The sequence below is a fragment of the Colossoma macropomum genome, unplaced genomic scaffold, assembly GCF_904425465.1.
Source record: "Colossoma macropomum unplaced genomic scaffold, Colossoma_macropomum, whole genome shotgun sequence".
Taxonomy (NCBI): domain Eukaryota; kingdom Metazoa; phylum Chordata; class Actinopteri; order Characiformes; family Serrasalmidae; genus Colossoma; species Colossoma macropomum.
The window spans coordinates 18666605-18738693 of NW_023494794.1; positions in this window are offsets into that span (position 1 = coordinate 18666605).

The following is a 72089-nucleotide window of genomic DNA, read 5'->3' on the forward strand; positions in this document are numbered from 1 at the left end:
AAGTACTAACTACTCTTCAAACTACTCCACAAAACGAGCTTAAAAGCAGACATTCAGGAAGACTATGTTTAGAAAGAGCTCTCAGATGTCTGCATATACAATGGGGTGCAAAAGTCTGACTGGGGTCCACTGGATTGGATTTGCATTCCCATCCAATTTAATACAAAGTTGTTTATTACAAATGATTATGAACATAACAATCTGAGTAAAATGTATAACCTTTGGATGTTTGGTAAAGTTTGGTACAGTATGTCCCCCTCCTGCTTTAATGACAGCATGCACTCATGCTGGCATAGACTCCAAAAGTTTGTGCAAAAACCTCTGATCAGTAGATCAAATCCAAGTCGCTGAATGTGTTTCCAAAGCAGGAATAATACTAAATAAAAAAAACTGACCTTTTAAGGCCTGAACATGGTCAATTTCTCGAATATGGTTCAATTTGAATAGTGACCTAGAAATATTGCAGAATTTTAAACATGTATCTTTTTCATTCTAATTGTCATAACTTTTCTTTGTTTTAACATTTTCAGGATTGCAAAACATTCTGTTGTTTATTTCAAGGTTTAAATTAAATATATACTAGATTTTCAACTGAGTCTCAGGCTTTTGGACTCAACTGTATGTCGGCATATGGTTTAAAACTCTAGTTAAAACCAAAGTGGATAGTTTTGGTGTCTTAATTTACAATTTTTTAAATTCTTCCATGCATTTCATAGCTGTCTTGCGTAGTGTGTTCAAGGTCACACAAGACAGCTACGAAATACATGGAAGAAATTAAAAAATTAAAAAATGATAAATTAAGAAACCAAAACTATTAAACTACTGGAACTGGCTTAGCTGAGGGGAAGTGCAGTCTTCTTGAAAAGTATGCTAATTGTTGTTCCCTGTATGGCCGTAACATTAAGAAAACTGTGGGAACCCTTTCTTAGGTTCCCTGTTGCATCATTTCGAGGAATGGTGTAGCATGTAAAGAGGAAGACAGAGTCCTGGGAACATAGGACCATAGGAATATAGGTGCACTCACCAATTTAGCTAATTGTTTAGCACTATTAGCCTACATGGCCACCAAGCGCAGCCGAATCTAATGTGTTCATGAATAAATGAATGAACGTTCATGTGCCGCTTGCTATTATTAATTCGCTAAAGTAGGCTAGTGTTAGCTAGCAAGGTAGCTAATGTTATTAGCATGTATGCTAGCATCAATCCATTTCTGCATATCCCAAATATAAAATAACAGTGAAATGAAAGGAGTCTAATGATTGCCTGAAATAAGAATGACCATACTCTTGCTAAACATGAAAGAAAGGAAGAATCCCAGAAGAAAAGATACCTAGAGACAATGAAGTCCTTCCTGTCAATGCAATCCACTTTATAAGCTGTCAGTAGACTTTTTAACAGACCATAATGAAGCCATAACCCATCAGTAAGAGTACATGTAACCTTGGTATGGAACACAGTAAACCCTTTTGAACCTGCCTCTCCCTCATGTCCTTTTCCTGGCTAATTGCATCTTTGATGAGTGGCTCTTGGAGCGAGCGGCGGGCCTCGATGACAGCTCTGGATTTGGCAGGCCTTCACATGTTAGGCATTTGGATGAAAGGCCGTGACTGTAACGTTCATAACAGGCCGCACAGGATGGCTGTCCGTCAGAGAATGGCCCGGTGTTCCCTTTTCTTGGAGCTTGCTGGGACATGGAAAACCTATGACATGATCTCGCCTTCCGAATTATGTAAGGAGGGGAGCCTCCAACTCCAGTTAAACACGCATGCTTTCACTGGCAGGAGCGAGATGTAATGTCCAGGTTTTGCTTCATTTTTTTCTTTTTTTAAAGAAATGTAGAAATGTCTTAGCTTCTTTATATGAAGGGCTGATGGTCTGAGAACAAGAACGAGAAAACAAGAGATGACAGACTGTGAAGAAAGCATGTTTCAGGCCTAGCATTACCAGTCAGCTACTTCTTTGTCTTTCTCCAGCATCAGTTTCTTTATCACCTATTCATGCCTCCATGTGCTGTTAGAATTATTGTAAATATGAGTTCCCTAAAGGAGTTGGACAAGGACATCCTTTATGTACATCCATTATGCCTTTGAAACAACGTTACTGACTTGTTAGTAACCTTAACTCATTATGATAGAATAAAGAATGGTAGGTAATTATTTTTCTATTTCAATTATTTCTGTTTTAATTATAGAAATTAAATATTTTAGTAGTCACCAGTTAGGCCATAGACTCTTGTGTACACCTGCATTATGTATATTTCCATACTAAAAATAAAACTTAAGAAGGCACCAAAATGGCTAGCTAGCTAAGCTTCCAACTACACAGAAATTGAAAGCAAAGACTTATGACTTTGCTAGTGGTCAGTAGGACCACCTGACTAGGTTTGAAGGCAGCATAACTCCACAATCAATATTTATAATGATGATGTAGTTGAATATGATTGTTTTAGCACGATTAAAAAACACTTCCAACTACACAGCAATTGAAAGCAAAGACTTATGACTTTGCTAGTGGTCAGTAGGACCACCTGACTAGGTTTGAAGGCAGCATAACTCCACAATCAATATTTATAATGATGATGTAGTTGAATATGATTGTTTTAGCACGATTAAAAAACACTTCCAACTACACAGCAATTGAAAGCAAAGACTTATGACTTTGCTAGTGGTCAGTAGGACCACCTGACTAGGTTTGAAGGCAGCATAACTCCACAATCAATATTTATAATGATGATGTAGTTGAATATGATTGTTTTAGCACGATTAAAAAACACTGAATAAACAAATGTGACTGGGGGAACGAGTTACAGTAGTGGAATGTAGACAATGAAAACAATACACCAAGCCATGGCTTGTGGAACAACGGGGGGAAGGTGACATTTGACACTTTACAAACTGTAGGATCACCATGTTTTGGTTGAAGTCATGCCACTGATTAAAAGTAAAACTCCACTTTTCCTAACTTTACAGATTGTTAACCTACAAGCATGAAGAGACAGACAGTCAAAGTCAGTCTCAGAACCAAATAAAGTCAACATTGAAGTGTGTGTGTGTGTGTGTGTGTGTGTGTGTGGGTGGGTGTGTGTGTGGGTGGGTGGGTGTGTTGGGGGGGGGAGAGCGGTGGGGGGGGGGTTGGCTTGATGAGGTTCCAAGAAAGTGAAGCCCAAGCAATGTTGTTGTTAGAACCACAAGTTTTTGTTTTTACTGAACTAATATAGATTAATATGCAGTATTTCTTACTGCTACCTTGCTGAGCTAGTATTTGATGTTTGTCAGAGATGCAAGCTATTTTTTGAGCAGAGCCCAATCAAGCACACAGGATCAAATAAATAAATGAATAAATAAAAAACATGAATCTGAATTCTGAACACTGTGACATGTTATTACAGTATAGCCATGATCTATAGGCCATTCGGTATGTAGTGCTGAAAGTAGGTTTTATTTAGTCAGTGGATACTGCAGACCAGCAATATGCAAACTGGTGGCCGAAGGAAATTTCATAAGTTATAGCTCTACTCAATAATGTTTAGTTTTATAAGTTTATTAAATGTGCATTGACCATATCTAAAAACTACTACTTGTTTAAAAATGTGAGATGTTATGAAACACTGCTAAATGTGATAATATGTGGCAACCAATCGCAGATACTACATCAGTGCATTTTTAAACCCCTCGGTAGTTTTACATGCATTAAGTAACATCTCAAAAGTCATGCTCTGTCCATTTTGGATGCTCAGTCCATGACCAAGGCTGAGAAAAGAGGCCTACAGTTTAGGAAGGATAAACTGGGTCAGAGAAGGGTTGGTCTGGATTTATGAGCTGATGCCGGTTAACTTCTCCCTGACCTCTGACTACAAAATGTCAGTGCATCCCCGAGGGGCTCCTCACACACTAATGCTGGATTCATTCTGCACCTCCAGCCATACTTTGTAATGAATGTCTAGGACTAAACAGGAATCATTTGGGTTAAATATGAGAAATGAACGTAGTGGAATGCACATTGTATTATGCTTCACATGCTGTAACTAAATTGGCTGTTTGGGTTGTGAACTTGTGCGGTTCCCTTTTGTCTGAAGTACTTGAATTGACTTGTATTAGAACTTGCCTAAGGCCATCTTGAGTATCTGAGGTTTATGTGGTAATTTTTTTTTTCTTACATGCATAATTCACTGTATCATACACATATATGATTACTTTTGCGTCCTTTATTGAGTTATATAATACGCAGTGTATCATATTACATACAATACTTACATATTTTGACTATGTTAAAGTTAAAGACTATGTTAAGACTGTTGAGGGGTCATTGCCAAAGTGAGTTTACAGATTGTTTGAAAATGAGTAATTGGCAAAAGCTAAAACTGGAATATCTCTTATTAGTTCCTAGTAGCATTTTGAGCTTTGGCACATACTCCCTAAAAAATTTAGAGCCATTTTTGTGCTTAGAAAATTGGGAACACTTGGCAATTATGGAGTTACAGGATGTAAGTTTTATTATTAATGGGACATTAATGGTTTTATAGATTATCAAATGCATTTAAAAGCATCTTAAATTTCTAACTATGATTTAAGACAGTCAGACAGTTACACATCTCTGTGATGTTGCAGTTGCTCCCACAGAGGGCGATATAGGGTCATTTTAATTTCTTCCACTGATCTAGAGGCTACTATTTTTAGTCTTGATTGTACAGTTGAACAGCCTCTAGATGGTGCTGTCAGACTAGTTGGAATATTAGAGCCCAGGTTTCAATGCAGTGCTGCTCTATATGCAGCATCAGTCAATATCCATTATAACAGGGGAGTCCAGTACATTTCTATGTTCAAACACACCCAATTAAAATCATAGGTTAATCACCAGGTTTAATAGGTGTGGTAGAGCAGGAAAATCAAACAGTACTCATGCCCCAAAGAACTGGGCACCCTAGCTGTAACCATTTAAAGTCCATATGTGACATTTCCTTTGGTCAGCATGTCAATATCTGAGCACAGATCTGAAGAAATCAATTAAGCTATAGGGCTAAAAAGTACATTTCTCTTATCATTATAAATCTAAGACAGCCAAAAAAAGTCTTAATTTGACTAAGAAAATACAAAAAATGATATGCAATTAAAAGCTTGGTTACTGTTAGATGTTCATCCAAGGTATAACTATACAAAATGTCATCACTTTAGACCGGTGGTGCCCATTTTGTCTTGGGGGACCAAAAAGCAGTGTTTGTGGTGGGTCAAGTCCCAAAAAGACAAAACATGCACACAAATAAAGAAAGTACAGTCATATGCAAAAGTTTGGCTGTTAACACTTCCTCTACAGAGAACACAGTTCTGCACATTTGCTGAATTTAACATATTTGGAAAGTATAAAACATAAAATGTGGCATGTGTAAAAGTAATGGCACTTACATTTTATGTTTTATTTTTTTCCAATATGTTAAACTCAGAAAATAAATAGAAATTGTGCACTAAAATGTGCAGGAAAATGTTTCCTGTGATCAATAAAACTTGTCATCTTACTGAGGATGTTCAAACTTTTGCATATGGCTGTAGGTCGAGTTTTTAAAAATGTATTTTACAACATGACTATTTTATTATTAAAATAATTAAAAAGTAAAATACAACTATATGTATAGTTAATACAAATTTATATGTAGAGTTATGTATATAAAGATATGAATGTTTCCTCAATGGACGAGGGGGTGGGGTTTGAGTAACTGGCAGGCTCAGGGGCTAACTATGGCCTGCAGGTCAAATTTGGGGCAGCCCTGCTTTAGACTGTCAGAACAAGTTCTGTGGCATTTTTCCTTTGTTTTGGTTCCTAGACATGAATGGAATACAATTCTGCATTTGATTAAACTTAGGCTTTCAAGTTTATACTGCAATAAAAAAAATAGAAAAAAAACACACTTTTGCTTTTAAATATTACCAAAAACTATATTTTATATATCTGTTACATCTACCATTTACATTATGTAAATATTTCATGATCAAGGACCAATAGGAATGGACAAAAATATATATGTAAATGAAATCTCATTACATTATTTAAGTTAACCCCTTAAATGGGCAGGGCCCACCAGAAGGCCCATTATTACACACCCCTATAACCTAAGAATACCTCAGCCAGTTTGCATTGAAGTTCCTGTTGTTACTGAATAATAAGCTTTAGTATGTAATATGCCTGGGAGCATAGAACCTCCACTGACACACCGAGCAACCTCCTCCCCCACAGGACCACCAGTAAGCAGCTATTATTTGGGTGTTGGATCACTCTCAGCACTGCAGTGACACTGACGTGGTGGTGGTGTGTTAGTGTGTGCTGCGCTGGTATGAGTGGATCAGACACAGCAGTGCTGCTGGAGTTTATAAACACCTCATTGTCACCGCTGGACTAAGAATAGTCCACCAACCAAAAATATCCAGTCAACAGCGTCCTGTGACCACTGATAAAGGACTAGAGGATGACCAACACAAACTGTGCAGCAACAGATGAGCTACTGCCTCTGACTTTACATCTACCCACAAGGTAGGTGTGCCTAATTGAGTGGACACAGAATGGACACAGCGTTTAAAACTCCAGCAGCACTGCTGTATCTGATCCACTCAGTGCTGAGAATGATCCATCACCCAAATAGTACCTGCTCTGTGGTGGTCCCCTAGGGATCCTGACGATTGAAGAACAGGGTAGCACTTCAAAGTGCACTTATATGGTAAGTAGAGTTGATAATTGGTAGAAACAAGGAGCTGGTTTTAATGAAGTGGCTGGTCAGTGTATAGCACTACAAATCCCAGCATTAGTTGTAGAAAGTGCCATATGCCAGACCAGGTATTCTGCTCTTCACCTTCTCTTTGTTGTTAGATTTACAGCTATCTTGTCCCTGAGACAGTGAAGATATTTGGCTTCTCTCCACCCATCCTGATCAAAAATGAATTGTTTCTCACAACAGTATCCAGCACAGTCAAAAGGCCGGATGAGCGTCGGCCAGACTCCACGAAAAGCCTGGGAGGAGAGGAGGAATGCACTTGCCTTGCCATGGAGGCCATTCAGTAAAGATGGACGAAGGAACATAAAACAGATTGGTGGAGCTAGTGAACTTAGATAACTGGGGAGCTCGCTGTTTGCACTCTTAATGTTGGATGGCTAACAGCAGTCTGCGCGATATCACTTACATGCAAGCGTTCAGAGGGAATTAGCAGTCTGATGAACGACGAGCTGTTGCCAAGAAGCCATGGAACAGTTATTTTTCTCATTGCACGCTAATTCAGAGGTTTCGAAAATATGTTTCTCTTCCCACCACCCCTAGAGTGCTCTTTCTGTCTGTTTGGCTGACATCAAAAAGCAATTGGGGTCTAAATGGTTTCTTAAAGGCTTTGTGTATGTAGTGTGTTGCTAGCAGTCCTGTGGGTTCCCACCATATTAGTGACAGAATAATAAGGATAACAGATTTTATTGGAAATGACAAAGATACATTATACAAATGATTTGATGAGGCATGCATATCCATGGCTTACATTGCTTTCAGATTATTCACCCACTTCTTTTCCAGTCTTTGGTGACTAAACGGTCTTTTCCAATTAGACGCTGAGCTGGAACCAATCAGGATTTTCACAAGATTTTGCCTGCTTCAGCCTTAGCATACATGGTCTTACACTCTCAAAAAAAAGGTACGAATCTGTCACTGGGGCAGTGCCCCTCTTGTCACTGGGGTGGCACCCTCAAGGGTACATCTAAGTACCTTTAGTCAGGGAACATAATTGTATCATAATCCATTGCAATCATACTTTCTAAGTTGTATTGACTCCACACACTCTGTCCTGTCTACAAGCTTTTTATTTTACTGTTCTGTTTTAACACATTCGGTTATGAAAAGGTACAAATATGTACTTTTCATCTGGGAAAAGCTTATTTAGAGCACACAGGTGGGCCTTAAAACCACTGTTGTACCTTTGAGGGTACATTTAAATTGTTTGTACCTTGATGAATGAAAATTGTACCTGCACAGAACCTTTATTTCTAACAGTGTAGGAGCATTTGTTCATGGGCCTTGAGACCAAAATCCCAACTGCTGAATGATTTCTCACATTTGTAATGTGTTCAGCTATTGCACCAAAGTAGCTGTAGCATATTGGTGTAACTGTCCCTAAAGGCGTCTTACAGTATAAAAACTTGGGATAGCTTTTTAACCTTCTGTCTTTTGCCTTCTTTAGTCTTGGCGAACATGGGCACAGGAACATTTCCTCATGACTCTTGAGACTGAAATCTCAACAGCCAGGCATTTCTCACATTTGTAATCGAGTTCAGCTGTTGAATCTAAGTAACTGGGGCATGTTGGTGTAACTCACCCCGATGAAGTCTTTCGCATGCATTTTTAACCTTTCGTCCATAGCCATGATACAGTGAAGGCGGTAACACTTTACTGTAGAGTACTGTTCATAAGGCACCTACATAAGCTTTTGTTTATAAATGCTTATTCCAAAGGCATCATCTTTCATAAATGCTACTTCAGCTAACTTCGATCAAAATTGGCAAATGTAACCTTTATAGCAAATGATTTCTGATGGAATAAGCGTTTATAAACATTTACGTAGGGTTATGTCAGCTGACAAGCTTACGTAGGTGAACAGTACCCTACTGTAAAGTGTTACTGTAAAGGCTTTTTCTGTTTTAGAGGAGCGCCATGGAAATTTACTTCTTAATTTTATTGACTCCTATCCATAGAGCACCTTCATTAGACATTTGATAGCACCTTTAGTGGCTTTGCTGTACTTTTAATTGCTTTGCATGCATACTTTAAAATAAAGTTGCCAATAAGGAGCTCTTTGGTGCAAATGCTATTGTCAGCTCCCTAAAGAACCTTTCATTGGATGTTTCTTACGTGACCAAACAAAGAAGACCAATTGCTGGCTGACAAAGGTAACAAAATAGCCATATGTGGTGCATTGACCAAGTCAAATTCCAATTATCAAAATAAGATGAATAGAGCTCTTCCTTTAGAATTCCCTTCAAAATCCTTGAAGACTGTGATCCATGAGTGCAGATTTCTCCGCAAGGTAAAAGTTCTATAGAAGTTAAAAAAGTTTTCCTAGAGATTAGGATACTGGTCTTCAATGTCTCTCTCTCTCTCTCTCTCTCTCTCTCTCTTTCTCTCTCTCTCTCTTCTCTTTACAGTACTCAGTACATGTGGGATTCTACTTGTGGTGTTTATGCAGAGTTTGGACATGAATTGTGAGGCTGTTTGGCCCTCAATCATCTGGGGCTTCCTCTGAGTAAATAATGGATACACACTCTCCACAGACATGGACGCTGGATGAGACAGGACACTGCTCGACCCCTACAAGTGGAGGTCAAGGGTCATGGATTTGAAGATCGGCAGAGGCCTTTGGAAAGACCAGTTAGGAGCATCTGCACTATGTTGAACCCTCTAGCTCTCTCTTTTCTCACTGAGTCATGTCTGGTGGTGTCTGGCTTGCTGTTTTTCTCAATGGAGAACATTTTATAGCTGAATAGTCTGCTGCTTGCTATTAAAAAATAGTCATTCTTTGTCATGCGAAGAGGTTCACACTGGTTGCCTTAATGCTTCCTTTTAATGCCTTTTGAAGAAACTGAATCAAAATCAGTCATCATGATTAAAATGATTAACATACTGGAGAAAAGTCTTTTAAGTGACATGCTAAATAACCAACGACAAAGTATTTACTAAGGGATGCACTTTAAAACTACTATATACAAAGTAGAAATATAGTACAAGCATGTCTCACAAGCTCCAAAAGTCCTACACAAACTGAACCTTACAGCTAAGCATAGCCGTGGTGATCAGATATTTACAATGGAAAAGAATACTTACAAAGTGAATGTTCCTACATTAAAGTCTAAAAAAATTCTATCAAAAACAGCTTAGACCAGCATGAATACCATGCTGGCTCATGCTGGTCTAGTGCTGGTTTAGCTAGTCACCCAGTATGGTCATAGTGTGCAGAGATCGCCAACTTTCTGCAGAGTCAATCGCTACAGGGCTCCAAACTTCATGTGCCCTTTAGATTTGCTCAAGAACAGTGCGTAGAGAGCATCATGGAATGGGTTTCCATGGCCGAGCAGCTGCATCTAAGCCTTACATCACCAAGTGCAATGCAAAGGGTTGAATGCAGTGGTGTAAAGCGCCGCCACTGGACTCTAGAGCAGTGGGGACTGGAGTTCTTTGGAGTGACAAATCACGGTTCTCCATCTGGCAATCCGATGGACGAGTCTGGGTTTGGCGGTTGCCAGGAGAACAGTACTTGTCTGACTGCATTGTGCCAAGCGTAAAGTTTGGTGGAGGGGGGATTATGGTGTGGGGTTGTTGGGGATGGGCCCTTCCTGTTCCAACATGACTGCGCACCAGTGCACAAAGCAAGGTCCATAAAGAGTGGAGACTGTGAGCCAGGCCTTCTCGTCCAACATCAGTGTCTGACCTCACGAATGCGCTTCTGGAAGAATGGTCAGAAATTCCCATAAACTCACTCCTAAACCTTGTGGAAAGCCTTCCCAGAAGAGTGTAAACTGTTATAGCTGCAAAGGTTCACATGATATTAAATCCTATGGATTAAGAATGGGATGTCACTTGAGTTTATATGCGTGTGAAGGCAGACGAGTGAATACTTTTGGCAATATAGTGCATTTTCAAATTTCAAATGTAAAAAAACTGAAAAATGTCAAAAATGGAGATACAAGGTTTTCTTCCAACAACAGTGATGTGCTGGTTTTGCTGGTGATCAGCCATTCTGGTCTGTGCTGTTTTTTAGCATGTAAACTAGCATGTTATCAGAAAGCTTGCAAGTTTTAGCTAGCAAGGCTAACGCTAACTAACTTTCACTGAATCCATCTGCAGGAACTGAATTACCACTAGTTGCATTATGTTTTCTTACACACTTCTATAATCTAAAAAAGCTCAGCCAGTTTGCATTGAAGTCCCTGTAGTTACTGAATAATATGCCTTAGTATGTAATAAGCCTGGGATTTTAAGGGGTTAAATAATGGAAAAACAAAATGAAATCGTATGATGGTCCATTGCTGCTTCAGAAAAGTATTTTTGTGCCTGGTTTTACAGTAAAGCTGATGATACAGTATCTATTATAGTATATAGTATATTTTGATGTATTATTACAATATTGTTACAAATATATTGCAGTAGCTGTACTGAACTGTAATTTTGGTTCCTTTTGGTTTCTGGGGCTGATGAAAACTGTGCGGAAGTGCAGATGATCAGAGATTGTAAAAGTTGATGAAACACCGCTTCTTAACTTTGGGACCCGTCCAAGCTTTGCCAGCCATTTGGGTGCAACTTCCTTCCAGTAAACTCAAACATTTACAAGTTTACGAGTTTCCAAAATCAGACACTCCACCCACAGGCTGTCAATTGTATACTGTGCGCTAATGGTGCATCCGAAAGGTCCTCATAAACTCGTAAACACATGAATGAGTTTACAAGCACCATCTGAAAGCACCATTAGCCCCCAGTACACATCAGACAGTCCATGGTTCGAGCGTCTGAGGCTGAGATACCCTAGATAATGATGCCAAGAATGTTTAGCATTGTGAAGAGGAAGAAGAAAGAGAGAAAGAGAACAAGAGAGAGCAACTGGTACTTCTGCCCACAATGGCCAATTCAGGTATCTCTCCATCTAACATGGAAGGTTTTCCAAGAATGCTGTGCCTTTACTGTTTTTCCCACTCCCAGCTTATCTTTAATCAAAATGAAATGTTTCATTTTCATCTGCAGCTGCTGCCAAGACCATGTCAGAAGAACATACTCACAGCATTTCAGACAGTGATTCAGGGCCCACAGCTGGGGAGGAGGGGAAAATCCCTGACCTATTACATTCAGGGAGGATGCATTTTACCATACATCACATGTGTGGGTAGTTAGGGTCAGCTTCAGGCAGGTATGATAGGGAGTTTAGGGTTGTTTTTGGGTTTCAGCACATGTTAAGAAGTGTTACTTAGATGTTAATTTTCCGAAGAGTCAAGAACTCAATATCAACATATGCAGCAGAACCAAATGATGTTCTTCCAGTGCAGCATACAAGACAGGGTCAATAATGGACCACACAGCAGTGAACAAGACATACCGGTGAAGGCAAACATTTGTTTTGTAGGTTTTCTAAGTGAAAACAAGGGTCCCCACTTAATATTAAGTGTCTTTAATAACTGTGTAGTTATACATTAACAACAATGTAACTACTAGTAATGTATACACTCTTATAGATGAATTACAATAGTGCAGCTTATATAAATACACATGTATCAACTTCACACTGGGGTATTTTGATAGCTGTAACAGCTTAATTTTTTCTTATGTAATTACACATATGTAATAGGGTGAACTGCTGTTTTTTCAACAAAACTTTTCTGACACAACATGAGGCATTACATGGTTTAAAGTCAAAACTTCGATTCGGTTATCGTGCCACAACTCAAGAAATATTAGTACAGCTAACTAAATGTTAAGGAACTACAAACCTTGTGTTACAATAAAAAAGTCTCATCGGAAATGCAGCAGTTTATGCAAGTGTAATTATACTCACCCAATTACACGTGTAGAGAAAATATCCTGTAACAAGATACACGTGTAATTACATGAGTAAAAACTGAAGTTGATGACCATGCGTATTTACATAAGCTGTACTACTGTAATAAATCTGTAACAGTGAATACATCCCCAGTAGTTATATTGTTGTTGCATGTCTTGTTCATGTGTAACTACACAGTTATAAGAGACAATTACTCTAAAATGGGACCAAAATATATTAATACATGCTCTATACATATTTCTGTACATTTTAATACACAATTACTGTTGTTAGCTGAATTTGACATCCTGAAAAAATAACATAAAATGTGGCCTTTGCGAAAGTTATGGCACATTTTATGTTTTGTTTTTTCCATGACAGCAAATAGACAGAAAGTGTATGTTAAAATTTGTGTATTTTAAGTTTTCTCCCTGTAAAGGACATATATATATATATATATATATATATATATATATATATATATATATATTCAATTAGAAATCAATGAAACATGATTTGACCAGGAATATTTAAGCTAGAATTTAAAGGCAAATGTGCACAGACTGTGCTTTAGTTTTTTTTTATGCTTCTCTGATTCAGGTTCAAATTACAACTCATTAGGTTGAAAAAGGTACTTTCTTAATGAGTTTCTTGTTGACTTACTTTTGACTTAGCAAGTTGACACAATGAGTTATTACTTATTGAGAAAGTAGGTGGTTATTTCAACATGATAGTCATTAATTTGAGAAATAAAACATTATTCAGACTTAGTTCTGTTGTGAAAGTTTTATCTGGAGGGATAAGTTGCATTTGGAAACTGTGTAATACTGTGAAATCCCTGTGTGATTTTAATGGGCACATTCTGGTTGTTTGGTAATTGTATCATTTTGAACCTGTGGTGAATGTAACCTCTTAGCTTCATGCAGTGCATCAAAACATGTTTGGTGACTGCAGAAAATGTTAGTAAATCTAGCCCACTATAATGCAAAACTAGGCTAAAATAACAATGATAAACATGCGTCCTACACAAAACATTTGTACTAAACATAGTGTAACAGCACAGTTGTGTCACTCATAGAAACACTGGAATAAACACATAGAAACAAAGGGAATGGAAAGAAGCAAACTAGACCAGGCAAAAGGCATACTGTAACAAAAGACCTGCATATACCAAAGATCAGACTGGAGACACCTGGGAAGGAGGGTTAACAGCTACATCTACATGGACAATACACTACACACTACCTACTACAAAACTAGGCTCAAAGTCCAACAATAAATATAAAAACCCAATTCCAAAAAGTTTGAATGGTAATGCCAGTAAAAACTGGAAGCAGTGATTTGAAAGTTCTGGTTTACTTGTATTAAATTGAAAACAGCACAAAAACCCAGTTATTATGGCACCGATCAGAAGAATAGTCAGCTGAGGCCATAATTTCTACTCGGAAAATATTCTTTATTAAGCAAACAAGGCAAAAAGGCCACTGCAAAAACACTGAAAACAGGGGAAGGTCACTACTAGCCCTACTCTTTCTCTTACCAAACACCAACACAATCCAACTAAGCACAAGCCCAGCACAAAATAGCACAAACATAAACACATCTCAAACCAACAAACAACAACAATAACAGCAAGAGTAAGGGTCCCTTTTTTCAAAGCTGTCACACATTTCCCAAGAGCCTCATTTGCATAAATGCTAAAGCTCAAGTGACAGCACAACAGTAGCAAAACACCACAATATTTTTATGACTTATCTCATGAACATCATTGCTTTTTGTAAATACACACTCATTCCAAATTTGATCCCTGCAAAACATGTTCCAAAAAACATGTTTGGGATGTTGGGATGGGACCAAGTTTACCACTGTGTTACATCGCCTTTCCTCTTACCAACACTTAATAGTCATTTTGGGACTGAAGACACATACTGATGTTATACAAGTCTTCAGCCGTGCAACCATACAGGGCCTTTATTATTGTATTTTGAGCTTAATAATGCACCCACAATCTCTGATTACGCAGTCTTGTTGTTGTAACACAAGCAGAATGTAGCTTGGTGTTGTCCAGTTGAAATAAGCATCCCTGAAAATAAAATCATATAGAAGGCAACGTATGTTGCTCCAAAATGTGTTCACAGATCACCGTGCAAGATACCCATAAATACCCCCAACACCTTAACAGACCCTGGAACTTTATGCTGGTAACCAAATGGTTCTTATTACTGGTCCGGAGCAAACAAGGTCCATGATTCCATAAATAAAGGTTGACATCAGATATCAAATAAAGAGACATCAGATCACAAAATATATTTCCACTTTGTAGTCCATTTCAGATGAGCTCAAGCCCAGAGAAGTTGGCAGTGTTTCTAGATGTTGTTGATGTATGATTTCCACTGTGCATAGTACAGTTTTAACTTACATTTGTGGATGTGGTGGTGAATGATGTTTACTGACAGCATAATTTTTAAAGTATACCTGGTGATTTCCATCACAGAAGCATGTCTAAGGGATCAAAAGTCATGGACGTTCAGTTGTGTTTTTTGGCCTTGTCCTTTATGCACAGATGTGGATTTCTCCACATTCCCTGATTCTTCCAATGATTTTATGTACCGCATAGGGTGAAATACCTGGAATCCTTGCAGTTCCTTGTTGAGGCACATTATTTTGAAAATGCAGGATTTTTTGATGCACTTTTAAGGTGAGCCTTAACCCACCCTTACACATAAAGGGCAAGGCCTTTTCTGGATGCTCCTTTTATATGTTCAAGATGTTTTTCAATATTTCACCATGCCCCCGTCCCAACTCAGAATTAGCTTATCTTTGCAAAAAACAATTGAGTTGCTGTACTGTTTTCTTTCAAATCCTTTATGCTCACTAGAATTGCCAGTTAAGGCAAGTTGCTACAGGTGATTTGATGTGATGCCTTATTTTGGGTAAAGACATGACAAATAAAACTTAGAAAGATGTCCAAGTTATACACTTTTTAGTCAGTCTGTTAAAGACTAAAGTCTTGGCAATCTGTGTTTCTAAACCCATATGTTCAGATCGACATTTTTGAAATATATTTTGGTGTTTGTTCTTCTCATGAGAGAGAAAATACAGCTGTGATCATTTTTGGATGTTTACTTCATTGGAGATGAGGCCCAATATCTAGAGAATGTGCAAAATAAAACTAATTATAGTTTTATAACTAACGATATGTTCGTTACTACATAACAAAAAAGTTCATGAAATGACTCCAATACACAGTGATGGGAGACTGAACTTCATCCTCCATCTGCAGTCCAACAACAACATACTCTAGAGGAACTACATTTCTCAGAGGCAGAATTGTTTATCTACATTATTATTGATAACAACAAATTTTTTATTGAAAATTTGAATTACAATGATTTTGCATTACAGTGATTTTATCGTGAGTAACACTTACCCGTGATAAAATCACTGTAATGCGTGGCCTCTTGTGGCTTTTGCTTTATTTTGTGGATTAAGAATTTTTTCAACATTGCTTGTGACTAATTATGAAAGAGAAAAGCCTTTTTCTCAAATGAAAAGAACTCCATAAGCCCCATGTGCCAGAAAAGAAATCACCAAAAGTGTAAACATTCAATGGTGTTTTGGCCCCATACTTCTTTGGTGATTAGGTTAGTGGAAATGCAGCGTGAGTGATTAGGAGAGTGTTTTGTTCCTAAGGACGGGGCACAATAGCTCTAATGCCAAGGGGCGTCAGAGGATCTTAAACTGGGCCTGTTGTTGCTCAGCGGAATGATACAGTTGTTGTGGGGAAAAAAAAACAAAAAAAACATGAACACTTCTCAAGGCAAGGCAAAGAAAATACAAAGATAATTTAAGTTAAAATGTAAAAAGATGTAAGAGAAAAGAAATTGAGAACATGATTAAAACATGATTGTAAACAATAAATTTAAAAGAGAAGAAAATACACATTGAATTAAAAATTAAATTAGGATAATAGGATGTCATTACAGGAGAGTAGAGTAGAGCTAACAGTGTTTTAAACTGAGTTGAAAGCTGCACAAATAGGAAACTTTTCAGCCTGGATTCTGGGGCTCTTCTAATGCTCTCTGTCAGCTGGTTCCATTTAAGAGCAGCATAGTAGCTAAACATTGCTTCTCCATGTTTAGTATTTACCTTCGGCAGGACCAACTGACTAGTTCTAATGACCTGAGAGTTCTGCTCGGCTCAAATTGCTGCAGCATATCAGATAAATGTGCTACTCCTGCACCATGAAATGATTTATAGACCAGTAATAGAACTTTTCTGTAATATATTAGTAGCCAGTGTAAGGATTTAAGAATGGGGTTGATGTGTTCCCTTCTTTTAGTCTATTGTCTTTTTTGGGTGTCCAGTTAAGAGTCCATTACAGTGATCAACACTGTTAGAAATAAAGGTCTAGAAAAAAATCTCTAATCCTGTTGATGTTGTTAAGGTGATAAAATGCAAATTCAGTAACTGCTTTGATATGATTGCTAAAACTAAAACAAGAGTCCATTATTACACCAAAGTTATGTGCTAGTTCTGTTGCATTTCAGGGTTACTGAATCCAGATAGGCAGCTAGTCTGTGCCTCTCACTGCTATTTCCAAATAAAATAATCTGTTCTATCTTTTTTCAACTGCGGAAAGTTTTGTCCCAACCAGTTAGTGATGTGCTCAATGGACTTGCAAAGTGAGTCAAAGGGAACATAGTTGTTTGGGGAGATGGCCGACCAATCAGATTGTTCTGTTGGAACTACTTATAACCATAACCTATGAGCGATGTTTAAAATGCACCAAAAGACAACACAATAGGTATGCATTGTACAAAGCTAGACTCCAATACAAACACAATGTGCACTTATTTATTGCCTCGTTTAACTGCACCATTTGTGGTACAGATCCTTTGCAAATCCTATTATACAAATAGTACACATAAATTATTTAAATAAATTATTTGCAATATTTGTGCTGTACTGTAGATATAATGCACAATACATGCAGCACAAAGATCACTCTAAGCTGGCTGAACAGACTCAGAGAGACTGTTATAACGGTGGAAATGAAGGCAGTGAAGATGATGGCAGAGGAAAAGGTCGGGGGTGAGATTTCATGCATGTGCGAGGTGCTGATCAGGTCTGTGTGCATGTGTTTTTATGTGTTTGACTCTCTAACGTCACTCTCGCTCATCTCTCTCTCACTCATCCCGTTCCCGCACGTAGGCATAGACAGCCCATGACCCCTGATTTTTAACCTCCTGACCTCTCCTGACCCTTAGAAAGAGCAGGTAGAGCACGGCAATAACTTTTACAACAGGATGTTCCAGCAGATACCTGCGCTGCTCTGACAGGAAGACACAGCACAATTAACCCTTGACTAACCTTAGACAGGGAAACCTCCTGTGCTGAATTACTAAATTAAATATTAAATTACAGTGTATTCATCAGTTTTCTCCTTTAGAAGTTGAGCTGATATTGTTTCGTTATGTTTAATTTGCATTACTCAATTAGCTGAATGTAATGACCTATAATAGTGCATTTACATAGTTATTACATATGTATAACTATGTATTAAATTATTCAAAAAACTAAAATTAATTATATAGTTATTACAAATGTTATGTGTATGTATGTATTAAACATACAATTGTGTAGTATTAGAGAACATGGATGTTTTGTAGGTAATAACTGTATAAGTAATCAATTACATAGTTATTGCATATGTAACCACAATATTTTCATTCGATTTACATTCTGTATTGGCAATTTTGAGTCTCTGTTATGATGTAAAAATGACAGAAATACAAAAATCTTGGCTTGTTCTTTCCACAAAACAGGAACTGTAAGCACAAGTTATTCAGGTCATAATAAAACATTTTTCTTACACTTACAAACCCAAAGTTTAGAAGTTTCAGAATTTCTCTGTTTGTTTCAAATAACTATGAGTTTGAAATAATTATTATCGAAATTAACATTATTTTGTAATCACTGGTGATAATAGTGGCCTATAAGGGTCAAATGGACTGTGTAGTACTGCCTTAAATGATTGTTTATATACTTTACTTTCATAAATCTGATAAGCTGTACAGTAATTTAGCCTAAATGTACAAATTAGATTTTTTTTTTTTCATTTCTTTTAAATGCATGTTCCTCAGCCAGATGCATTCCTTTATAATAAGGGATCAGGCCTGGCCTGCTTTTAGAGTGAATTGTGGGATGACATAGCTCAGTTTTTCAGAGGGTCTGGACAGTCTGGCTATGTGGACATGGTCTAGTCCCCACCAGTCGGAGGCTTAAACTGGAGCCTTTCCAGATGCACTGCATATCAGCTCTCGCAGTCAACGATGAGATTACACAGCACACATCCATCACATGCTCTCTCTCTCTCAGTCCAAACACCACTGATTGAGAGTGGGAGAGAAAGGGAGAGAGAGAGAAAGAGAGAGAGACATAATTGGATAAAGGCATTTGGTCATTAAAACAAAAGTCCTTGAATGGACCAGACATCCTGCAAAACATGTTGCCCCCCGTATGTAAACAGCTCCAATTAGGATGAACACACACAGACACACATGCAAACAAACATACACACACACCCTTGCACGTCCACAGATTGAGAGAAAGGCAAGACATTACTAATGTAAAGCAGATGCATTTCGCTTGTTGTTAGTAGCCCAGCTGAGTTAAGTCACTTTTGTCATCCCAAATGTTACGTTCCCTCTGATCTGAGGCCAGTTTTGCTGCATTTTTAAACTAGGGCTCTGAAGCTTCGTCATTTATTTGCTCTTAGCTTAAGGCTTTTGTACACGTTCTGTGTAAAAATGGATAAACAAGCCCAAAATGCTGGTCTACAATGCGGCAAATCTTTAACTTGACTGGAAAAAACAGCACAGAAATCAAACTTGTAAAAAACTGTCTCTGTCCCCCAACCCCCCCCCAGAGAGATTAAGTTTGTTTATAACTTTAAACTTGTTTAAAGCTTTTGGTCACAATGGAAAAAAGTAGCATTCTGAGTCACGAGGAACAAAGCTCGATGCTGCAAGCCATCTTGTGAAGCCTGAAATAATCATTTAAAAGTCAGAGGCCTCATTTTCAAACATATTTACATGTCAATATCACATACACAGGCTCAAAAAGAAGGTCTGGCTCGATGTTTAGGTCTCAAATGCAACATCAAGATTGTACTGATGAAGATGTGATGACAAAAGTTCATAATTTAATCACATACTCAGAGGACACATCCTTCTCTTTGTTTTGACTGAGTTCTCTTTGAATGCTCCTTCAACATGCTCGCAATCATCAGATTCATCCACTTAGCGAAGGGGTCCAAAGCACAACAAATGTTACAAAATGTTTTTTCACACTTTGCATGCAATTACATATTTCCACCAGAGAGGTCTCCAACTCCCCAAATCGTACATGGTGCAGCTTTAACTTTTCAGTTCAAACTTGGTTGTTTAGTGCACTCCATTTTGCCTGCATCTGTGACTTTAATGATTTATTTATGTTTTTCTTGGGCAACAGACACTCTAGCACCTCAGTTGAGATGCGTTTGTAATGTACAGTATTTTAACCCTATTATACTGAAGGCATTGTAGGTGATACACTCAGAGACTGTTTTTGTCCTCTATAGCTCATTAAGGTCTGTCCCCAGAGCAGTTATCATGCATGCATGTCCCCTGAATTTCTACACACACACATACAGAGCATTACCATTGTGCAAAATAACTTTTCCTAAAATCATCTTATTCAATTCTTACTCATCTCAAATGTGGCATGATCAAGACAATATGCTACAAACTAATGCTAGCTAAGTAAACCAAGGTCATCATTTCTTGCACTGCCCACCAGCTCAGGGTCCTTATTCTCCTTAAGTGGCTGTTTTTCCTTGTCTTCTCAGTGCAACCTTACATGCTAGCACTCTCTAGCACACCCTGCTTCTGCTAACTTTATATAATCTCTATTTACTGTATGAGACCCAGTTACAATCAGCAGACTGGGGCTGAATCAATTGTTTATCATATTACAAAAATTAAAAACATACAGAATGTGCCATAACTTCTGCACAGGTTACATATTATGCTTATTTTTTCTTAACTTAGTTAAAATCAGCAAATAAACAGTAGTTGTGTCTTAAAATGTGCAGAAATGTGCTCTTATTTTCACTTAGCAAATAAAAAAAAACATGTAATTTAACCAAAGGGTGCCCAAACTTTTGCATATGACTGTAGGTTTGCTTGCTCAAACAGAAATAATAAGCATAAAAATCTGTGAATTTTCAGTCGTCAGTTCTTGTTCTTTCCAAATCAAAATAAATCACTGACAAATCACACGATTAAAGGAGAAGAGCAGGTTAAAAGGCAGAAGTAAAGGGTTAATGAATTCAACTAGCTCTTTTACATGAGTTATGGTCTTCAGTATGGAGTAATGATGATGTATGAGCAGTGATGACTTCATAAAAGCCGATGGCTCAGTTTTTACTGTGCATTCAGGCCTCCGTGAGTTGCGATAGATTTAGTTTGATTTGTCTAAATGTGATGATGGTTGGTTATGTCTGGAGTTTCTCAGAGATGAGCGAAACAGTGCTGTATGCAATTCACCGCACATGTCGGAATTTCCCTTTAGATCGATGTGGAAACATCCACCCGCTCGCTGCCCAGCTGCAGCTTCACATTGCCTGCGTGTTGCTCATATGATGTGGGTTCCACACAGCTGCAGTCTGACTAACAGCGCTGGGTTCTCTCGGGACGGAATGGCCAGCCAAAATATGAACTGAAGCAGTTACACGTTTCTGGGCCTGGGCCTGGGTGTTTGTGGACAACTGAAGTTGGGGTGTGACTGAAGAGCTGAAAGATTTATCCGTTTCATATTGTGATTGCACTTTGAAAGAGTTCAATTGTCAAATAATTTTGAATTATTTTGAATTTTTTTCAATTCCACAAAGGATGGGACAGTAAACCAAAAGTAGTGATCTGTAAATTATGGACCCCCGTTGGTGACATCCTGTATACATAAAAATAATGCATGGCCACAACTTAGTAAGGCATGGGAACAACATAATTAAGCCATGGCCACAACTTATTAAGGCAGTTTGTGAAAGTAGGCCCAAACAGAAACACATGTGCACAGAAACAGTTGCGTGTTGGCCTGGAATTCACTGAGGACCATTTACTCCCCTCAGAGTCGACCATGGACACACACAAACAGCACTGCTGTGTCTGATCCACTCGTACCAGCGCAACACACACTAACACACCACCACATCAGTGTTACTGCAGTGCTGAGAATGATCCACCAACCAAATAGTACTTGCTCTGTGAGCAAAGCGGGGAAAAATGGGGAAAACAGGTGGAGCAATGGTTAATTGGATTAGTTTTAGTTTATGCAGCAGCAGCAGCAGCAGCAGCATCATCGGGCGGGTCAGTTCATGAGGGTGAGGTTTGCACAGTGTTGTACAGCATGAAACTCAAAGTTGGTCAAGCCGGTCCAGAAGGCTGGCGAGCAGTGGGCACCTGATCAAGGCAGAAGAAGTAACAGCATCAGATGCACAGGATGGGCAGCTGTTCAACTCAGCAAAGAAGGAAAACACACAGAGAGTCAGTTCTGTAATGAGTGACTGATCACAGATTACAGTATTAACAGAGCAGCAGAGACTCCAGCAGGTCTAGTTACTACAGCCCTTTACTAAAAGGGAGAAACCAGGAGGTAACAGAGACATGAGGGTTCCCTGAGATGTCGGCGCCCCTCCGCTCCACCATCAGTAAACTTGAGTGAATGCGTGAGAGCAGTAAGACTTAACTATCTCATTCTCATGCCCCATTTAGTTGTGGCCACACATTAGGATCTTGTTTCCTTAGTAAGGTGTGGACATGCATTATTTTTATTTATATGTCACCAGTAAATGACTAGCAAGCACAGCTTTGAGCAGTTGTACACACATAAATACAAAATATTTTTCATTAAAATATGACAAAGTGTATATAATAGCAGAAAATATGTGTTTCAGTAGTGACAGTTCTTAATGTTACACACTGATTTTTACACTTTGGGACATGTTTAATTCAAAATAATGGGATCTAACTGCTCACCATGTAGACATGAGGGACAGGGATGCAGTCTTTCTTCCTGCTCTAAAATGCAGGGGTGTGGCTAAAATAAGGCTCCGCCTATGGAGTAAAACTTTTTGTGTTTCGGTAGTGATAAAAAACCACGAGACAATAATTTTTGAATTACTCTATAAATGAATTATTTAAAAATGAAACTTACCATCAAGCTAAATCTTTCAACTTTACTCTAAAAGAAAAAGATTTTAAAAAAGGATTCAAAAAATGTAAACAGTTGAAGTTGAAATGACTTACAACTTGAAATTTAGGGTTTAGGGTTTGGAACGACCACCTCTCAGTAGAAAATACTCTATAAATGATGATATTGGGTTTAGCTTATTGCTATCTCTATTAATGCCTTGTGTTTACATAGGTCGCAAATATCTAAGGTCTGAATACTTCATTGTTTTTTTATTTATTTATTTATTCTTTGCCCTGCGATGGACTGGCGACCTGTCCAGGGTGTATCCTGCCTTCCGCCCAATGACAGCTGGGATAGGCTCCAGCACCCCACCGCGACCCAGAAGGATAAGTGGTTTAGATGATGTATGTATGTATGTATGTATTTATTCTTTTATGGCTGGACCACAGTTTGAACTAATTTGGTAGCATGATCCACATAGAAAACAATCATAGTCGCAATACTGATCAGAAAAATAGCAATTAGGTTTTTCTCCAAATCGGTCAGGCCTCGACTGAAAAACTGTTTTGTTTTGGAGTGTGGTGCAGATGTTTCTCAATAGAGGTCAGGCCGTCACTGCATATTCGTGAGCGTGGTTTGCATGTGTGAATCTGTGGTCATGTCCGTGTGTGTGTGTGTGTGTGTGTGTGTGGGTGTGACCTACAGGTGTGTTTTCACTGCAAGCCTCCAGCGAGCAGCCTTAGGTCACAAACTGTGAGGTTATAGCACTTGTGAGTTAAGCATCACTGAGTTTGTGTGTGTCCGTGGTCGACTCTGAGGGGAGTAAATGGTCCTCAGTGAATTCTAGGCCAACACGTAACTGTTTCTGTGCACATGTGTTTCTGTTTTGGCCTACTTTCACAACATTTTGCTTTAAAGGAATAGTTTGGTGAAAAATTTAATTGACACAGTTTGGCCACTTACCTCAAACGTGGTAGATCAGTCAAGACACCAAAGTCAGGCTTGTGCACAGACATTTTAGGGGGCAGGGGCTCAAGGAGGAAAAGGGCAGTGTGTTTAATTTTCTTAACTTACTTTAAATTTAATGTTACAGTCACTCCTGCCAGGAGAAACAGTATAAGTACATTTCAGATCAATGCTGAAGTGGGTAGTCAGGAGAGTCAGCAGAATTCCTAGTGGGACAGTCGCACATAGGGATGCTTACTGTGAGCTAATGTAAAAACTTACGCATATAAGCATAAGAACACTCAGACGATCTGTAACAGTTACGTCCAAGTGTATGTCTCTTGTAATCTTGCAAGTCTCATATGGTGGATAGAGATCAGATGAAGCTTAAGATCTCATTTCCTGTTCCACCCTAAATAACGTAGCAGTCACGTTCAACATATTAACATATTAAGAATACATTTACTTAATGTATGTAATGAATCAACAGAACATCTTTAAGATATTTACTTATATGTTTCCAGATGCATCACTACTGCTACTTCACTGATATGTTGCTGGTGTGTCACTGATAACATGTTAAGAGTTTATTAATCGTCTACAAAGTACCACTCCAAATAAAGTGTTACCATCAGTCTTAACCCTTTTATGTTCTGCTTAACCATTTGGTAAAGCACATTTTGAGTCACTATATATGCCACAAAGTGCCATCTTGACTGTTTAGTAGACCTGAATATTGTAAAAATTGTGGGGTCAAAAACAATTGTTTTTATTATTGCCCCAAACAAATAAAAAATCCATTCCTTTTTTCTTAGTGAGGACATTAAATGGTTAAAGGCACAGTGCCGAAAACAGTCTATTTAATTGTAAGAGGTAAATAACAGGGTTGGAACATGGTCAAGTAAAAATGAATTAAGACCACACCACACAAATAGACCTCAAGGAAAAAAAAATAAGAGGGAGGAGTTAGAGATGAGGAAAAGATTCAAGGAAAGATAAAGAGGACACATATTTAAAGATATGAGCATCTCATCATTCTCCTTCTTTAAAGTCCTGCCATGTTACTATAGAGGACCAATATCCAGTATTCTAAATGCAATCTCAATCACAATCACAATAGTATTTTTATAAATAAATAAATATAAATAGCATAACAAAATGTGGAAAAGTTCATTAAACAGTAGTATGCTGTATAACTTTGTGCCTTGGCACATATACTTTTACTTTCAACTCCTGTTTTGGCATGCATGGTGGCAATAAAAAAGAAAAAAAAACACTGGCGCTGTTTATCACTCACAAATGCGCCACTACTGCTTCCATTAATCAGAACTTAAAGACCTTAAACTACTGAGCTTAACCACTGGATGGTGAACAGTAACAGCACCAGAACTGCTTTATTGGATGGACATGACAAATTCATAGGTGGCCCAAGCCTCGAATGAAAATTGAACTATGAGGCATCTGCTATGTGTCGACCTCAGAACAGAAAATCTGACCTATAACAGATATAATGTCCAACATAACCTTAATATACTCAGAATTTTTCTCTGTTATTCTGGAATTTATGCCTTGAGATTTAATTCTTCATGTTCAGAGTTGGATAATTGCTACTATTTATTGGATTTAGATAATGTTATATGGGCTACTTGGTTATTTTTGTGTTTTAAATGAGCCATGTTCATGCTTTCAGGTGAGGTATGGTTATTCGTTAAACTGGAGTTTTGATTGGTTATTATTAAATGCAATGATTGATGACCATATCAACCATCTAGCCACACCCTAGCAACCACCTGGTATGCCATAGCAACCTTCTAGCAACACCATAACAACCTTCTAGGATAGCATAGCAACCACATAGAAACACCCTAACAATCACCTGGAATACCACTGCAACCCCCTAGTAACACCCTACCGACCACCTGGGATACCATAGCAACCATCTAGCAACACCATAGCAATCTTCTAGAACAACATAGAAACCACCAACAACCCAAGCAACCACCAGAGATACTGTAGCAACCGGCAAGCAACACCCTAGCAACCATCTGGAACCATCTGAGATGCCATAGCAACCACATAGCAACACCCTAAAAATGACCTGGAATACCAATGCAACCACTTGACAACACAATGGCAATCACCTAGCAACATCCTAGCAACCACTTGAGATACTGCTAGCAACCACCTAGCAAGCAACCACCTGGAATACCATAACAACCACCTATCAACACCCTAGCAACCACTTGAGATACTTTAGCAACCACCTTGCAGCACCCAGGCAACCAACAGAGATACTGTAGCAACCACCTAGCAACACACTAGCAACCATCTGGAACACCATAGCCACCACCTATCAACACACAATGGTACACAACATTTTGTGTACCATTGCAACTATCTATGTTCAATGCTTAAGAGCCTCATTACTTTTCGGATCTACACTCTGAGTTCTGGGACCTCATCATTTACAAATTAAGCCCTGGATAACAGCATGTTAATGCAGTACCAGAAGTCATATAAGGACGTCTGTTTGAGATTATTTAATATCTTAATAGTGTGATTTGAGGCAATTGTGTTTTAGGCATGCAGTTTACACAATGATAACTGGTGGCTATAAGGTTCTTTTATTTGCATGCTACATTAGCCTTGCAGCTCCAGTGCAAATAGTAGATTGTCTTGACATTTGAGGTAAGGGGAAAATTGCTTTTCCACTATCCCTTTAATGTGCTGCATGTGAATGTATGTGTTTGGACTTCAACGTGTTTGTTTGAAGGAATGTGTGGTTGTGCGTGCACTGTGTGTGTGTGTTTGTGTGTGTGCTCCACAGCTGCAGTCTGGCTCAGTATATCCCCCTGCAGTCCTGAGCGGTCAGCATTGGGGTGTGTTACAGAGTGTTTTTGGCTGGCGTTTGTTCAGGCTTGGCTCCGGACCTCCACACTCACACAGCACATATAGAATTACTGGAGCTGAGCCCAGTGGCCTCAAAAAGCTGGCAGTCAGATGTGTGTATGTGGACAGTGTATTCATAATATCAAGATCCTTGGCAAGGCCATAAGGTTACAAGGGTCATAGGTCATCTCTGCTCAGATCTGGAAAACTCATTAGTTAACATGCTGACCTATTTTCCTAAAATGCTTTTAAAAATTCCTGCATGTATGAACACATGGATGAATGGTTTGAACACAAATGCGCATGTTAGTTTGGTGGTTTACATATAACTTAACATATTAAATACTGACCAGGCTTAAAACAGTATCGCAGGTAAAAATTTAGACAGTACTTGCTTAGGTATAAAACCAAACCCCGTTCATTTTATCCCCTTGTTGCGAAATCAGCACTCAAACCTTTGAGCTGTTTAACCCTGTCAAAACCAAGCATCTCGCTAATGATCCATTCAGAGAATTAAACTCATTTAAATCTTCCACCATGACCTTTGCATATCTACACTGGCCACAGTGAAATGCAGCAGCATTTAGAGTTTTCTGTATCACTGTATAAAAACGTGTAATAGGCTTTTTTATTGTTGGATGCACTGTGATTTTCAAGTCAAGTCAAGATTTATTCACACAGGTAATGTCAATGAGCAGCTTTACAGAAAATCTGGGTCCAAGCCCCACTTAACAAACCAAGGGTGAGCAACCTGGGCAACCAGGTGGGGTCCAAATGGTGGCGGTGTTGAGGAAGGAGGGGAATGACTAAACATCAGCATCTCAAAGCAGCAAAGTAGACGTGTAAGTTGAGTCATTTTAAAGACAGGTGAAGGCTTGTGATTGGTCAGAGTAATGAGTGATGTAGCATTGGAGTCTCCCTGGCAGAACTTGTGCTAAAGCTTTCATTTCTAGTTTGAGTCCGTGCTGGCACCAGTATCATAAGAAGGGTGAGTGGAGCATGCAGGTGAAAAACAAACAGACTGTTCGGTTTGGTGTAAACTTAAAAGGATATATCGTGTTATCAGAGTGCAAGCAGTGACTTCAGCAGACGTAGCTGTTACAGCCTAACTAAAAATGAAGAGCCAGTAGCAAAGACTGTCAACAAACCTGAGTGAGTGCGTGAGGACAGCAGGATGAAATAAACGTCATTCTCAGTTTACCATGATACTCAATGTCCCTGAAATCTCAGATCTGCACCTTTTATCTAACAGGAAAAACTAATTACTAAAGACCTGACTAAACAAGTAGGTTTTTAGCCTAGCCTAGCTGTGTCTCTGTCCCAAACACTGACTGAAAGGTTATTCCAATGCTGGGGTGCTTTGTGTGAAAAAGCTCTGAGCATACAAGCTCATTCAGAGCACTTTCCAGATTGGTAAATGCTGATCATTGGTTTGTTTAATCAGTGTAAGGCTAAAATGTGACTGATTTATTTTTCTGTTCATTTGTTAGATGGGATTCTTGACATATCAAACAAACACCACAACAGCATTGAGAATTCACGCTGTTAATGGAGAACGGCAGATTAAAGAGCCAAAATAGACACATTTTTGTGAAGACCTGAAAGTATTTAACCACCTTTGAGTCTAAAGATGTTCAATATGTGCTTTGGATGATGATAGTTTGGAAAATTAGTATTGAGGGCAAACCTCCTCTTCATGCCAAAGAAGATGAACATAGCAAAGGGTCTCCTCATTGGCTTATATAGCAGCATCAAAGGTATGGTTACTGACCATATGTGACAGATGCAGCAGATAGAGATTAAGTTAAAAAACAACCAGAGTGTTCCTGTAACTGAAAATGAAAAGTGATGAAATTCACATTTCAAAACAAAGCAAGGTGTTCCCAAACTTTTGATGGGCAATCATGAAACTTTACTTCGCCGCTTCATGGTGTGTAGTGCAAGTCCTCATAGCTTATGGGACCATTTAGAAATGAACTAGTGTGACTTTCCCTTCAAAAATGCACAACGATATGCAAAAGCAGAAGTGTGTTATCACTGTAAATTTGAAGAGCCCCCATAAATGCCAGTGTCCTTCTCTGTCCTGACCTCGGACTGTTTTACAGGAGTTGGAAGAGATATAGCCTATGAAAACCTTTTTTTTTGCCTCCTTTGGCCTATCTAGAGTATCTGAGCAGCATTGAACCTCCAGGGAGAGATATAGTCTTTGAAGCTTTACAATGATTCTCAGGCTAATTTGAATGGAGTTTTAAAAATAAAACAAACATCTGGATGTGTGACCACAACTGGTTGTTCTCTACTAGTTCTGCTGACTTCAGACAGAAACGAGGAGTTTGGGTCACTGTGTTCAGTTTGGCTGGCTTCACTGGTCCGGATGCGGAGTCCATCTTGCTGGCCCAGATGGCTCGTATTTATGCTCCAGCTATCTCCAGGTTCTGATTGCGTCATCAGGAACCGGCCCCATTAATGTCGAGCGAGCTGGCTGGAGCCTTTCAGATTCACAGGATACAGCTGCATTAGATTGTGCTCTTGAACTTCTGATGGAGGTGACTGTATGAGAAAAACAATGGGTGATTAGCTACTAGCCAGTAGTCGTCTGTGAGATTTGAGTGAGGGGTTTGTAGGCAAATCAAAGCCGGATCTGAGCCACCAGCGGGGGGAAATCAAATTTACACCATGTTCACCTTGTGCCAAACAGGATGTCTGTAATGTTTATAGCTGATTTGCATGAGATAAGAAAACTTAGTACGAGAGATTTGGAGAGATGGAAGCGGCTACTTGATTTAAGCTTTGCTATCGCACCAAAAAAGTAAAAAAAAAGTTCAGTAAACATTAATTTGACCATATTTGACAAAGTGCGGCCTCTGTTTTAAAACCATGGTGACAGGGGCTTTTAACACCCATTTTTATCTCTCCTTTATCTCTTCTGTATGTCAGGTCTCTTTTTTATTTAATGCTAGTTCCCCAAAGGCATCTTAGCAGAATCACTAGTAAATCTCCAGAGCCATCAAAGAGCAACATTTCAGCAAAAAGAAATTTCCTGCACTTTTAAAAAAGATGGTTCATCAAATTGACGGAATGTGCTGTATATGGTTCTTTACAGAACCTTTTTGAAAATGGTTCTATGTAGCACCAAAAAGGGTTCTGCTGTTGTTATGATGTCAAGCTTGTGACAATAGAAGAAGACGTTTTGATGCTACATAGAAACATTTTCAAAAAGGTTCTATACAGAAACATATATATCACATTCTCCAATCTGAACAACCTTTTTACCATGCAAAGAACCATTTAAGCATGATGTGATACTATATAGGACTCATGATTCTAAATTGAACCAATCCTTTCTCTATGGAACCCTTGAAGAACCATCTTTTTTAAGAGTGTACAATTGGGGTAAGGTGGAAATAGTGCAGATTTTCTGTTTCACTGAAGTACTCCTTTAAAACACTGCTTGGTTTTGTAACAAATGAACAGGAAATCCCATGAAAACTAGAAAAAAAAGATTAGATGGTACATTAAAACCAAAATAGCAATGGCTAAGAGCAAAAGTACATCCCTCTATGTTCTACTACACTGAATTTGAGCTCGCTTGCAAGCCTGTTCTGCAAGTATTTATACTGAGGAGAGCCTCTGGCTGTGGCTCGGAGGCACATGATTAGTGTTTTGGTTAGGGCTGGGTCAAGGCTTTTTGGTTAGACCTTTAGCTTCTGTCTTCTATTGTGGCTGAAACCACCAATGGCCAGTAACCAAAACCAGACTCCTACTCCTAGTGTAATTACAGATGCCTGGACATGGGTAACTTTTTTTTCTGGAAGTAAGAGGCTGAGACAGAGAACTGAGTACTGCTGTGAAGATGTGTGAGAGGTAGTGAGCAACATAAGAGGAGAAATGAGCACTTTAATCTGGCTTGACTTGATTTCTTGATTTGGAGTAACCATTTTTTTTTCCAGACATCCATTTTTAACATTTGTGTGCTTTTATGTACCAAAACCAGACATATTTCATTTTTGCATAACCATTTTCCAGCCCCTCTTTATCCCTTAAAACTAGACAGGCAGCTTCTGGTACTGAGCCTTTAACCCTGTCTGCACAACACCAATGCTAAAATTGCTCAGCGCTGCTCGGATAGCCTTTGACTGGTCACTGATAAGTGTTTCGAAACGCTTTGACTGGATTGCATGTTCATGCAAACTACATTTTTGAAAGCATTGGAGCCAGTATCACCCACCGCTTAGCCAGCGTCAGCTATATTTATTATATTTATTATCTTTCACTTCCTAGCCTTTTTTCTTTCAATTTATACTCCAGCTGACCATGGTTCATATGGCTCCCAAGTTGTGCAATTGTCTAAGTGTTGGTCCCATCATCAGGAGATTGCAAGTTTGATCCCCGGTGACGGGACAGCCATGGCCGGGAGTTCAAGAGAGCGCGATTGGCCTGGCTATCTCTCGGGTGGGTATGATGGCCTTCCCACTTCCCATCACTCAGCATGACTCAGCGCAGGCATCTGTTAACTGACATAACGGAGTTGGTTCTCTTCCAAGCACGTTCAGCTGTCCAATGACATTGCATTAGCAGCAGTATGAAATGTGGTGTCTGGCTTCGCATGACTTGGATGAAGCATCTTAGCACTGGTGGTATTGTGTGATTGGGGGAGACCGAGCTAGTGGGTGGAATTGCACAGGACCACGACTGAAAAAAATGTCAAAAAAGAAAAGCAGATATTACACGAATGTAGCTGGCTCTCATTCAAAATTAATCACTTCCAGCTGCCTTTTGTCACATGCAAGGTGAGGTGTGTGAGTGACTTCTGTTCTGTTTGCCTTGTTTTGCGTCTAATTCAAAAAGCAGTTTGGTCTGAGATGTGATAACTGTTAAGATTGACTAAAATCTACAGGGACTCCTTTCAGATGTCTGGACCTTTTGGACAACTTCAATGATGCATCTGCTTCCTGGCAGCCAGGAACAGCACACGTTTAATCATTTTTCCCAAATAATTCTGCTTAAGACTTTCTGCAGTAACAACAATCCTTGTAAACTTCAACTGAAATGGGTGGACACAACGGACATGAGCCAGTTTTACTTAGTGTGCAAGCTCATTTCAACAGAACAACATCTGGCAAAAGCTGCCAAAGACAACCCTTAAACTCATACTGTCATCACAGGATCTAACATTAACATAAATAGGCTACTTGTAAACACCGTATGGATAACTGTAACACTGCTGTAGGCTGAATATGAAGGATTTCGTCATTGGGCTTTATACATACAAGAAATCTCAATGATGTGTTATGAATAATACCACCTCAAAAGAAATAAAAATGTATCTTTATTATTTGTTATTCTTTTCCAAAACCTCTTTATATCCAAAAGAGTTACAAATGGATATACAGTATTTTGGAATGAAACTCTTCATATGTAAACATGTACATGGCTGTGATGTCACAGCCATGATAAATTCAAACTGGGTTGTATGGACAGGAACTGTATGGACTGTGTTATATAGTACATCAATCTGGTCATGATATAGACCCTTTAAGAAACATTTACTCCTAATTGCAGATTTGTCTAGCAAATGTGTTGATGTTCCTTTGTGGTGATTTCAGGAGGGAAAACTACTCTGCAGCTTTGGTTTTGTAGGAGAGCTGGCTGCTTTGTATTAACGGCTCTCCTATCTAGTGCCGTCCTGAAGGTGGACGGAAAGAAGGAGCAGGGGGAGGTAGCCGAGGACAGCCCATGATATCATGGGAAAGGAAATGGCCTGTGCAGAAGAAGAAAGCTGTCCAATTTATGGAGTATTTAGGGTGGAGATCCAGTTGCCGTAAGAGGTAGGAACGGAGGGAAGAGAGAGGGATGAAAAAACAGTGGAGAGGGAGTTAATGAGCTGTTGTATTATCAGAGTCAGGCCATGACTCCGGCGGAGACGCATCAGAGGAGACACAGCCAACCTGGAGCAGGATTCCACTGCTCTTCTCCATCAGTAGTGTTTATACAGACACAAGGGGAATTCTGGCGTAGTTGACCTCGCCGGACTAGATGAATATGACCCAAATAGAGCTGTCTAACAGACACATGGACCAACACACACACAGAACTACCAGTCAAACGTTTGGACACACCCGACTGGATGTATGTTTTTCAAAATCGTGAAGTCCCTGATTACTTATTTTCTTCTATGGTCTATAGTATTTGTGGTGCTTTTACTATGAACTGGCAGAGAAAGCTGTTGAAAGTTTCTTCAGTTTGATTTTACTTGGGTGGGACTAAATTTGGTGTAGGTGATGTCAGATTTGCCAAATTACCCATCAGAGTTAATATAAACACTCAGTGAGCACTTTATTAGGAACACCTCTTTGTTTCTACAATCTTTGTCCATTTTATCAGCTCCACCTACCATATAGGTGCTGCAGCACTGCAGTAACACTGATGTGGTGGTGGTGTGTTAGTATGTGTTGCGCTGGTACAGGTGAATCAGACACAGCAGTGCTGCTGGAGTTTTTTAAACGCTGTGTCCACGCACAGTCCACTATATTAGACACACCACCTTGGTCCATCTTGTAGATGTATAGTCAGAGACGATAGCTCATCTGCTGCTGCACAATTTGTGTTGGTCATCCTCTAGTCCTTCATCAGTGGTCACAGGACGCTGCCCACTGGACACTGTTAGCAGTCCAGCAGTGACACTGAGGTGTTTGAAAACTTCAGCAGCACTGCTCTGTCTGATTCACTCGTACCAGCGCAACACACACTAACACACCACCACCACGTCAGTGTCACTGCAGCGCTGGGAATGATCCACCACCCAAATAATACCTGCTCTGTGGTGGTCCTGTGGGGTCCTGACCACTGAAGAACAGGGCGAAAGGGGGCTAAAGAAGTCTGAAGAGAAACAGATGGACAACAGTCTGTAATTGTAGAACTACAACGTGCATCTATTTGTAAGTGGAGCTGATAAAATGGACAATGAGTGTATAATAACTGCTTCCTACTTGCATTTGGGTGACCCTATACCTTAAATATGTTTATTCATAATATTTTTCTTTAAAACACAAAAATATTCTTAATTACAGAAAATGTGTGTTTCAGTAGTGACAGTTCTTAATGTTACACACTGGTTTTTTTAGACTTTGGGACACATTTACTTCAAAACAATGGGATCTAACTGCTCACCATGTGGCCATGAGGGACAGGGATGCAACCTCACTTCCTGCTCTAAAATGCAGGGGTGTTGCTAAAATAAGGCTCTGCCTATGGACTGAAACTCTTTGTGTTTCGGTGGTGACATGAATACATGAGACAGTGTTTTTTTTTTAAGTAAAGGTGAAACTTACGATGACCCCAAATATTTGAAGTACAATTTAAGATAGATCTTTATTTAAAACGTATTATTTTCACAAGTTGAAATTCTGAGATTAGGGCTTGGGACATCTACCAATAGAAAACACCCTATAAATGATGTTTATGACCCTATTAATATCTCTTGCCTTGGGCTTCAGTAGATCGTAACATAATCCTTGCAAATATTTAAAGTCTGCATATTTAATTGTTTATAAAATAGTTTTTTTGTTTGAACTAATTTAGTTGAATGGTCCATATTGGTTGTTGCGCATGGTGATTGTTACCCTTATGATACACTTGCATTTTCAGATTATTTGTAGTATGACAATAAAAATATTACCTATTGCACTTCAAACACTTGACAAATATTAACAGTAAAGCTGATCCCTTCGTATGGTTTTATTTCCAAAAATAAAACTTTTGATTAAAAAGATTTTTTCAAATACCTCCAACAAGCAGGCTTTATTTAGAACCACAATCATTACTTCATCCTAATTACTACATGCGCCTCATTAATAGGTTAGTAGTGGAATCCCTGTCCTTATTAATGCATTTGAACCACATCAATGTTTGTGGTTATTTCATAGTTTTAATGCCTTTTTGAAAATGTAAAAAAGTTGAAATAAAGAAAAACCCCAGGCGTAGGTTGTGCAAACTTTTTACAGGGACTGCACACATACTCTGTAGCTTTGAGCTCAGAGGCCAAGTCAGCTGGACGACCTGCATTTAACTGATCTCAGATCATCAGTGAATGAAGATATGGAAAATTGGAGGAATGGGTTGTGTAAAATGGGGTCAGGGTGAGTCGGTGAGGGTGGCAGGGACTCAGGGACGTCTTTAGGGAACAGTTTCAGCTATTTATAGTATAATTGGGGATGAGGTAAGGCACATGTTCTTACTCCATCCCAGACTTATGCAGTAGATTACATTGTGTTTCAGGCTGTTTCACGAGTAACTATGGACCAATTGTGTGTGTGTGTGTGTGAGTTTTTGGAGGGGTTGTGGTATATGTTCAAATACAAAGTCCATGAGGCGCTCTCCATCCATCTTCTCACGTCCCAGTAGATGCGTCATGGTTTGGAGAGCTACAGGAAAGAACTACAATGACAAAGCACTTGGCTTGATTGATGAATTAGTGTGCAGGTGTTCCAAAAAAAAGAATGTTTACATTGAGTATAGAAGCCCAGTTGCACTCTCAAGTTTTCCTCACAAGGTAAAAAAATGAGAAATGCATCAAAGTCTGTTCATGCAAAAGGAAAGATCTGTAATGTATGTTTTCCTTAATATTATGCAGCATTCAATGATGACAAAAAAGACCCAATTTTTTTAAGTTGAAAATTGCACTCAAAATATACCAATTAGAAATCAGGATTCTGGATGATATCCAAAAGTATGCACTAATTCTAATTAGTTAAGATGCACCTTTTGCTGACACTGGCGTTCAATTACACACACAACATTTGTATATGAATATGACAATAAAGACCACTTGACCAGATGAGCAGGAGTCTACAAACTACTGGAGTTCACGAGATATTATGTCTAACATGGCTTTTCACCTTTGTAAAATCTCCATAGAAAAACAATCCTATTGCAATAAGATGCTCTGGAGCAGGTATGCATGAGCTCAATGTCACCTTACCCAATGCCAAGTGTGGCTTACAATAAAGCCCCCCAGCACTGGGCTGTGGAGAAGTAGAACTGTGTTCTTCGGAGTGATGGAGCTCCAGTCAATATCTTTGGGATGAGTTGGAGTGGAGTTTGTGGTCCAGACCTAATCATACATCATCAGTACCTGACCTCACTAATGTTCTTGTGACTGAATGCAATCAAATCCTCACAGCAATGTTCCAACAGCTAGTGTAAAGCCTTTCCAGAAGAGTAGAGGCTGTTACAGCAGAAAAGGGGGACAAACTCCCCATTAATATCCTTAATTTCAGAAGATTTGATACCCATCCATGCCTACATATGTATGTTCATATATATATGATGCCTGTTCATTGATAATATTGGTAGTATTTTTTTTTTGTGTGTGTGTATGTAGTGTAATGTAGTGGTCGACAGCTGGCATTTTAAAGGCTTACGCTTTAATGCAGATTAACGAAATTTGAACTTAATTTTGAATAAATTTAATACATTTTAATCCAAATTTTAATTTAAGAGAGTTTCCATTTAAGACACAAAGGACAAAGATTACAATTTTTGGCCTATGTATCGTTTTTCAAATTTTTGGATAAATTGCATCTGTAACATGTTAGCTCTTAAACTGTAACCTCAAAACACACTGGAAATCTATTTATTTCAGCATGTTTAGTCATTTAGGCATCAACTGTATTTTCCAATTTTTTAGGAGCATCTCACTCGATCTCTCTGGATCTCTGAGGTCAGATCGGCCTTTTCTTAAAATCAGCATTTCTCCACCCTCTGAACCAAAACCTAACATTATTCTGATGGATATAACAGAAGGAATTCTAATATATTGCTCATAGCTGGTAGATTATATACTATAAAATGACCTAAAAATATTTAATATTAGCAGTGAAAAGGGTTTACCTTAAATAATAAAGCAATGAGATTTCAGTCATTTGTAAAAAGCCTTTCTCTGAAATGTCTTCACAATGTAATAAACATTTTAATTCCAGCATTATCTAAAAACTAGTTTTTATATGCAAATGTATGCATATTTATGTAGATAACATCTCACCAGTGTCCAAGGAAAAATATGTCTAAAGTAGTAACTTTACAAGTGAAGAAAAGTGTTCTTAACTTGTAATGTAAGTTAATGTAAAGAGATTAGCAACAGTGAAATATGTAAGTCATAGACACCTTACAGACCTCACCTCACCCACGCGCCAGTCACTAACAGGTGTATTGTTGTTTTTGGCTTAACAAGGCAATGTTTTCACTATTTCAATGTCAGAAGCCACGACTGGAGCGTGTTCTGCACTTTAGCCAAACACGTGGTCTCCAGCGAAGCAGGCCTGGCTGTACTGAAGGCTCTAGTAAATCTGTCCCGTTGTGTCTCAGTGCAGGCTGTGCTGATGGCGTAAGCTTGCCGCAGGCCAGGGTGCTTTCAGCATGTACGTGATTCATGACGTTATTACTTAGTAAATATTACATGTATTGCATTAGGCTTGACATAAGTCAGCAGGATACTCGTTCAGTCACTCGTTCACTCTTCAGCCGCTCTTTCTTCCATTGCAGGTTTGTGGAGCTGAGAGCAGTTTTGTGGTTTCTCTTATTACGGTAAAGGGGGACCTCGTCCTAGACCCAGCGTTAAACAGCCATTCATGCCAGGCCATGTACTGCGTAGTTTACATAACTTTTCTAAACTCGAAACATTCAGAGATCCATTAAAAACAGTGCGGTTAGACAAAAGCACATTTGGTGCTGTCGTGTAGTGTTACTATTGTGTAAAACAGGTTGACTGAGGGATCAGATGTGTCCATGATAATGGTTAACGTCAGCACTGCACACATACAACTGCCAATCATCTGGTTGCTAGGTGACCTCATAGAAGAAGGGTGTTGGTCTTGGCTGATGTTGGGTCTGGGGAAAGTGGAGCTATGGTAAGTCTTTGAAATGAGCTCATTCAGAATGGAAAAAGGCAACTATTACCTGGGCAGACTGCCGGCTAACTACGGTAGTCATCTAATGTAATGCAATGTAATGTAATGCAATGCAATGCAATGTCATCTAATGTCCTCTAAAGTAGGCCTAATGTCTGAAAAAAAAATTATTTCTGGTCTCTTCTCAGCCGGCAAGGCGAGTTTGAGGTTTGTAATCCAATTTATTGGTGCTACAGATGCAAAGGACAAAAAGACTGATGAAGTGATTTAAGTGGACAAATAATTTTTCCACTTAATTCATTCTTGGGCAGAGAAATGTGACCAGATGGAGAAAAGCATAGCCTCAAAGAACCAACAATGTGGCTAAACACAACAAAACTGGCCTGTGACCACTGATGAAAGACTAAAGGTTGATTAAAATGCAGCAAGAGATGAGCTACTGTCTCTAACTTTACATCCACATGGTGGACGAATAAGGTAGAAATGTGTAAAGGAGTGGACAGTGAATGGACAGTGTTTATGAACTCCAGCAGCACTGCTGTATCTGATCCACTTGTGCCAGTGCAACACACACTTACGTACCACCACCACATCAGTGCCACTGCAGTGCTGAGAATGATCCACCACTCAAATAAAACCTGCTTTGTGGTGGTCCTGATCATTGGTGAATGGGTAATGGTAGGATAACAAAGAAACATTTAGACTACAGTCTGTAATTGTAGAACTACAAAAGTGCACCTATATGGTAAGTGGAGCTGATATAATGGACAGTGAGGGTAGATACATGGTAGGTATACCTAATATAGTCAAAATCAAAGTTTGGTTATGTAGCATTTTTTACAACAGGTGTTGTCACAAAGCAGCTTTACAGAAAAATCCAGGTTCAGGCCCCCATGAGCAAGCCTAGGAGGAACCAAGACTCAGAAGGGGAACCCATCCTTCTCTGGTCGAGACTGGATAGCAAACAATAACAACACAAGAAAAATATGAGGAGAGAATAAAATGCTTAGTGACTGCATAACGCACTAACCAGGAGAGTTCATTAGCTAGCAGCCACAGTGGTAATGCTAAAACCTCAGTTGAGGGTTTGGAAATATTGTAAACAGCTGCTGTAGCTAGTTAGCTAGCCATGAAAGAGGCTACCTTGCTTTGGTAGGAATCCATGAAGCAGCCTGCTAACTTGCTAAAGAGAATCAATTCAGTGGCTTTGTGAGGATAGTTGTTGATGTTTCGTGATGTTTGGACAGACTTGGAGAGTAAAGAGAAAAGTGTACTTTCAAAAAATGGAAAGCAGGACTTGAAAATTATTCCCTTGGCAGAGAGGCAGCAGGTAGAAGTAGTAGCATAGCAGCTTGTTTATGATGGCTAACATTACCTATTAGTATGGTGCGCTAATCAGAAAAGTTAACTAGCTAGCAGCTTCAGTGACAATGAGAAAAGCTGAGTTTTAGGAATACAGCAACCAGCTAATTTGGTACCTAACTAGTTACTCAGGTGATATTAGCTACGTAACTGTTTGTTAGCTAAGCTAACTTATCTGTAAAGCAGCCTGTGAATAAGCTAGCAAGATCTAGCAGGCAAAACAAAGAATAAACTGGCTATGTAAGCACTGTTGAGTAGCTAAGCACCCTTTATTTGTTTAATTTCCAGTCTGCATGGCTATTAAGTACCATTAAGGTATTTGTTTTAAGAAATATTTCTGATATAAGTTATATAAGACAAGATACAAGTTAATCAACGTATGTGTGGAAAGTCAAAGAAAATAAGTGAAAACCTGAGATAAAAAACTAACTTCTAACAACTGTGCAAGATGTGGTAGACCACCAAAACTGTCACCATCAGACTAACAGGAGGAGAAACTCTTGGGGTTATCAGAACAGTGGACTGACCACTATAGAGCCCAGACTTTAACATTACCGAATGTGTTTGGGATTACATGGATCTTGAGAAGCAGAACGTGTGAGTACGTGTGAGAGAGAAATATGTAATGATCTAGAGTAATGACTGCTTCTGTAAACGGTGTTACTTCAGCGTGACTGCTTGGCTGTTCGGCCTATGAGACACTGCGGCTGTCATCACTTTTGATTGTTTGTTATCATGATCGTGTCTCAGCAGGAATTTCTGAAATCATCTGGAAAGGAAAACTGGGGCTCAGGGATCATCATGCGTACACAGCAGTGGACAAAGAGACAGAGAGAGAGAGAATATCAGTGACTCTGAACACTCTGAACAGCTGAGTTGTCCACGCCTTGCTGCACTGAGCCAAATGTCATGTTAAAAAAAAGAAAAGAGAAACTGAGCACTGGGAAGAAAACATGTAAGAGTGAGTGAGAGAGTGAGTAAGTGAGTGAGAAAGAGAAAGAGACGGAGAAGTCGGCAGGTGGTGTCCATTAGGGCCTCTCCCACAGTTGTGTCAAGATGGAAAGGCACGCTCTGAACGGGACCCCCATGATCCCAGTGAACATTACCCAGAATCCCCCATCCCTCTCTCTCTCACAGCAAACGGACCAAGTGACCAACTCCCTCCATCTGTCCATTCCAGTCATGTTCACCTTTTGCTTACTTTGCATCATTGAAACCAGCGCCTGCCTGTATGACTCTACATCCGCAAGTAAAATACAGCAGTGCCCTTGTGAAAAAGAAGCATATTTAAGTACATCAACAGAACTCTTGAAGTACATAGAGAATACTAAACATACTTTTTTTTCACCTAAAATATACAACCCCATTTCCAAAAAGTTGGGACGCTGTGCGAAATGTAAATAAAAACTAAATGCAATGATGTGCAAATAATTTAAACCCTATATTTCACTGAACATACTACAAAGACAACAAATCAAATGTTGAAACTGAGAAGAAATATAGTTTTTAAATTAATTTTAATATTTGCCCATTTTGAATTTAATGCCAATAACACGTTCCAAAAAAGTTGAGATGGGGCAACAACAGTCTGGTGAAGTTGTGTAATGTCAAAAAAACTCCTGGTGGTTAATTGGCAACAGGTCAGTAATATGATTGGGTATAAAAAGAGCATCTCAGAGAGGCTGAGTCTTTCAGAAGTAAAGATGGGGAGGGGTTCACCACTCTGTGAAAGACTATAAACCAAGAATAACATTTATCAATGTAAAACAGCAAAAAACTTTTGCTGCTCATCATCTACAGTACATAATATCATTAAAAGATTCAGAGAATCTGGAGAAATCTCTGTTCAAATCAACATTTGAGATTGTTTTTGGAAGTCATTCACACTGTGTCCTCTGGGCTAAAGACCACTGAGCTTGTTATCAGTGCACAGTTCAAAAGCCAGTATTCATGATGGTATAGGGGTGCATTAGTGTACATGGCATGGGTGACATACACATCTGTGAAGGCACCATTAATGCTGAATGATATGTACATGTTTTGGTAACATATGTTGCCATATAGACAACGTCTTTTTCAGGGAAGGCCTTGATTATTTCAGCAAGACAATGTCAAACCACATTCTGCATGTATTACAGCAGCATTGCTCTGTATTAAAAGTGTTTGGGTGCTAAACTGGCCTGTCTGCAGTCCAGACCTGTCACCCACTGAAAACATTTGGAGCATTATGAAATTAAAAATACGACAAAGTACCCCCCCGAACTGTTGAGCAGCTGAAATCCTATATCAAACCAGAATGGGAAAACATTTCACTTTCAAAACTACAGCAGTCAGTCTCAGCAGTTCCCAAAACATTACAGAGTGTTGTTAAAAGAAGAGGTGAGGAAACACAGTGATAAACTTGCCCGCGTCCCAACTTTTTTGAAATGTGTTGTATTTTTCTTTAAAAATATGGTTTACATGATTTGCACATCTTTGCATCCTATTTTTATTTACATTCTACACAGCGTCCCAATGGGGTTTGGAAGTGGGCTTGTACTTTTCTGCATTTGTCAACAGGTATGTTTTACAGTAACATTTAAACTATACTTAAGTGTGCTGTAAGGAACAACACTTGAATAATTGTATTTCTTAACATAGTAAGGGACCAAAAGCTAACACATCCTCTACAGTAAACAAACTTAAAAATGACATTTTCCTGACATAATTATTTGCTGAATTTAACATAGTGGAAAAATAAAACATTACATATTAAATGTGGCACCACTTTAACACAGGCCATAGTTTATGTTTTATTCTTTACTGAATATGTTAAATATTCATTGCTAAAAAACAATAATTGTGTATTAAAATGTGCAGAAGTGTGTTCGACCAATGGCATCCAAATTTTTGCATATGATTCTACAAATTAGCTTTATAATAGTTACCAAATAAGTACTTGCTGAACAAGTATTTAGATTAATAAGTTAGTAATAAGCCTTGTTTAAAAGGTTTCATGACAGGTCATTTTTGGCATTTTTTTTTGGCAATCTTTACATTGAAATGATCCCGTCCTGGATGGAGCAGATTATGTAGGGAGTGATCTCTGCACTGCTGTTGTTTCCCCTTAAAAATGCTCAGTTCAGTGAGGCCAAGGCCTACAGGGCCTACAGGGCTTCAGTCCAGCTTCTCTTTATAAACTGCTGGCACTGCTCGCAGCATGTGAAATGTCAGGAAATATAATGGTTAGGCCACTAATTGCCCCCATTTTTTCAGTAATTAGGTTGGAAAGTTGGACGCTGGAGGTGGCACCTGCCTGCCCACGGAGGAATGAAGCACTTTGAGAATGCCTGAAAAGATGAGAGTCTTTCATTCCAGCACACTCACTGTGCATGAGCCAGGTTGCCAGACTGCTTTAATGGTTTCCAGGCAATTAATTGTTCAAAACCCACCTAAACGCCCTCCTTTCAACAGGAGTTCATAAATCGTCCTGTATGTCACTCAATGATTTGATGAACGATTGGGTGCGGGATGAAGTTAGGCCTATTCAAATATTTAAAAAATCATGGCAAACCAGCCCAAACTCTCCACCTACCAAAGCACATTTTCTTCCCCTACGATCCAAACAAATGCAGCCCACTTTGTTGGCTGCCCAAAACACTGAATATCAGTGTAATTCATTTGTTTTAGATGGCAATCACTCTCTGGAATTGCTTGAAAGGTCAGTGAACGTGGAATCCATATTGTTTTTCAGCCTTGGCTGCTAGTGCTAGCTTGGTGTGGTCAGTGTGTCAGAGCAGCTTTGTTTTCATAGCTGTGCATGTGTATGGGCTTGGGCCAAGGCAGGGGTGCTGTAGTATGTTCTGTTCAGCTGTCAGGCCTGGTTATGTGGATAACTTCTAACCGTAGTGGGGGAGAGCGAAATTTGGAGTTGGGAAGGGAAGTTAGAAGGTAATGAAAAGTTTGAGTGTAATGCTTTATGGGTATCAGCTTATTGCAAAACTTGGTGGAACTTCCCAGCGTTCTTAGTGGCTTTGCTGGTTTCTGCTCTTATTTATTATATTAACAGTTCTTTTCACATAAGGTTTTTATATAATAACATGTTGTCATTATGCTAGAGGTTAAGTTTGGATGCAAGTTTTTTAATAATAATAATAATGCAAAGCACCTCCTGGAACTGCCTTGTAACTCACTCATTCACTCATGTTTAGCAAAGCTGAAGATTCTCCACAAGGGGGTGCTATTAACACTAAAATAACTTTTGGTGCTTTACATTAATGACACTATGTGTGTTCTTGTTGTTATTTCAACCAGATGTTACAGTTGACCAGTTCATCTAATATTTTCATTATAAAGTGATTTCCTTGCTGCTGCAAGATTAGCCAGCTTCATTAAAACCAGCCTAACAGTATTTACCCATTAAAAACACACAAAAGAGCCATATTCCATACATCAGTGCTGCTGTTGATTTCAATAGTGTTCCTTATACCTCCCTGTGGTTTATGTGTTAGTTGTCTTAATTGCTATTTGGATTGGTCTGCTTTTACATAGTCTGTTAAGATAATGTAATTACTACCAGAGTATCACCCTGATTTTAGTCCAGCTTATAGATACACATTCCTGCATCTATAAAGATTACTGCATCTTTTACCTGCTATTAAATTAACCGTAAACATATGCAAAATGACACGTTGGTAAATATTTGCAACATCCTGTGGCGAAAAAGTTTTCTGTTATTCTTACATATGGAGGCACTCAGGGAAGTGTCTTTGAAGCACTTTGATTATCTGCAGCCCAAATCAAGCCAATAAGCTCTGGCATGAAGTCCAGCTGCGTGCATGTTGTTGCTATGGGCCCGTTTGAATACTTTTATAACATGATCTCACCAACTTCAACCCACCGCTCGGATTTGAGTCACACCAACATTAAAATGGTCACTGATGGGAGAAAGAGAGGGGACAGTGAGCAGTGAATTTTTCAAACAGAGTGCAGCAGATTAGTCTCAGCTAATTGGTTAGTTTGAGCGTAACATACATAAAATTTGTGTATAGCTTTGTCTACTTATAAACTTTGAACTAGAACTGTGGTATCGGGCCTTTCTTTACGTCTTTGTTAACCATGTAGCCTTTAGCATGCTAACTAGCAAGCTAGCATAAGTAAAGTGATTAAGTTGTATCGGCAGTCATGCATAATGCTGCGTTTACATGTTGCAGGTGGAGGAGTGATGGCAAACTGGACATTTTTCTGGACAAAATTCTGGCACTGCCAGCTGCAACAGGTCAGAGTTAACTTTTAATGTCCACCACAGTAGTAAAACAAGACTGGACGTTGATGTGTTTTGGGAGCCATGGATGTCAAATGCTTTCATTGATGAAATCCAGATGAACCTTGGATTTTAAAACAAAACAAAAAAGAGTACAGCGGGTCCTTAAATAAACAATCTACACTGCTAATGCTTTCTTCCGATAACCATCCATTTTTAATAGATGGTAACGCTGTTACTGTAATACTTTTCTGTATACGTTTCTGTAATACTGCTCCTGATTTTAATCCTGCAGCGGCCTGCAGAATCCATGTCCTGCTGTAGGAAATTTTGTTGTTTTGGCCGGAATACACTCTACCAACTGAAAGCAGCCTAATTATAATTACATCAAAATGATGCCTTTGTAACAGGACACTTAAACTATGTTAAAACCAGTAAATGTAGCAGTTCTGGTCTTCATCATTACACCCCTACACTACTATACAAACACACACACACCCACACACACACACACACATGTACGAATGACTATAGTTGACTAATGTTTAATAGTTTCACTCAACATCCAGCGCTGTTGTCTTTATGACTGGAAGAAGCAGAGTTAAGAGAAGTGTTAGAGAAGTTTAATGACTCCTTGCTTGGACCTGACAACATCACACAACAGAGCTGAAAAGCCCTTTAGAGGCGTTTTGATTTCAGATGCATATGGTATCATATACAGTTTCCCAACGCTGATGACAGCAGACAATATATAGTTTATGAATAAGTAAGGACACTATGTGGAGAGAGATGTGTTTATTAATCATGCCCAAATCGAAACATATTGGTCTGTGCAAAGCTAAGTGCAACACTATTTTTCAAGATATTGACGATCTTTCAGCTCCAGATTGTTCAGTCTGATTAGGAATGGTGTGCTTGTATAGTTTTTGATTAGACATATGGTTTTCGTACAGTGATGTTTTTTCCTCATAGGAATGTTTAGGCCAAAGGTTATGCACCCCACTTACATCATGATGATACAAGTACACTCGGAACACATTATTAACCACATGGGACCATGGCAACCACATAGCAACACCCTAGCAACCACCTGGGATTCCATAGCAACCACCTAGAGCCCATCCAAAGCTGGTGTAATTTGATGCAACGTAATTTACCATGATAACGATAACATATTGTCATATGGCCCAGCACTAACTGAGAGTGCAGTGTTTTATACCATGCTTAAAGACATCTTTCTGTTAGCTCTTGGAGATTAATAATATATTTATATTTTAATAAATCAGGTCACCAATTCTTCACCACTTTTCCTAGCTCATTTTCAGAGTTTGGCAGGGGGCGTGAAGACAGAGAGGGAGAGAAAGAGTGAGGGACAGAGAGGGAAAAAGAAAGAGAGAGAAATGGAAAATGGGATGAAGGGAGAGAGCAGGGAGAGAGAAACTTAAGCAAGAAGAGAAAGAGAGACAAGTAAAGGTTAAGAGAAAGAAGAAAGATGGAGAAAGAAGGAGAGAGAGAACAAGAGGTATAGAGAGAAGCAATCAAGCAAGAGAGAGACAAAGAGAGTGAGAGAGAGGACAGAGACAGAGAGGAAGAGAGGGAAAAAGAGGAGAAAGAGGAAGCAAAAAATATAGAGAGATAGAGAAAGATGGAAAAAAAAGAGCAGATATAAAATGAAAAGTGAAAAAAGTATACCACGGTTAGAGTGATTGTGGTGGAGGGTAGCTAAAGTATAACATGGTTAGAGTGATTGTGGTGGAGGGTAGCTAAAGTATAACATGGTTAGAGTGATTGTGGTGGAGGGTAGCTAAAGTATAACATGGTTAGAGTGATTGTGGTGGAGGGTAGCTAAAGTATAACATGGTTAGAGTGATTGTGGTGGAGGGTAGCTAAAGTATAACATGGTTAGAGTGATTGTGGTGGAGGGTAGCTAAAGTATAACATGGTTAGAGTGATTGTGGTGGAGGGTAGCTAAAGTATAACATGGTTAGAGTGATTGTGGTGGAGGGTCAGCTAAAGTATAACATGGTTAGAGTGATTGTGGTGGAGGGTAGCTAAAGTATAACATGGTTAGAGTGATTGTGGTGGAGGGTAGCTAAAGTATAACATGGTTAGAGTGATTGTGGTGGAGGGTAGCTAAAGTATAACATGGTTAGAGTGATTGTGGTGGAGGGTAGCTAAAGTATAACATGGTTAGAGTGATTGTGGTGGAGGGTTGCTAAAGTGTAACATGGTTAGAGTGATTGTGGTGGAGGGTAGCTAAAGTATAACATGGTTAGAGTGATTGTGGTGGAGGGTAGCTAAAGTATAACATGGTTAGAGTGATTGTGGTGGAGGGTTGCTAAAGTATAACATGGTTAGAGTGATTGTGGTGGAGGGTAGCTAAAGTATAACATGGTTAGAGTGATTGTGGTGGAGGGTTGCTAAAGTATAACATGGTTAGAGTGATTGTGGTGGAGGGTAGCTAAAGTATAACATGGTTAGAGTGATTGTGGTGGAGGGTTGCTAAAGTATAACATGGTTAGAGTGATTGTGGTGGAGGGTAGCTAAAGTATAACATGGTTAGAGTGATTGTGGTGGAGGGTAGCTAAAGTATAACATGGTTAGAGTGATTGTGGTGGAGGGTAGCTAAAGTATAACATGGTTAGAGTGATTGTGGTGGAGGGTCGCTAAAGTATAACATGGTTAGAGTGATTGTGGTGGAGGGTAGCTAAAGTATAACATGGTTAGAGTGATTGTGGTGGAGGGTAGCTAAAGTATAACATGGTTAGAGTGATTGTGGTGGAGGGTAGCTAAAGTATAACATGGTTAGAGTGATTGTGGTGGAGGGTAGCTAAAGTATAACATGGTTAGAGTGATTGTGGTGGAGGGTAGCTAAAGTATAACATGGTTAGAGTGATTGTGGTGGAGGGTCACTAAAGTATAACATGGTTAGAGTGATTGTGGTGGAGGGTAGCTAAAGTATAACATGGTTAGAGTGATTGTGGTGGAGGGTAGCTAAAGTATAACATGGTTAGAGTGATTGTGGTGGAGGGTAGCTAAAGTATAACATGGTTAGAGTGATTGTGGTGGAGGGTAGCTAAAGTATAACATGGTTAGAGTGATTGTGGTGGAGGGTAGCTAAAGTATAACATGGTTAGAGTGATTGTGGTGGAGGGTAGCTAAAGTATAACATGGTTAGAGTGATTGTGGTGGAGGGTAGCTAAAGTATAACATGGTTAGAGTGATTGTGGTGGAGGGTAGCTAAAGTATAACATGGTTAGAGTGATTGTGGTGGAGGGTTGCTAAAGTATAACATGGTTAGAGTGATTGTGGTGGAGGGTAGCTAAAGTATAACATGGTTAGAGTGATTGTGGTGGAGGGTAGCTAAAGTATAACATGGTTAGAGTGATTGTGGTGGAGGGTTGCTAAAGTATAACATGGTTAGAGTGATTGTGGTGGAGGGAGCTAAAGTATAACATGGTTAGAGTGATTGTGGTGGAGGGTTGCTAAAGTATAACATGGTTAGAGTGATTGTGGTGGAGGGTTGCTAAAGTATAACATGGTTAGAGTGATTGTGGTGGAGGGTAGCTAAAGTATAACATGGTTAGAGTGATTGTGGTGGAGGGTAGCTAAAGTATAACATGGTTAGAGTGATTGTGGTGGAGGGTAGCTAAAGTATAACATGGTTAGAGTGATTGTGGTGGAGGGTAGCTAAAGTATAACATGGTTAGAGTGATTGTGGTGGAGGGTAGCTAAAGTATAACATGGTTAGAGTGATTGTGGTGGAGGGTAGCTAAAGTATAACATGGTTAGAGTGACTGTAGTGGATGGGAGGTAAAGTATAACATGGTTAGAGTGATTGTGGTGGAGGGTAGCTAAAGTATAACATGGTTAGAGTGATTGTGGTGGAGGGTAGCTAAAGTATAACATGGTTAGAGTGATTGTGGTGGAGGGTAGCTAAAGTATAACATGGTTAGAGTGATTGTGGTGGAGGGTAGCTAAAGTATAACATGGTTAGAGTGATTGTGGTGGAGGGTAGCTAAAGTATAACATGGTTAGAGTGATTGTGGTGGAGGGTAGCTAAAGTATAACATGGTTAGAGTGATTGTGGTGGAGGGTTGCTAAAGTATAACATGGTTAGAGTGATTGTGGTGGAGGGTAGCTAAAGTATAACATGGTTAGAGTGATTGTGGTGGAGGGTAGCTAAAGTATAACATGGTTAGAGTGATTGTGGTGGAGGGTAGCTAAAGTATAACATGGTTAGAGTGATTGTGGTGGAGGGTAGCTAAAGTATAACATGGTTAGAGTGATTGTGGTGGAGGGTAGCTAAAGTATAACATGGTTAGAGTGATTGTGGTGGAGGGTAGCTAAAGTATAACATGGTTAGAGTGATTGTGGTGGAGGGTAGCTAAAGTATAACATGGTTAGAGTGATTGTGGTGGAGGGTAGCTAAAGTATAACATGGTTAGAGTGATTGTGGTGGAGGGTAGCTAAAGTATAACATGGTTAGAGTGATTGTGGTGGAGGGTAGCTAAAGTATAACATGGTTAGAGTGATTGTGGTGGAGGGTAGCTAAAGTATAACATGGTTAGAGTGATTGTGGTGGAGGGTTGCTAAAGTATAACATGGTTAGAGTGATTGTGGTGGAGGGTAGCTAAAGTATAACATGGTTAGAGTGATTGTGGTGGAGGGTAGCTAAAGTATAACATGGTTAGAGTGATTGTGGTGGAGGGTAGCTAAAGTATAACATGGTTAGAGTGATTGTGGTGGAGGGTAGCTAAAGTATAACATGGTTAGAGTGATTGTGGTGGAGGGTAGCTAAAGTATAACATGGTTAGAGTGATTGTGGTGGAGGGTAGCTAAAGTATAACATGGTTAGAGTGATTGTGGTGGAGGGTAGCTAAAGTATAACATGGTTAGAGTGATTGTGGTGGAGGGTAGCTAAAGTATAACATGGTTAGAGTGATTGTGGTGGAGGGTAGCTAAAGTATAACATGGTTAGAGTGATTGTGGTGGAGGGTAGCTAAAGTATAACATGGTTAGAGTGATTGTGGTGGAGGGTAGCTAAAGTATAACATGGTTAGAGTGATTGTGGTGGAGGGTAGCTAAAGTATAACATGGTTAGAGTGATTGTGGTGGAGGGTTGCTAAAGTATAACATGGTTAGAGTGATTGTGGTGGAGGGTAGCTAAAGTATAACATGGTTAGAGTGATTGTGGTGGAGGGTAGCTAAAGTATAACATGGTTAGAGTGATTGTGGTGGAGGGTAGCTAAAGTATAACATGGTTAGAGTGATTGTGGTGGAGGGTAGCTAAAGTATAACATGGTTAGAGTGATTGTGGTGGAGGGTAGCTAAAGTGTAACATGGTTAGAGTGATTGTGGTGGAGGGTAGCTAAAGTATAACATGGTTAGAGTGATTGTGGTGGAGGGTAGCTAAAGTATAACATGGTTAGAGTGATTGTGGTGGAGGGTAGCTAAAGTATAACATGGTTAGAGTGATTGTGGTGGAGGGTTGCTAAAGTATAACATGGTTAGAGTGATTGTGGTGGAGGGTGCTAAAGTATAACATGGTTAGAGTGATTGTGGTGGAGGGTAGCTAAAGTATAACATGGTTAGAGTGATTGTGGTGGAGGGTAGCTAAAGTATAACATGGTTAGAGTGATTGTGGTGGAGGGTAGCTAAAGTATAACATGGTTAGAGTGATTGTGGTGGAGGGTAGCTAAAGTATAACATGGTTAGAGTGATTGTGGTGGAGGGTAGCTAAAGTATAACATGGTTAGAGTGATTGTGGTGGAGGGTAGCTAAAGTATAACATGGTTAGAGTGATTGTGGTGGAGGGTAGCTAAAGTATAACATGGTTAGAGTGATTGTGGTGGAGGGTAGCTAAAGTATAACATGGTTAGAGTGATTGTGGTGGAGGGTAGCTAAAGTATAACATGGTTAGAGTGATTGTGGTGGAGGGTAGCTAAAGTATAACATGGTTAGAGTGATTGTGGTGGAGGGTAGCTAAAGTATAACATGGTTAGAGTGATTGTGGTGGAGGGTTGCTAAAGTATAACATGGTTAGAGTGATTGTGGTGGAGGGTAGCTAAAGTATAACATGGTTAGAGTGATTGTGGTGGAGGGTAGCTAAAGTATAACATGGTTAGAGTGATTGTGGTGGAGGGTAGCTAAAGTATAACATGGTTAGAGTGATTGTGGTGGAGGGTTGCTAAAGTATAACATGGTTAGAGTGACTGTAGTGGATGGGAGGTAAAGTATAACATGGTTAGAGTGATTGTGGTGGAGGGTTGCTAAAGTATAACATGGTTAGAGTGATTGTGGTGGAGGGTAGCTAAAGTATAACATGGTTAGAGTGATTGTGGTGGAGGGTAGCTAAAGTATAACATGGTTAGAGTGATTGTGGTGGAGGGTAGCTAAAGTATAACATGGTTAGAGTGATTGTGGTGGAGGGTAGCTAAAGTATAACATGGTTAGAGTGATTGTAGTGGATGGGAGGTAAAGTATAACATGGTTAGAGTGATTGTGGTGGAGGGTTGCTAAAGTATAACATGGTTAGAGTGATTGTGGTGGAGGGTAGCTAAAGTATAACATGGTTAGAGTGATTGTGGTGGAGGGTAGCTAAAGTATAACATGGTTAGAGTGATTGTGGTGGAGGGTTGCTAAAGTATAACATGGTTAGAGTGATTGTGGTGGAGGGTAGCTAAAGTATAACATGGTTAGAGTGATTGTGGTGGAGGGTAGCTAAAGTATAACATGGTTAGAGTGATTGTGGTGGAGGGTAGCTAAAGTATAACATGGTTAGAGTGATTGTAGTGGATGGGAGGTAAAGTATAACATGGTTAGAGTGATTGTGGTGGAGGGTTGCTAAAGTATAACATGGTTAGAGTGATTGTGGTGGAGGGTAGCTAAAGTATAACATGGTTAGAGTGATTGTGGTGGAGGGTTGCTAAAGTATAACATGGTTAGAGTGATTGTGGTGGAGGGTAGCTAAAGTATAACATGGTTAGAGTGATTGTGGTGGAGGGTAGCTAAAGTATAACATGGTTAGAGTGATTGTGGTGGAGGGTAGCTAAAGTATAACATGGTTAGAGTGATTGTGGTGGAGGGTAGCTAAAGTATAACATGGTTAGAGTGATTGTGGTGGAGGGTAGCTAAAGTATAACATGGTTAGAGTGATTGTGGTGGAGGGTTGCTAAAGTATAACATGGTTAGAGTGATTGTAGTGGATGGGAGGTAAAGTATAACATGGTTAGAGTGATTGTGGTGGAGGGTAGCTAAAGTATAACATGGTTAGAGTGATTGTGGTGGAGGGTAGCTAAAGTATAACATGGTTAGAGTGATTGTGGTGGAGGGTAGCTAAAGTATAACATGGTTAGAGTGATTGTGGTGGAGGGTAGCTAAAGTATAACATGGTTAGAGTGATTGTGGTGGAGGGTAGCTAAAGTATAACATGGTTAGAGTGATTGTGGTGGAGGGTAGCTAAAGTATAACATGGTTAGAGTGATTGTGGTGGAGGGTAGCTAAAGTATAACATGGTTAGAGTGATTGTGGTGGAGGGTAGCTAAAGTATAACATGGTTAGAGTGATTGTGGTGGAGGGTAGCTAAAGTATAACATGGTTAGAGTGATTGTGGTGGAGGGTAGCTAAAGTATAACATGGTTAGAGTGATTGTGGTGGAGGGTAGCTAAAGTATAACATGGTTAGAGTGATTGTGGTGGAGGGTAGCTAAAGTATAACATGGTTAGAGTGATTGTGGTGGAGGGTAGCTAAAGTATAACATGGTTAGAGTGATTGTGGTGGAGGGTAGCTAAAGTATAACATGGTTAGAGTGATTGTGGTGGAGGGTAGCTAAAGTATAACATGGTTAGAGTGATTGTGGTGGAGGGTAGCTAAAGTATAACATGGTTAGAGTGATTGTGGTGGAGGGTAGCTAAAGTATAACATGGTTAGAGTGATTGTGGTGGAGGGTAGCTAAAGTATAACATGGTTAGAGTGATTGTGGTGGAGGGTAGCTAAAGTATAACATGGTTAGAGTGATTGTGGTGGAGGGTAGCTAAAGTATAACATGGTTAGAGTGATTGTGGTGGAGGGTAGCTAAAGTATAACATGGTTAGAGTGATTGTGGTGGAGGGTGCTAAAGTATAACATGGTTAGAGTGATTGTGGTGGAGGGTAGCTAAAGTATAACATGGTTAGAGTGATTGTGGTGGAGGGTAGCTAAAGTATAACATGGTTAGAGTGATTGTGGTGGAGGGTAGCTAAAGTATAACATGGTTAGAGTGATTGTGGTGGAGGGTAGCTAAAGTATAACATGGTTAGAGTGATTGTGGTGGAGGGTAGCTAAAGTATAACATGGTTAGAGTGATTGTGGTGGAGGGTTGCTAAAGTATAACATGGTTAGAGTGATTGTAGTGGATGGGAGGTAAAGTATAACATGGTTAGAGTGATTGTGGTGGAGGGTTGCTAAAGTATAACATGGTTAGAGTGATTGTGGTGGAGGGTAGCTAAAGTATAACATGGTTAGAGTGATTGTGGTGGAGGGTAGCTAAAGTATAACATGGTTAGAGTGATTGTGGTGGAGGGTAGCTAAAGTATAACATGGTTAGAGTGATTGTGGTGGAGGGTAGCTAAAGTATAACATGGTTAGAGTGATTGTGGTGGAGGGTAGCTAAAGTATAACATGGTTAGAGTGATTGTGGTGGAGGGTAGCTAAAGTATAACATGGTTAGAGTGATTGTGGTGGAGGGTAGCTAAAGTATAACATGGTTAGAGTGATTGTGGTGGAGGGTAGCTAAAGTATAACATGGTTAGAGTGATTGTGGTGGAGGGTAGCTAAAGTATAACATGGTTAGAGTGATTGTGGTGGAGGGTAGCTAAAGTATAACATGGTTAGAGTGATTGTGGTGGAGGGTAGCTAAAGTATAACATGGTTAGAGTGATTGTGGTGGAGGGTAGCTAAAGTATAACATGGTTAGAGTGATTGTGGTGGAGGGTAGCTAAAGTATAACATGGTTAGAGTGATTGTGGTGGAGGGTAGCTAAAGTATAACATGGTTAGAGTGATTGTGGTGGAGGGTAGCTAAAGTATAACATGGTTAGAGTGATTGTGGTGGAGGGTAGCTAAAGTATAACATGGTTAGAGTGATTGTGGTGGAGGGTAGCTAAAGTATAACATGGTTAGAGTGATTGTGGTGGAGGGTAGCTAAAGTATAACATGGTTAGAGTGATTGTGGTGGAGGGTAGCTAAAGTATAACATGGTTAGAGTGATTGTGGTGGAGGGTAGCTAAAGTATAACATGGTTAGAGTGATTGTGGTGGAGGGTCACTAAAGTATAACATGGTTAGAGTAGTAATACAGAAATATAAGCATTTATCACTCAATACTAAATAAACCATCACTAATTTCTGTTATTCAAAATTATAATTTAGCATTTTGTCATAATTAAATGGTTAACTATTAATGCAAATGTAACAATTACATAATTCTTAACCATCATTAACAATTATATACTGATTAATTAGCTATCGATTAGGATCAGCTACTATAAAGTATCACCAGTTTTTCAGTTATATGTTACTGTCTTATTTATGTGCAATATTTCTTTTCCATACTTTGTTTTTTAATTTTTGTAGTCTTTTCACCTTAAATCCTGCATAACACATACTTAGACTTGTAGACTTATTTTATAAGGTTGCTATATTTACATATACACCAAATACGGGGGGTATTGGGTCCTTCACCCCTCCCCAAAACTAAATAAGTGGGCCAACATCCCCCTAGTCCTTGTGCAAAGCTCGAGAAAAGCCATGCTAGCGAAGCTGCACTGAACAGTCTGAAAACTGCGCTAGTAAAACTGCATTTAACAGTAGGGGTTTTAAGCATGCAGGGTTGCCACAGCAACCAGAAACACTGCTGTTTTCCAAATCCGCATTTCACTCACAGGTTCTTTCCCCGTCATGCAGGGTTGCCAGATTCATGGTTTTTCCGACAAATCCGGCTGGTTTGAAAGTGCAGTGCGGGTGGAAATTACACAGTGGCGGGATTCGTTTTTGCTTGGGTTACTTTCGAAATGTACTGCGGCCGTGGAAAAAGGTTTTAAAGGCTTCCTAGTGTTTAATATCTTGCAACTCAAGGACACACAGACACGTAATAGTAAGAGAAGCGGCAGAACAGCACGGCATGTTTAGTGGTGACCATTCTTAACCTGAGGGAGGACAAACATGCATGTAAAATCACAAAAAAGATCTCTGTAACCAACCCAGACAAATAACCATAAAAGAGTTATTTTAAGGATATAAAGACTATAATATGATTCACGAGTGATACAGGTTTTACACATTTATTTTAATGAATATGTGATGCTTTTCATACTTTGTTGCAGAGTTTCAGTGTCTGGAGGGTTTTAAGTGAACTTAAGTAAATCAATCCATTTTGGTTCCATTTGGCAACTTTATTTTTAGTAGTATAATAGTAAACTGACTTTTCTGGACATACACAAGATGTTAGACATTAAACATGATTGTCGAGAAGTTCAGTATGAATATAAGGCAGATTAACCCCTTAAAATCCCAGGCTTATTACATACTAAGGCTTATTATTCAGTAACTACAGAGACTTCAATGCAAACTGGCTGAGCTATTCTTAGGTTATAGAAGTGGATAATAAAACTTGGGCCCACCGGTGGGCCCTAACCATTTAGGAGTTCGGGCAGGGATTGGCAATACACCATACTAGCAAAGGGGAACCCTCAGGAACTTCTAGGCCTTCCTCCATGATATCTAGGTAGATATAGCTAAGCAGAGTGATTGTGGTGGAGGGTAGCTAAAGTATAACATGGTTAGAGTGATTGTGGTGGAGGGTAGCTAAAGTATAACATGGTTAGAGTGATTGTAGTGGGTGGGAGGTAAAGTATAACATGGTTAGAGGGATTGTGGTGGAGGGTAGCTAAAGTATAACATGGTTAGAGTGATTGTGGTGGAGGGTAGCTAAAGTATAACATGGTTAGAGTGATTGTGGTGGAGGGTAGCTAAAGTATAACATGGTTAGAGTGATTGTGGTGGAGGGTAGCTAAAGTATAACATGGTTAGAGTGATTGTGGTGGAGGGTTGCTAAAGTATAACATGGTTAGAGTGATTGTGGTGGAGGGTAGCTAAAGTATAACATGGTTAGAGTGATTGTGGTGGAGGGTAGCTAAAGTATAACATGGTTAGAGTGATTGTGGTGGAGGGTAGCTAAAGTATAACATGGTTAGAGTGATTGTGGTGGAGGGTCACTAAAGTATAACATGGTTAGAGTGATTGTAGTGGGTGGGAGGTAAAGTATAACATGGTTAGAGTGATTGTGGTGGGTGGGAGGTAAAGTATAACATGGTTAGAGTGATTGTAGTGGGTGGGAGGTAAAGTATAACATGGTTAGAGTGATTGTGGTGGAGGGTCACTAAAGTATAACATGGTTAGAGTGATTGTGGTGGAGGGTAGCTAAAGTATAACACGGGTAGAGTGATTGTGGTGGAGGGTAGCTAAAGTATAACATGGTTAGAGTGATTGTGGTGGAGGGTAGCTAAAGTATAACACGGTTAGAGTGATTGTGGTGGAGGGTAGCTAAAGTATAACATGGTTAGAGTGATTGTGGTGGAGGGTTGCTAAAGTATAACATGGTTAGAGTGATTGTGGTGGAGGGTAGCTAAAGTATAACACGGTTAGAGTGATTGTGGTGGAGGGTAGCTAAAGTATAACATGGTTAGAGTGATTGTGGTGGAGGGTAGCTAAAGTATAACACGGTTAGAGTGATTGTGGTGGAGGGTCACTAAAGTATAACATGGTTAGAGTGATTGTGGTGGAGGGTAGCTAAAGTATAACACAGTTAGAGTGATTGTGGTGGAGGGTAGCTAAAGTATAACATGGTTAGAGTGATTGTAGTGGATGGGAGGTAAAGTATAACATGGTTAGAGTGATTGTGGTGGAGGGTCACTAAAGTATAACATGGTTAGAGTGATTGTGGTGGAGGGTAGCTAAAGTATAACACGGTTAGAGTGATTGTGGTGGAGGGTAGCTAAAGTATAACACGGTTAGAGTGATTGTGGTGGAGGGTAGCTAAAGTATAACACGGTTAGAGTGATTGTGGTGGAGGGTCGCTAAAGAATAACACGGTTAGAGTGATTGTGGTGGAGGGTAGCTAAAGTATAACATGGTTAGAGTGATTGTGGTGGAGGGTAGCTAAAGTGTAACATGGTTAGAGTGATTGTGGTGGAGGGTCGCTAAAGTATAACATGGTTAGAGTGATTGTGGTGGAGGGTCACTAAAGTATAACATGGTTAGAGTGATTGTGGTGGAGGGTCACTAAAGTATAACATGGTTAGAGTGATTGTGGTGGAGGGTAGCTAAAGTATAACATGGTTAGAGTGATTGTGGTGGAGGGTCACTAAAGTATAACATGGTTAGAGTGATTGTGGTGGAGGGTTGCTGAAGTCTAACATGGTTAGAGTGATTGTGGTGGAGGGTAGCTAAAGTATAACATGGTTAGAGTGATTGTGGTGGAGGGTCACTAAAGTATAACATGGTTAGAGTGATTGTGGTGGAGGGTTGCTGAAGTCTAACATGGTTAGAGTGATTGTGGTGGAGGGTAGCTAAAGTATAACATGGTTAGAGTGATTGTGGTGGAGGGTTTATCAAGCATTTATCAAGCATTTATCACTCAATACTAAATAAACCATCACTAATTTCTGTAATTCAAAATTATAATTTAGCATTTTGTCATAATTAACGGTTAACTATTAATGCCAATGTAACACTTACATAATGCTTAACCATCATTAACAATTATATACTGATTAAGTAGCTATCGATTAGGATCAGCTACTATAAAGTATCACCAGTTTTTCAGTTATATGTTACTGTCTTATTTATGTGCAATATTTCTTTTCCATACTTTGTTTTTTAATTTTTGTAGTCTTTTCACCTTAAATCCTGCATAACACATACTTAGACTAGTAGACTTGTTTTATAAGGTTGCTATATTTACATATACACCAACTACGGGGGGGTATTGGGTCCTTCACCCCTCCCCAAAACTAAATAAGTGGGCCAACATCCCCCTAGTCCTTGTGCAAAGCTCGAGAAAAGCCATGCTAGCGAAGCTGCACTGAACAGTCTGAAAACTGCGCTAGTAAAACTGCATTTAACAGTAGGGGTTTTAAGCATGCAGGGTCGCCACAGCAACCAGAAACACTGCTGTTTTCCAAATCCGCATTTCACTCACAGGTTCTTTCCCCGTCATGCAGGGTTGCCAGATTCATGGTTTTTCCGACACATCCGGCTGGTTTGAAAGTGCAGTGCGGGTGGAAATTACACAGTGGCGGGATTCGTTTTTGCTTGGGTTACTTTCGAAATGTACTGCGGCCGTGGAAAAAGGTTTTAAAGGCTTCCTAGTGTTTAATATCTTGCAACTCAAGGACACACAGACACGTAATAGTAAGAGAAGCGGCAGAACAGCATGGCATGTTTAGTGGTGACCATTCTTAACCTGAGGGAGGACAAACATGCATGTAAAATCACAAAAAAGATCTCTGTAACCAACCCAGACAAATAACCATAAAAGAGTTATTTTAGGGATTTAAAGACTATAATATGATTCACGAGTGATACAGGTTTTACACATTTATTTTAATGAATATGTGATGCTTTTTATACTTTGTTGCAGAGTTTCAGTGTCTGGAGGGTTTTAAGTGAACTTAAGTAAATCAATCCATTTTGGTTCCATTTGGCAACTTTATTTTTAGTAGTATAATAGTAAACTGACTTATCTGGACATACACAAGATGTTAGACATTAAACATGATTGTCGAGAAGTTCAGTATGAATATAAGGCAGATTAACCCCTCAAAATCCCAGGCTTATTACATACTAAGGCTTATTATTCAGTAACTACAGAGACTTCAATGCAAACTGGCTGAGCTATTCTTCTAGGCCTTCCTCCATGATATCTAGGTAGATATAGCTAAGCAAGCGATTGGTTAGGACTTCAAGAGCTGAAGAGAAGGCCTAGCGCATTAGATTAACTAAGTATGAAATGTACTTTAGAAGCCTCAAATGTCTATTTAATGTATAACATCCAAAAAATGTCTATGCAAATCACTGTTAGCTCAGCTTACAAACTACTAGAATCCCACAGCAGAAGCAGAAGTTATCATTATTGTATTAGTGGGTTTTTCTTTGTGTTTGGACCAGGTATATACATTTATGTCCTTAATTGAAAGCCTAGCTCTGTTCACCCCAAATATTAGCATTTTAGCATGGTTTGCTATCGCAACAGGTTGTCCTTTTGGGACAAAAACAGTTCCTGTTTATATGAATCTGAACTAATCCCTAACATGAAGCAGTTGTGCTATTTCCAGCATACATACTATGATTAATGACTTGCACCCTTTAGCCCTGATGTCAGCTTTGGACACTGAGCCCTTGCTTTTCTGCATTGCTCAGTGGACCAGAACAGAACCCCCATGATGCTTGTTCTCACAAAATTAACCATTTGAATCATTTATCACTGCTTAACATATTTTCACTGGTCCAGACACTGAAAATATTTGGTCACCCCTCCCTCTCCTGCAGGCCCTGTACTGCAGCCCATTCATCAGCTTTTTAAAAGCTTGTTTTTGCTCTTTCTCTCTTTTCCTCTTCCTTGTTTACATTGCGCATGCATATAAGATTGATTTCTGCTGCTACACATGCTTAATTCCATAGAAATGGTCTTTGGTAAACATACTGTCATCATAGTAGGCAGAGGTGGCTATAGAAACTGTTGCTGTTTTTAATGCGGCTTTATAGACTGATGTTGATTGAAACTGGAAGTGTATATTTTATGACCTGCATGCTGCCAAGATCCATTATGCAAAGCTATAAACAAGCATGAACAATTTTACTTCTAAGTCTGAAAGTCTGAAAACCTGAACAAACAAACTCAAACAGCACTATAACTGGCAGAGGACAGTATGCTATGAAGTGTCTTATAAATGTATTATAAACAGTGTTTGCTCAATATAATCTATTACAAATTAGTAATCACCTCAAATTTTAATGGGATTAAATTACTTATTACTTCCTAGAAAAGTGCACTATTCATTACTTTACTTCAATTGTACTTTAGTTCTATATTACTCCAAACAAGACTGTACAAACTGTAAACTCAAGTCATTTTCAGTAATTTATAATGAGTCGAAACAAGTATTCAGACACATAAGCTTTTGTTGTTTCATACACTTCCAGTGCATACATTGATGAGCCAAAACATTATGACCACCTGCCTAATATGCTGTTGGTCCTCCGTGTCCTGCCAAAACAGCTCCTTCCTGCCAAGGCACAGACTCTGCAAGACCTCTGATGGTGCCCAGTGGTATCTGGCAACAAGACGCTAGCAGTAGATCCTTTAAGTCCTATAAATTGTTAGGTGCAGTCGCCAGAGATTGGATTTGTTGTTCCAGCATATCGAAATAAGATCTAGGGACCCTAGACACCAGGGCATCACATTGAACTCTTCGTCATGTTCTCTGCTACAAAGTAACATGTTAACTTTGTTTCTTCCACCTTTTGTTGTGGAACAGTTCAGCTGAAAGTAGCAGACACTGTAATATTCCCCATAGGCAGGGTTAACTGCAATAGATGGTGGGACTAGTTGTAACACTTAGTAATTCTGGTAATTTCTGGTAATTCAAAACAGAATTATTTCATTACAATTCAGTGTTGTTTGAACTTAATAATGAATAATAAAAATATATTCAACAATTTTTTTTGAAAAATGATTGTTAAATAAAGTATGTTGAACAGGCACATTCATTTTTGACAACAAATTCAAAGAGCAAATATTATTTTCAATAAAATTGAGATCTAGTATATTTTTAATGAATCTATGCATAAAAACGTCCAGAAAATTGACTGTTTTGTATTTATATGGGAGGATATGGATTTCTCATTGTTTACTTTAGAATACGCTGTTGTGACACAACTGAATCATGACTAACTTCACCAAGAGAAGGCTGGCTGTTCTTTAGCCTGGCTAGATCTCACCGCAAGCTATTAACATGCTTCAATATAGTGCTATATTGCAACCACCAAGAAGGTGAATAAAATAATGTAGGTGTAAATTGCGTGACTTATACACACAATGAGGTAAAAAAAAAAAAAAAAAACTTTCTTTGCCCAAATATGGGAAATATCTGTCTGATTGCTGTCAAAATTCACAGATGATGTTGCTGTGGGAATACAAGAACAGGACTAAAAGCACATTCAGCTTGAACCTGTTGACCCACAACTAGGAACCCAATTCCTAAAAAGTTGTGAGAGTAGGTGAAATGGAAAGTGACTAAATCTACTTTGACTTGTATTTGAAACCAGTACAAAGACAAGGTATGCAATGTTTTATTTTTTTATTTTTTTTTGTTAACATAAACTCATTTTGAAATTGATGCCTGCAGCATTCTCCAAAAACAAGGGCAAGGGCAATTTAAGACTAGGAATGTTGTGAGATGTTCAAGAAATGGTGATGTACTCGTTCTTGTGTATAGAGCATCCAGGAAATGTCAAGTCCTTTATGAGCAAGTATGTGTGCAAGGTCGTGTCAAAGCATGCCAAAAATGCATCAGCCAAAAACCCAACAAAATTAATGTTTCCCAGCAAACAATTGCAAGAATTTCAAGTATTTCACCCTCCATGGTGCATAATAACACTACGATTTGAGGAATCTGGACAAAACCTTAACTTAATGCCCCTGACCTTCGACCCCTCAGACGGCACTGCATTAAAAACTGACATGCTTCTGTGGTGGAGATCACCACATGGGCTTGAGAATACTTTGACAAACCGTTAATAAACAGTGTTCGTCACTGCATCCACAAATGCAAATTAAGACTGCACTATTCACTGTAGAAACACTGCTGACTTCTCTGGGCTTGAGTTCATCTGAAATGGACTGAAAGTGGAAATGTGGAAATGTGTATTGTGATCTGATGAGCCACATTCTGCATGACTGTGTAATCAGAAAGTTTGGGTGCTCCACTGGCCTTCCTGCTATATAGACTTATCTCCTACTGAAAATGTGTGCAAAACGCAACAATGAAGGCGCCATATGATTGTCTAACAATGTCTAAAAAGGATTGTCTTGCTTTCAAAACTGGTTCAGTTTGTCTCGTCAGTCCACAAATGTTTACCTAGTGCTATTGAAAGAAAAGGTGATATAACATATAGTAAACATGCTTCCATGTTTTTCATAACGTAAAACTACAAAAGAGAAGAGCTATAAAATATTGTATTTTTTCAATTTAATACAAATTAAGCAGAATTTACCAATCACTGCTGGTTTATTAATGGTTTATTAATTAGTTTAAAACCCCTTTTTTATTGGAAAAGGGGTTTTAAACTAATTATCCATGTTATGTTTTGCTCTGCTTTGGTTTAGTTTAGTTTTTTGTTTGTTTGGTTGGTTGTTTTTTTGGTAGCTACATAACTCATTTTATTGTCTTGCTCTTTTACACACAGACACACGCAAAGACTAAGCCACACAAATGAACAGTGGGAGTCAGCAGACACCATCCCAGCATGCTGTTACTGGGAAGACACATGAGCTCACTCAGAAAAACAAAGGTAGGCTGATCTCTCTCTGCATGGGCTCAGCACCGTCATTAATTATCCAGTCATGGACAAGCTAGAAAGTAGTTAGCAGGATTCAGATACATTTCACCCAGCCGTCCATTGACAGGAGGCAGTTTTTGGTGAAGAATATTTCCCAAGGTACATACTTAACCCGAAGCCTAACCTTTACCCTATCTCACCCTGACAAACTGTGATGTAACGCCTTCTTAGAGATTCCCATGGAGTTAGCTGAGTGCTGTCAGAAGCACTGTGTTTACCTTGCAATGGTGGCTGAAATGGTGAAATGTTAAATACAGCACTGTGCAAAATTCAGAGACCAGTCAAATTGAAAATGCCCATTAAAGCTTCTGTCAACATGGTTTCAAATGTTTAAAAGGTTGTGTTTAGAGTAAAGATGTGTCCTAGAATAAGCCAGTGCGATATTCAAGAAATATATATATTAGAGATCTAATTACATTTAGCAGTTAATGTTCAATCTTTCATTTTATAACAGGTGGATCATTTGAATGCTCAGCACTAACATTATATCCATAATCTATAGCTAACTAACTATTGGACTGTGCTTCTGGAACAGGTCACACAAGCTCCAGTTATGAGTTGGCTCTGTCAAATTTGCGGTCGCTGTGGAGGAAATTCTCATGTGCCTTATTGCTAACTCTGATTGGTACTTTGGCAGATCTGACATCACCTACACCAAATTTAGTCCCACCCAACTCAAATCTCTAATCAGAAAAGAGCAACATCAATCTTTCTCTGCTAGTTTACAGTAAAAGCATCACAAAAGCTGTAGGTAATAGAAAGTACAAGTTGGTCAATTTTAGAAGAAATTTCTGAAGAGATTAGATATAACAGTTCTTTTGAAGGGAAAAGTCAAAGAAAAATTATTTTTAAAAAGGGAGTTTTAAAATGTAATAATTTAGAGAAAGTACATATACATTTTCTGCTAAAAAATAATAGTTACTTGTACTTAATGGCTGTTTTGGCTGGAAATGGAATAAATAAGGGGGGTCTATAATTTTTGCTTTAGATGCTTTATGTAAATGACCATAAAAAGTTTCCAGCTATAGTATCAAAGTTTGTCAAATGTTCATGTTGAGTGTCTTCATTTGTATGAAGAGTGGATTTTACCTCAATAGTGAATAGACAGTTTTCCAAATTCTTGTTAAAAGGAAATGTTGAAAACCTTTTTACCCAAAGGTTGTTAAAACGTCTGCTGGCAGAGTCGCTTTATAATTCAACGGCTCCATAGGTGCTTATATCAAAAATTTATACTGTCCAATATTCGGAAGATTAGATTTAAGCATGCAGACCAATAACTGCATGTTAAAATCTTGAATCTTAGAGTCAGGCCTTCAGTTCAGGCCATAAATCACCTTTACTATAGTGCTAATTTCTTCAAGCAACCCTATATGTCACAGTACATTAGCGCTAAGCTAATGGCAATTCGTATTGACATTTTTTGGCCATTCTACATTAAGCGCAGACATTTAAAGCATGTAAAATACATTTCATGTTTTAACTGAAGCTTGTAACCGACATATTTTCATATATTTTATCTTGTAGCAGTTTAAGTGTGACTGCTTCAGTAAGGAGCCCTTGGCATAGTTTTCCATTTTTAACAACAGACTGAAATGTATTGATCAGGGTACTGCTTGTCTGTGAGATACCTAAGATTTTCAGAAGGTCTAGAGTGATTTTTTTTTCCCACACAAGATCAGTTCCCAATAGTAAATCAAAATATGATTGGTTTATTCCACAGTCAGTTCTGAACAATGTTAGCAATTAATTGGATGCATTAGGCCTTCAGTTCAGATCATGAAGTCCTAACCAATGGGAGAGCTTGCTTGACTGCATCTCCACAAAAACCTTGCGGAGTATAGACCATTAGTTCAGACCAGTTTGCTCATCAGTTTTCACTATGGGCACAATCCTCTTCATGCTGTGAATGTGCCTGTTGACTGATTCTGATTTATAATCTCAATGGACAACAAGTAGCAAATAATACATTTTGGCTACCTACTCTGCTGACCCTAACTAGCAGCTGGCTTGAGCCACTCATCAAATAAACAGCAAGGAACTTACCACTATGGGCCAGTTTGTTTATGGGTTTGGTTTCTATGAGATTCATTGCTCTTGGGTGAGTCAACTTCTGGTGCAGTAACAACCAGGGACATGAAAAGGTGTTTTAAACTGGGGTCACGGAAATTTTAAGCAGCGTCTATGCAGAATTTTTTTTTTGTTTATTTACATTAAAGTTAACGAGTCATACAGTGCTATACTGAGGCCAGAGATGACATATAAACATCTAACTCACACATTAAACAACAAAACGTCATCTCCCTGCTCTATAGTTTACAAACCTTTTATACATAGATTGTTGATATGTGGTGCAGTAACTGACTGTGTCATGCCCACAGTCATATATGGTGAGATTTAACACTGAAATGCACACTGATCAGGAGATATAACAGTTGCTAAAAACTTCATTATTACTTTCAATGACTTTTTAAAGTTTAAAAACAATATCAGGCTGCCTTGAGGTTCAGAACTGGCATCTATCTCTGCATAGATTTTCTCTCTGTGTATTTCAACCTGCGTGTGTTTGAGCAATGTCCCTTAAAGCTGCCAATATCTTTCATCTCACTGTAATGAAAATACAACAGTCACTTGAACATTGCAGTCATTGCGGATTGTTATAATATAAACATACATACTCTGTTCTAAAACAAGCATACATGGGTCTATACTGTAGTCCAATTATTATGAAGTGCAGAACATTTTATGAATATTGTTATTTTTAACAGTTGTAATCATGAAATCAAGGGGAACTGCAGCCCCCTCAGCACCCCCCACTTCTTGCGTCCCTGGTACTGACTGTCTGTTGTCCTCCTAAGTAACTGCAACTTGTTGAGCTTCATCACAGTGCTGGAGATCCCACCAAAAAAACACTGATAAAATATTTAAGAAACCATCTCATTCCATAATGTGATTAATATGAACAACAATCACAGCTTTGCATGCAGGCAACTGGGGTTAAACCCCATAAACTCCCAGGCTTAATACATACTATTGCTTATTATTCAGTAACTACAGGAACTTCAGTGTATACTGCTTGACCTATTCTTAGGTTATAAACGTGTGTAATAAAACTTTGGGCCCACGTGTAGGCCAGGGGTTAAATCCCTGCATATAAAGTACTGTTAGTTCTGTATGTGTAGTATGTGTAGTATTAATATAACATTATCTCTCATAATAAAAATGTCTGTGCATTGACCTAAGCATAACACACTTATTGTAGTGTTAGAATCAAATCAGGGGAGTACTGTGAAGGGAACTACAACTAGCCGAACACACTTGCTGCAAAAATACTCAGCATGTAACTTGAAATGCTAGTCTGGCTTGTGCTCTGTTCACTTACATGGGTGTAGGCGGGACTAAAAGTGAACTGTAGCCAGGCGCAAGAGGGCTTAAGAGACATTCTGCCTTCATTTTTCAACCACTGTCATGCTGTCCACTCATTTATGCGGTCATTCATTGATGCAGACTATGATTTGAAATGCTTGGACAAGGCCCTGACGTCATAGGACAGCTTCTTGCTTTTGGTTTCAATTAAATGGCCCAGATAAGTGGCACCAAACGAATTTAATAGAGCAAGACTTCCAATACTCAATGTTCTCTTGAAACATTTCAACAACTACACTTAAATAACAATCAAGAACAAATAAGCAGTTTCAAATATCCTTGTTTTTAAAGGACACGAAAGCCATATTTGGTGGTGCCATTTGGATCTTCACAGATCTTCTTGCTTTCTTACTTCACATAAAAGAACACACAAACAAGGTCTTTAAAGAGTGAAACACACATACCAAGGAAGAGAGGTAATAGTGAAGAGAAAGAAAAAAAAAAAAAAACAAGAGAGAAGTCCAGGGGCATAGCTTGACAAAAAGCCTCCCAGTGGGATTAATGTTTCCCATTAATCTGGTGGAAAAAAGAGAAGGAGAGAAAAATTGGGGCTGCCTGATGGATTATGTCATCTGTTTTCATTCTGATCAAGCACACTGTGCTGAATGCCTCAAATGTTCTAGGTATCTATTCCATCTTCCTGTTAGTACAGCAAGGCTCTCCAAAGCTGGCTGGAATCTGTATTGATTAAACTTGCAAGAAATTTGGGAGGGCTGGTTAAAGCTGTTCTTGTGAAATTCTAAACTGAGAACGATGATGAAATCTAGCCGAAGTGAGATATCATCTGACCTGTTGTCAGAGTTAACCCCTTAAAATCCCAGGCATATTACATACTAAAGCTTATTAATCCATTACTACTGGGGCTTCAATGCAACCTGGTTGACTTATTCACACGTCCTAATAATCTAATTCCTCGGTTTAAAAAAAAACAGCTCATACCAGTATGAATTCCATGCTGATCTAAGATGGTTTATGCTGGTCTTGTGCAGGTCTGTTGCTGGTTTAGCTGGTTACTTAGCATGACATGCTAGTTGACCAGCATATCGGCATCCAAAATACAACATATATTGGTTTTGCTGGTGACCAACGTGTTAACTTCAATTCCTGCTGACCAGCATGCCAGCATCCAAAAGGCAACATATGCTGATTTTGCTGGCTGACTAGGCTGGCTGGTCTGGCTGTCAGGACTTAATTCTAATGATTTCAATGGTCTTTTTTTCAGCAGGGCTAAGACAAGTGTAATATAATTTGCCATGCTGTTTCTTAATTCAGAATTCAGAACCATTAGCCTACTGTGTTTGCACACAGAGGAATTAGAGCTCTGCGTTTAACCCATCCGTGCAGTGAAACACCCACATACATGCACACTAGTGAACACACACACACTAGGGGGCAGTGAGCACACTTGCCCGGAGTGGTGGGCAGCCCTATCCATGGCGCCTAGGGAGCAGTTGGGGGTTAGGTGCCTTGCTCAAGGGCACTTCAGTCACATACTGTCGGCTCAGGGGATCAAAACGGCAACCTTCCGGTCACAAGGCTGGTTCCCTAACCTCCAGCCCACGACTGCCCCTGCTGATATTGCCAGAAACTTTATTAGGCTATTAAAGAGAAAACATAAATAAGGCAAAACCTTTTTCAGAGTTATAACTAGCTTAGTCTTAATTAAACTGAACTGTTTCACCTGTCTACTGAACTGTTGACTTAGGTAGTTTGTGATAAAAGTGTAAAGCATGGCTTGAATGCATGACAGTGGCTGCCTGATAATGTTAGCTGGTTATTCTTGCTAGCTAGCTAGCCACTAGTTTGCTAATCGCACAGAGCCAGGCCTCTTGTTTTGAGAATTTACATTTGGGGACAACTTGTTAAAGTTTTGGTGCTGAACTGTTCATTTAAAAACTGCTGTGCTTCGTCCTCTAATCTGTGCTCTTGTAAAACTGGGAAACAATCAATAACACAAGCATAACAAACTAGCTAATATGCCACTGTGAGTTAGCTTGCTCTTGCAAGAGATACTGTTCATTTTTACCACATGCAATGTGTAAAATGTGTACATCTACATGCTTAGCTGGAGTTTTTTTGGGAACTTTTCAGCCATGCTAACTATGTTACACCTATGGGCTAATGATAGGCTTGTTATCCATCAAACAGTGTTGACGAGTGCACCATCACCCCCTACTTTGAGCTTCACGAAGTGTTGAATTGGTTTAAAACTTTACATTCAGCTTGATCCCACCTCAATAAGTCAATATTCCCACTCACATTTAGCTCAAAATTTTGTTAAAGATTACATCTAGTCTTGCGACACAACCTCTGCTATGGTGGTACAACCACCTTTTTGTAGCTAAGCTATTTTAGAACCAGTTTTTCCACATCTTGCTATATTTAAAGACACAGTGCGTTCTTGCAAAGAGCTAGCTGGCTAGAATTAGCTAGCTACAATCTTTCCAACTGAAGAAAATAAAACTAAAACCATTGTGTATAAAAGCTTTATCTGTGTTATTTTGCAGCTGTTATCTGTGTAAAATCACTGAGGAGGAAAAAGCTTGCAAATATGCCTCAATGTCATTGTGTAAATTGCCAAATTGCACTCAAGGGAAAAAAAAAATTATAAATACAAATCTAAAACTGCTGCCTGTATCTAGCTTATGTTTTGTATATCAATGTCATATGAGTAGAAGAATGACATTAACAACAATCATGGTTTCCCCCACTTTTGAATCTCTTTGTAATACTGCTTTTTGGGTTTTGAATTTACTTATCGCTGTTGTCAGAAGAAAACCTCATATCTACAAAATGGTAACTGGTACAGGAGAAAACCTACTTTACTTTTAACGTAAGTCAATGGAACCAGACATTTTTCCAAGTAATTTTGGGCTGTTTCTTTTGGTCCATTCATCATAAAATGTGCAGACAGTGTTTTGTTTGTGACAGGTATCTTCAAATTATGTCAAAAACTAAAAAACGCAGCGTTATGCAAAAGTAAAGTCAGGGATTGCTTTTCCAGATGACTATATGTGCTTGATTTGTTCGATTACTATCATATTTTTAAACAACTATCATGACTTATTCTATGTTTTTAATTCCACCCGAAGCATACTTTTTGTATCTTGACTTTACATGATGAACATATTATGGCAAATTCAAAGCAGTGGTTTGTTCAAAAGGATTTGGACAGCAAGAGCTGTATGTTTGCAGCCCACATTTGGATGTTCTTTGGTGTTGGGGAATTCCAGGAAATATATTTGCATTTTGGCACCACACACACACATTTACCACCATCCATCTCTGGCCCATCATGCGGTCCATCAGAGTCTTTGCTTCAAAGTGAGCTGGACAAAGTTTGGACAGAGTCTATTCCACTGAATGGTTTGTCTGTATTGAAAGATCACTGTATACAAGTTGGATCAGGATTGGTAGGTTCAAAGACAATGTGTCAAACCTCAAAGCCTTTCCTCTTTTCAACACAAGGTATACTGTCACACTGATTAGACCATACATACTTCACCATCCAGGAAAGTATTCCAGCTTGATGCACTTGGTATAGATTATACAGTATAGGTTCAATCATCATATATCATACTGCTAGTAAACTGTAATTAAATATCCTAAAGACCTCTGTTTGTACTTATAGGCCCTGAAATAAGATGACTGTTCCCCTTTTCAGCCACCTAAAATGATCTGTGGAAGGAATATTTTCATTAGTCTGACTCAGCAAGAGAAAATGGAGCTTAAGGTTAGAGAAACACAAAGAGGATTAAATTCAGCCGAATGTGGTGGTGAATGTGACCTGGTGGAAGCCCTGCAGCTTAGCTCGGCTTGCTTCTTTTAACTTTTCCGTCCTAACTCACACCCCTGCCGCTCGCATCCGGCTGACTGGCTTTTAACATCCTCACAGGATGACAGATGTAGAATGACATATGAATGGTGCTGAAAGGATTTGTAAGAAATCACAGTAACTGGCATCAAAGCTAGCGTCTCCGTGACTAGTGTGCATCACGATACCAGTCATCTTCCTGTTGTTGGGGTAATGTTAGGTCACCTCTTGTGTGCTTTATCTTAGAGGATGAGTTAAGCCTGGCCTAGAAAGATGGCTTTTAAAGTGATGGTTTGGCCAAAAATGTTTTATGTACACTGTCTAGCCCCCATGTGTCAAACACAAGGCCTCAATCCAATCTGGCCTGCAAAAGTATTTTAATTTTCTATCACTATTACCCTGTTTCACGGTGCGCTGCACTACAGTCCCCAGCATGCACTGCAATGTAATGTGCGCTCTGACTCTACTACCCCCAACAACAATCTACGGGACAGTGGTTACACCGTGGTTCTATGCAATTCCACACCAGTTATATCACCAAACACACTTATTGCATTTCAGCTGCAGTTCAGCCAACATAAACACCTAATGCCAGCACAGCAGCTCAGAAATTGAGCCCAAGTATATTAATGAACTTGCAGCAAAGCAAGGGTACCAGGTGTCTAGGTAAAGTAAATAGGTAGGTTTAAAAAAACCGAGCACCTGGGGACATTTAAATTTTAAATATTTCAAGTACTCATGTAATATTTCAAGGTCTATTACAAGTGCCTGTATTTTACTGCGGAAGTTTTTTGCATATTTTGAATAAACAACGGCCAGTTGGGGTTATAGCACAACTTTAATTTTGCACTGGAGCTATGAAAGCTACTAATGGCAGCTTCAATGTGAGCTCATTACACACTTGTGTCAAGTTGTTGCACAATCTCAGATACACATTCTCATGTGGTTTCTGACTCTGCATGACATCTTGAAATCTACAGAAATGGAGAAAAATACAGCTTCAAAGTGTTACCGTTTTAGCTATACAAAATAATTTTGTTTTGAATTTTTCCTCACGGGTTGAGACAAATGTCCCCAGAACGAACAAAATGTTCATGTTTTCCATTCTGGGTACACTTGGTTCTAAAAACATTTCTGGAGCTTGGTTTTCTCTTGAAAGCTTTAAATACTGTTTGTCTTTGAGCTCAAGATTTCATATCTCCTGGCCCTACTAACCTCTGTTGTGCTTATTCATTAGATGAACAAGCTGTGTTTCCATGTTATGCATTCTAGCTACCAACAGCACAGACAAACCTGTTGAATAATGTGGTGTGATATATGTGTGCATGTGCAACAGAAGGAGCCTAAGGTGCTAAGTGATAATAAAAGAGTTGTGGTTGAGGATGTTTAAGACTAACCACTGTAGGACCTGCAGCTGTTGCCTCCCATGCTGAATGGAGACCAATTATACTTAGACGTAAGGTTGTAAAAAAAAACTGATTGGTGTAGAACATCAGACACAATCATTTGGAGGTTCTTTACGCAATCTCTTTTAAAATCCCAAGTCCAAAGACATTGGGCGAGTATATGAAATGCAAATAAAAAGAGAAAGCAGTGATCTGTAAATCCAATTTGACCTGTATTTCAATGAAAGCAGTACAAAACCAAAATATGTAACGTTTCATTTTGTCAACTCCATTTTTTTTGGTAAATGTACACTCATTTTGAAATTCCTGCTGCACACTCCAAAAAGGGGTAATTTCAGACTAGGAACATTGTTCAGAAAACATTTTAAAAGAGGTAACGTAGTCATATTTGAGTATAACGAAACATCCAGGAAAGGCCAAGTCTTTTATGACCAAGGATGGGCTAAGGCTCAAAACTTTGCCAAAAAATAGCCCAACTGTTTAAAAACAACGTTGCACAACAAATGTTTGCAAGAATTTTAGGTATTTCACCCTCTACAGGGCATAATATTATCAAAACATACATGGAGTCCAGATGTCTCTTTGGGTGTGAAAAACAAGGCCAAAAACCACAACTGATCTGTAAGTTTTTTTTACTGCATTAAACATTGGCATGCTTCTGTGATGGAGATCAGCACAAAAGCTCAGGAATGCCTTGTCAACCCATTGTTAATAAACACTGTTTGTGAGTTTGTGAGTCAAGACTGTATTATGTCAACAGCATTTAGAAACACTGCCGACTTCTCTGGGCTCGAGCTCGTCTGACATGGAAGGATGCACAGTGGAAACGTGTTTTGTGGCCTGATGAGTCTACCTTTCAGGTTGATTTTTGGAAATAACAACGTTGTGCTTTCTGAGCCTATGAAGTAATGGTCCGTCCAGATTGTTACCAGCATTTGAAAAGCCAGGGTCTGTCATGATATGGGAGTGTAACTTGCACATCTGTGAAAGCAACATTAACGAAGAAACAAATTCAGCCTTTTAGACGTCTTTTTCAGGGATGTCCAGGCTCATTTCAACTGGGCAACTCCAAGAAACATTCTGCACATTAAAACGGCATGGCTGCATAATCAGAGAGTGCAGGTGCTGGACGGAGCAAAATATGACAACAATGGCCTCATGTGGTTGCACAGCTAAAGACGTAACTGAATAATGGCACAAAAATCTGCTTTCAAAATGAGATCAATAGATGTTTTCAGTCCTGAAACGATTGTTAAGTGCTGTTAAATGGGAAGGTGATAAAGAGGTAAACATGCTCCTCAGATTTGGAATGAGTATGTACGTACATAAAAAAACAACAAAGTTCATAGAGTAAATATATTGTGTTTTTGTGGGAATTGCTAATCACTGCTTTCCTAACTTTTTTGGAATTAAGTTCGTGCAAAATTAGTCCTTTCAACCATCCATGGAAAGATTCTTGAGAAACCAAAAGGGGCATTGCTCCAAAGAACACTTTTTTATTTGTTTATTCAGAATATTTTTAAAGCCCTTTACATTATGTAGAAGATCTCTACTCTTAGAAAAGGTTTTTTACACTTATCCTTCTCATTAGCAAACATGATTCTTTCCAAATCTGTCCATGTAATGTTTCTTTAGAGAACAAAATGTGGTTGCTCCAGAAAAGTACC